This window comes from Elaeis guineensis, chromosome 1, assembly GCF_000442705.2.
Source record: "Elaeis guineensis isolate ETL-2024a chromosome 1, EG11, whole genome shotgun sequence".
Lineage (NCBI taxonomy): Eukaryota > Viridiplantae > Streptophyta > Magnoliopsida > Arecales > Arecaceae > Elaeis > Elaeis guineensis.
The window spans coordinates 33,548,571-33,620,659 of record NC_025993.2 but is presented as its reverse complement, the minus strand read 5'-3'; the positions used below and the strand labels follow the sequence as shown (position 1 = coordinate 33,620,659).

The window sequence follows — 72,089 nt, the reverse complement described above, 5'->3', positions numbered from 1 at the left end:
TATGAAACAAGTATGGTAAATGACTTAAGAGCTCAAGGATGACATGATTGATGTGTACTTTTGAAGTTTGTGCCTCAAGCAAGTTAATTTCAAGGGACGAAATTATTTTAAGAGTAGAGAATGTAATAACCTAGCACAAGATCCTTTTTTTTAGCATGACTTTTGAAGTATCTGAAAAAAAGGAGTTTATGTGCTGTGCACGTGAGAGAGAGAAAGAAGACATTGAGAGTCTTCCCCTTCTCTGATTTCAGCTAGGAATAAGGGATACTAGGGCTTCCACATTGGATTCAATCTTGGAAGTCTTTCTCTTCTCTAATTTTGGCTAGAAAAAAGGGATGCTAGGGCTTCCAAATTGGATTAAATCCCCAGCTTCCATCTATAAAAGGATGCCCTCTCCTCCTCTTAGGACTCCACAAAAATCTCAAGAAATCGCTGGCAATTTTCAAGAGTTTTTTCAAAATTTTCCATCAGATTTCATCAGAAATAGGTTGTTGGATCACCTTTCTAGCCTCACTGAATTTAGGTAAGGACCTAAGACCTTGATATTCTTTCTTTCCTAATTTCATAGCCACCATCCCACTCAGATTAGAGCCAATGAGTCACCGAACTCATCCTTAAAATCAAGGTGCTCTATTTCGATCTCTTTCCTCCGTTAACTTTTGCTAGCCACTAGTTGGGTTGACCTTCGCCATTGTTTTGAGTGCTTTGGGGTTACATGAGGGGGCATCGGCCATTGGCTTAGGGAGTTAAGCTTGAATGATCTAGTTTTAGATCAATTTCTTCATGGATTTGTTTTGTTTCAACCATCGAGAATGGCCACCAACCACTATCGTTGTTGCCACCAAGATCTTTGTTGGAGGTTTGCCACCACTGTTGGCTACTGCCACAAGCTGCTAGCCCCAGCCTCTCCAGTGTTGTGTTTAGGAAGAAGAGGGGGAGAGTTCTTTTGTTCCAAAGAAGGAGACGAGCTCTCTCTCTATTTACGTCTATCTTCTCTCTTCTTTCTCTTGCTCTCTCTCCTTAATTTCTTTCTCTCTCTTCTTTCTTTCTTTCTCTACTCTATCTACGTGGTTCATTGGATCCAACATTTGAGATTCTTGATTAGTAGAGCTTAGGTTGGACCCTAGTGGGGGGTCTTGGATTGGTATTGCAGGCGACCATCCATCTTGTTGGTCTTCACTTGGGATTTTGTTGGCTATTTCTGGAGTCACCATCAATAATCCCTAACTTGTTATCCTTGATTGGACACCTATTTATTAGTCTAAAGAATTTGGTTATATTATTCTGATTAATTAGGGTCACTAGATGGTGCTACTTTGTTAGCCTCATCCTTCGTGTGCCAATCTTGCTTTATGATTAATATTGATTTGTATGGAGGTACTATTGATTGGACAAGGAGTTTTGAGCTAAGGTTTAACACTCTTCAATCAAGATAGAACCTTGATTTCTTATTTATTATTTTATCTTGAATTAGATAGGATAGGAAAGTTAGATTTAAGAGTAACCTAGATATTAAAGCCCTGAAATTAAGAAAGTAGCAATAATTCCTCTATTTTTTATGTTGAGCTTTAAGCAAGGATGGATTGAATTTATGTAGATGGACATGCTAGGCGTGGACTAGTAGACACTGTAGCTAGATTAATAGAGGTAAGAATCCATATACATGATCGCCATTATATATACTGTTTGTATCGTTAGATTTGTTGGATTCGCATTGATGGATTTGCTTTACTTGAGATACTATTTTTCTTATATAATTTTCGATATGAGTACATTATGTGTTGACTATATATGTATACCAGTGATTGATGATATGATTATATGGTTATAATATGCCTATCTTAATCATACTATAAATTAGAATTGATGTGCTAAAATCAACATGTAATAATTGGATGAAAAATATCTGGTTTGGACTAACCTCGTCATATAGAAAGCCGACTAGGAGTTTATGCTTGGGACAATCTCTATGAGCTTATGTGTGGGATAGCCGGTCAGGAACTTATGCTTGGGATAGCTTCCATGGATTTATGTATGGGATAGCTTTTAGAAGTTTATGCCTAAAATAGCCGATCAGAAGTTTATGCCTGAACCAGCCTCTATGGACTTACGCTTGGGATAGCTGATCAAAAGCTTATTCCTGGATAGCCTTCAGAAGCTTATGCATGGGATAGCCTCCACAAGCTTATGCATGGAGATTTGATCAATCATAGATTTGGCCATGATCTTGGTTAGTCCAAAGTTAGAAAGAAAATATTAAGAAATTTAAAATTGTCATAAGAGGAACAGATGATAAGTTATATGAAACTAATGTTGAATAAAGAATTTTGCTTATTGGCATATCATGATACATCTCTTTTGACAAAATAAATATTTGATACATATTATTTGGATATTTAAGTTATTCTAAATATTTGATATGAGATTTTATACTTTCTGCTTATTGCTATTTTCAAATTATACTACCATATTAATATAGATGTGTGTAGATTCTGATTGGACTATAAAGTTCACATCCCCTTTTTTTTCTTTTCTTTTCAGAGTTACAGGATGTTTATACTTGGTTAAGGTTCGATCTTAATTGAAAGGAATTGAATAGATAGAGTATCATCAATATCAATTAGATAACTAAGTTTTATAAATTATACAATGTTTGATATTTGTTAATGTGGAATATTTATTATGAATTGAGATAAAAAAAATTCATGAAATTTTGAGATTATAATAAATTTTAAGACTTTGTATATTCTATATTATCTTTCCACAAGGAATATACGGTCACTACGTGACTTATTCAGGTGTTGTATTCGGGACGTGATACGAAAAATCTTAGTGTGCTAGTTTATAGAGTTGTGCTTGTTATCTAAAGGGCAACAACCGAGCTTTAACTCTCCCTCTCTCTCTCTCTCTCATCCAGCCTTTCTTTCTTTCTTTTTTTTTTTTCTTATTTTTACTTTTTCGTTTTTTTTTGGTGTGTAAAAGAAGCATGTAAATAATGGGAGGCAATCCTCCTAAAGTAGCACGAACCCACAAACTTTGATGGAGATGGTTTTGATTTCAGATGCCATTGTAAATCCACCAAAAGATTTTACTAGCTTTGTTAATTGACGTCTTTGCCAATCTTCATTTTAAATATATTCTTTTGCATTGCAAAATTAATTCTTCGGTACATTGGTAGCTAATTTCATTGTGCTGCTTTTACTGATCTGAGGAACAAAATTCTTGCTCCAGTGTAACATCCGGATCCCGGACTAGTGATTCAAATGGAATTAATGTGTAAGCCAGACTAACCCATGAGCAAGCTCTTTCTGCACCAAATTTTTCATGAAACTTTCTGCACCAAGTTAAAAGCAAGTACCATTGATACAGTTGAACTGGTTTGGTTCACGGAGAAAATTTTATGTTACTGAAATATATTTTCTAGAGGCTGATGCCCAGATGTATTATATCTAAAAAAATAATTTTGATATATTTAGTGAATCTATAGAAATTGATAAATCTAGATCAGAGTGTACAACAGAAGTATGGTAGTTTTAGCCGATTAGAAATATTATCATTGGATTCAAAAGTTATTATAATGAAAGATTTGAGTTGGTAAAGAAAGACTTTGTTGATAGTGGAAAATGAAATATTATAAATTCTTTGGCTAATTTGGATGTAGATGTGTTTCATTGATAAGTTATCCTATTGTAGACAATGCTTAGGAGAACTTGGACATCTTAAATTAATTGCAATAGATTGATGGTCCTTCACTTTGGCTCGAATCTAAATGCTTTGATATGGATCTTCTTCTTCTAATTTTGACATTATTATTTCATTTGCTTAAAGAAGCTTGAGATTTTTCCTTAAATAAAAGTTTAATGCTTAAACATGGATGTTGCTAAGAGAAGAAAGAAGGCTACTGATACTAAAACCTTCTATTAAGGGTAGATTGGGTCAATTGTATTTTCTAAGTGAAATAAATCTAAAAATAATGAATTTTAAGGACAAATAATTATGATATTTTAATCAAAAGTCAGGAGGCTAATGTTTTTTTAAAAGAAATTAAGAGAATTTGATATGTGCTGTAAAATGAAAGGATCGAGTTTTGGAATGCTATATTTTTTTATGTTGAGATCTTATGAAACAAGTATGGTAAATGACTTAAGAGCTCAAGGATGACATGATTGATGTGTACTTTTGAAGTTTGTGCCTCAAGCAAGTTAATTTCAAGGGATGAAATTATTTTAAGAGTAGAGAATGTAATAACCTAGCACAAGATCCTTTTTTTTAGCATGACTTTTGAAGTATCTGAAAACAAGGAGTTTATGTGCTGTGCACGTGAGAGAGAGAAAGAAGACATTGAGAGTCTTCCCCTTCTCTGATTCCAGCTAGGATTAAGGGATACTAGGGCTTCCACATTGGATTCAATCTTGGAAGTCTTTCTCTTCTTCGATTTCGGCTAGAAAAAAGGGATGCTAGGGCTTCCAAATTGGATTAAATCCCCAGCTTCCATCTATAAAAGGATGCCCTCTCCTCCTCTTAGGACTCCACAAAAATCTCAAGAAATCGCTGGCAAATTTCAAGAGTTTTTTCAAATTTTTTCATCAGAAATAGGTTGTTGGATCACCTTTCTAGCCTCACTGAATTTAGGTAAGGACCTAAGACCTTGATCTTCTTTCTTTCCTAATTTCATAGCCACCATCCCACTTAGATTAGAGCCAATGAGTCACCGAACTCATCCTTAAAATCGGGGTGCTCTATTTCGATCTCTTTCCTCCGTTAACTTTTGCTAGCCACTAGTTGGGCTGACCTTCGCCATTGTTTTGAGTGCTTTGGGGTTACATGAGGGGGCATCGGCCATTGGCTTAGGGAGTTAAGCTTGAATGATCTAGTTTTAGATCAATTTCTTCATGGATTTGTTTTGTTTCAACCATCGAGAATGGCCACCAACCACTGTCATTGTTGCCACCAAGATCTTTGTTGGAGGTTTGCCACCACTGCTGGCTACTGCCATAAGCTGCTAGCCCCAGCCTCTCCAGTGTTGTGTTTAGGAAGAAGAGGGGGAGAGTTCTTTTGTTCCAAAGAAGGAAACGAGCTCTCTCTCTCTTTACGTCTATCTTCTCTCTTCTTTCTCTTTCTTTTTCTTGCTCTCTCTCCTTAATTTCTTTCTCTCTCTTCTTTCTTTCTTTCTCTACTCTATCTACGTGGTTCATTGGATCCAACATTTGAGATTCTTGATTAGTAGAGCTTAGGTTGGACTCTAGTGGGGGGTCTTGGATTGGTATTGCAGGCGACCATCCATCTTGTTGGTCTTCACTTGAGATTTCGTTGGCTATTTCTGGAGTCACCATCAATAATCCCTAACTTGTTACCCTTATCTTGATTGGACACCTATTTATTAGTCTAAAGAATTTGGTTATATTATTCTGATTAATTAGGGTCACTAGATGGTGCTACCTTGTTAGCCTCATCCTTCGTGTGCCAATCTTGCTTTATGATTAATATTGATTTGTATGGAGGTACTATTGATTGGACAAGGAGTTTTGAGCTAAGGTTTAACACTCTTCAATCAAGATAGAACCTTGATTTCTTATTTATTATTTTATCTTGAATTAGATAGGATAGGAAAGTTAGATTTAAGAGTAACCTAGATATTAAAGCCCTGAAATTAAGAAAGTAGCAATAATTCATCTATTTTTTATGTTGAGCTTTAAGCAAGGATGGATTGAATTTATGTAGATGGACATGCTAGGCGTGGACTAGTAGACACTGTAGCTAGATTAATAGAGGTAAGAATCTATATACATGATCACCATTATATATACTGTTTGTATCGTTAGATTTGTTGGATTCGCATTGATGGATTTGCTTTACTTGAGATACTATTTTTCTTATATAATTTTCGCTATGAGTACATTATGTGTTGACTATATATGTATACCGGTGATTGATGATATGATTATATGGTTATAATATGCTTATCTTGATCATACTATAAATTAGAATTGATGTGCTAAAATCAATATGTAATAATTGGACGAAAAATATCTGGTTTGGACTAACCTCGTCATATATAAAGCCGACTAGGAGTTTATGCTTGGGACAATCTCTATGAGCTTATGTGTGGGATAGCCGGTCAAGAACTTATGCTTGGGATAGCTTCCATGGATTTATGTATGGGATAGCTTTTAGAAGTTTATGCCTAAAATAGCCGATCAGAAGTTTATGCCTGAACCAGCCTCTATGGACTTACGCTTGGGATAGCTGATCAAAAGCTTATGCCTGGATAGGCTTCAGAAGCTTATGCATCGGATAGCCTCCACAAGCTTATGCATGGAGATTTGATCAATCATAGATTTGGCCATGATCTTGGTTAGTCCAAAGTTAGAAAGAAAATATTAAGAAATTTAAAATTATCATAAGAGGAACGGATGATAAGTTACATGAAACTAATGTTGAATAAAGAATTTTGCTTATTGGCATATCATGATACATCTCTTTTGACAAAATAAATATTTGATACATATTGTTTGGATATTTAAGTTATTCTAAATATTTGATATGAGATTTTATACTTTCTGCTTATTGCTATTTTCAAATTATACTACCATATTAATATGGATGTGTGTAGATTCTGATTGGACTATGAAGTTCACATCCCTTTTTTTTCTTTTCTTTTCAGAGTTACAGGATGTTTATACTTGGTTAAGGTTCGATCTTAATTGAAAAGAATTGAATAGATAGAGTATCATCAATATCAATTAGATAACTAAGTTTTGTAAATTGTACAATGTTTGATATTTGATAATGTGGAATATTTATTATGAATTGAGATAAAAAAAGTTCATGGAATTTTGAAATTATAATAAATTAAGATCTTGCATATTCTATATTACCTTTCCACGAGGAATATACGGTCACTATGTGACTTATTCGGGTGTTGTATTCGGGACGTGATACGAAAAATCTTAGTGTGCTAGTTTATAGAGTTATGCTTGTCATCTAAAAGGCAACAACTAAGCTCTCTCTCTCTCTCTCATCCAGCCTTTCTTTCTTTCTTTTTTTTTTTTCTTATTTTTACTTTTTCATTTTTTTTTTGGTGTGTAAAAGAAGCATGTAAATAATGGGAGGCAATCCTCCTAAAGTAGCACGAACCCACAAACTTTGATGGAGATGGTTTTGATTTCAGATCCCATTGTAAATCCACCAAAAGATTTTACTAGCTTTGTTAATTGACGTCTTTGCCAATCTTCATTTTAAATATATTCTTTTGCATTGCAAAATTAATTCTTCAGTACATTGGTAGCTAATTTCATTGTGCTGCTTTTACTGATCTGAGGAACAAAATTCTTGCTCCAGTGTAACATCCGGATCCCGGACTAGTGATTCAAATGGAATTAATGTGTAAGCCAGACTAACCCATGAGCAAGCTCTTTCTGCACCAAATTTTTCATGAAACTTTCTGCACCAAGTTAAAAGCAAGTACCATTGATACAGTTGAACTGGTTTGGTTCATGGAGAAAATTTTATGTTACTGCAATATATTTGCTGGAGGCTGATGCCTAGATGTACTATATCTAGAAAAATAATTTTGACATATTTGATTGATAACAAGAAAACGGTATTAGAAGCACATTTTCTAAGAGTGACATAAATGTAGGTAAGCATCCAGTTTTGAAGAAAGCTATGTAACTTATCTTTTATGACTTTACTAAACCAACTACAAGAAGAAAAATTGACATAATCTACTTAGAGTTAAGGGCATTTCTTAGAAAGAAAGAATTTTATCTTGATTCCTGACCTATGAGAAAGTGGGTTTCCTATATCCCGTATAGATTTCTATTTTCCTTGAGAATTCGTTTACCATATTTCTGTATGGTAACGAGAAAATAAAAAATCCCTCTTGTTTTGCTTGAGCTTTTAAAGGAGAGAAATTGATCAAAAGTGGTATTCTCTTGGAAATAAAGTTTTCACATTTTATAGAAAACAAAAATTCATATGGGACATGAGTTTTTGCTTCCCTACTGGTCGGAAATTATGATCTTTTTTTCCAAAAATTCTCTTAAAGCCATCAAAAAATTAACAGGATGGGTAAAGCCTTTGTTTTTACTAAGGATATAATAAATATTTTATATAATTTTTCAAAAAAATAAATTACTCAACCAAATAGAAACCATTCTTTCTTTATCAAAAAAAAAAAAAAGAAAAAGTTATTCTTGAATGTATTATCTTTTTGTAGCCAATTACATACTATCTAAATCATTTTTCTAAGCATCAAGTAATCAGCTTCTCCGAAAAAATTATCATAGTGACAAGGAAAATTTTTTTTTGCAGACCAAACGAACTCTGAGAGACAAAAAATTTATTCCCATGAAAGACTATTTTTTCATCTCTTCCGTCAAAAACTTCTAATAAAATATAAGCTTTTTTTTTTTTTTTTTTTGTTAGCTATATTTTTCCCCTCCTCTCCCACGAGCTTCATGAGCCTAATAAACGACTTCGGGAGGAGCAGGAATACAAGCCAAGAGTCATGTGAAAGGAGAATATTAAATTGTCTTGGGCAAGACGGCATGGGAGTAAGGACGGGCAACTGGAAATTGGCACCATGGCAAGTCCCCTCAATTGTGGAGCCCATCACCCTTGAGGCTGGATCAATAGAATCTGACACAAAAGCAAAGTTCAAATGAGACCGGCAATTTGAGACTCTTTTTTTTTTTTGGTAAGAGACAACTGACCACATCTTTTCTGACATTATCACACACTGGATCTTGGACGACCGTGCTATCGAAGATGCGGCTTATGATAACATAAAGTCAAAATTTATTTTTTTAAGTAAAATAAAAAATATATCATAATTAAAAATAATAAAAAATTTAATTTAAATTATTAATTAAATCAAGATTCCGAACATCTAAATTCAAAATAAAAAATCAAATCTATATATCAAAATTTATAAATATTACAAGTTCATGATTATCCAATAAGTTAAATTTCAGCTATAAAATTTTCAATTTTGCGATGCAGACCTCCAAGATACTCTATCATTTCTAACTTTATTTTTCTATAAAATAAAAAAAAAATAAAGAGATATGAACTACAGTAGTTCAATAATATTTCTTTATCAGATCAAGTATAATTTTTTTATGATAATATAATATTAAAAAAAATAATAAATAATATAAAATAAAGTATTTCATAAAATATATAATAAAACAAGTCATACAATCAGTTATGCATACATAAATTATGAACATTTCTGTGATACCCAGCCCTAAGACCCCCACCCCCTTGCACAAATCTTAGGGCATAAAAAGGAAAAAAAATAAAATAGAAAAAAAAAAGAAATGTTGAAGACTCCTACTGGAAGTCTTCTTCCGTGCGAATCTATCAAAGAAGAAGGTGAATCCGAAAAAGATTCGGCCTCCTTTCCACCTTATAAATCCTTTCCTCCTTCAAAGCCGTCCACGATGAACACCGACCTTGTTTCCTTTCCATTCTCTTTCATTTCTTTTGTTGAAGCCATGGATGCCCTCTCTATGCCCATCCAAAATCTTCACTGCAGATGTCACCGGAGCCCGAGGTAAGTCTGGCTCTTCTCCCTCTCCTTCTTCCCCTTCTTCCTGTGTTATTGCGCACGGTCACCGACCGTTGGATTCATCGGAAAAGCCACCAAAGAAGAACACCCTAATTTTTTCCTATTTTGATCGAGCCCTCTCTCTTTTTTTCGGCCATTAGTGCCGCTGCACTTGGGGCCGCACCCATAGCTCATCACCTCAACCTTCCACGAGTCTCTACGATAAAGCCATGGTCGTTGGTGAGCAGCCCAAACATGAAAAAAAAAATCCTGAATCCCCTGTTTTTCATGATTTTCCCATGATCTTCTTCATCGATCGATCCTTTCCGCCTGCTGTCCTCTATCCCATCACCATTGGCCGCCTACTGTTGCCACCTGCTTCTGATCTTCTAGCTAAGAACCACAAGCCCCCACCCATATTCCTCCCTATTTGGCCAAAGAAAGAAAAAAAAGAAGAAAAGGAAGAAGAAGAAAAGAAAAGAAAAAAAAGGAGAGAGAACTCTCTCTCACTTGTCTCTCTCTCCTTCTCTATCTAAATTTTCTCTCTCTATCTAATCCATGGGCCCCAGTATAGACCGAAGATGATCTTTTCAAAGAGATCCAAACTTGCTTTGATATCCGTGCAGTTTGTCGATCCTACTCTGGTCCTTACCATATATGTATAGATCTGATCATCGTTAACCTCTATGGAGTCATTATGACATGACACCTGATGATTTTGATCATAATTTTTTTTTTTATTTTTTCTCTCTTCATCTACTTTCTCTCTCTAAGAATATTTATGGATCCTATATCAAGTCATGTCATCTTTTTCTATGGACCCATGTTGACTCTGATAAGATGATCTGAAATTGCTTTAATATTTATGCCATATATCAAACCCATGCTGGACATATCTAGTATCTTTAAAATCTACTATTGATGAACTCTGTTGATCAATCTTGATCTTGATCCAATCTGTGCTCTATGATTTCTTAATTGAGTTGCTTAGATCTGATCCTCAGTTAGGAGTTCTTGAATTATTCTGGTGTTTGGACAGCCTATTGAACCGACCATCGGATCAAACAGTTCTTTTTTCTTATGATTCCATTCTATTGAATTCATTGAATGAAGAAATTAATTATATGTTTAATATATTAATAGGATTAGTATATTCTTCTAACGAAGTTTAAAGATTTAGGATGAATGAGGTAAGTGGATCTTATGCTCCTTATTTATTTTTAATTTTTTATGTTTTTCATGCATATGATCTTTTGTTGATGAAATTATATTTTTCATAAAATAAGAATAAGCATATGTGATAGGAAAAAGCATGTTTTATTATGATCATTGATTCTATGAATATATCTTATGAAAATAGCATGTTTGTGAAGTATGACTTTTATTATTTTTCTATTTATGTATATATATATTTTAAAAAAAAGATATAAAGATTTCAAAGACTTTCATATAGTTATAAATGAATCCTTATGGAAAGGTCGATATTCGAAGCTAACATCCGAAGAAATATAGCTCCGTCAATGGGTATAAAGTTGGCACATGAAACAAGAATTTTATCGATTAAGAAATATAGTCCGATCATGGGTATAATAGTGACCTTAGCATGAATGTTTGTGAGTAATATTTTGAAACATGACATGAATACCTAATAAGAATAATTTACAAATCATATTTATGAAATATTCATGATTTATGCATACATGATTGATTTATAACTTATTTTATTATATATTCTATAAAATATTTATTTTTGTAATATCTATTACTTTCTAAATATTATATTATCATGAAAAAAATTATGCTTGTTCTGGTAAGAAAACACAGGTTCTACTTACTGAGCTAGTGTAGCTCATATTTTTTTTTACAGAGGAATAAGATTAGGATCGTGAAGGATTTGGGCTTGAAAATCTGTGTAGTAAGCTTGAAAATTTTATAGCTAAAATTTAATTATTTGACGATCATAGACTTGTAGTTATCTATTGATGAGTTTTGAAACATGAATTTTGGTATATGATATTGGATTTAGATGCTCTGAACCAATATTAATTTAATTATTTGATGAATTATAAAATCAAATTTTTTATTATATTTTATTTATAATAAATTTTAATTAATTATGATTGATAGACTTCATGTTATCGAGGGCTGCACTCTGTGATAGCATGGCCGTATTATGTCCCGAATTTAAGACGTAACAATTTTATAAACATGAGGATTCATAAGTTATTCTCGTCATGTGTTTATATTATATTTCAAAATATTATTCATAGATATTCATGCTATGGTTGTTTTGTATCCATGATTGGGCTATGTTTCTTAATCGATAGAGTTTTTGTTCTGTATGGTAACTTTATATCCATTGGCAGAGCTACGTTTCTTATAAATGCTAGCTTTGGGTATTGATCTTTCTACTTTTAAAAATTTATTTATAACTATCTGAGAGCTTTTAAAATATTTATATCTTTTTTCAAATATATATATATATATAGATGAAAAAAAATAAAATTAATTCATACTTCATAAACATGTTGTTTTCATAAAATATATTCATAGAATTACTTGTCATAATAAAAGATATTTTTTTATATCTCATATGCTGATATTTATTTTATAAAAAATATGATTGCATCAGTAATAGATCATTTGGAAGAAAAATATGATAATTTAAAAATAAATAAGCAGTGTAGGATCTACCTACCTCATTTATCGTAGATCCTCAAACTTCGTTAGAAGAATCAAATAATTTTATTTAAAATTTTAAAAATATGATCAATTTTTGTTTAATAAATTTAATAGAATTAAATCATTAAGAAAGAGGATTGTTGACGCGATGGTTGGTCTGATAAGCTATTCAGACATCGGGATAATTTAGAATCTCTTAGCCAACAGTCAGATCTAAGTGACTTGATCGAAAAATTGTGAAGCACAAATTAGATCAAGGTCAAGATCGATCAACAGGATTCATTAATAATAGATTTCAAAGATATTCGACATGGTCAGGGTGGGATTGACATACTGTATAGATATCAAAATGATGTTAGATCTCTTGGGAAAGATGATCTCAAATTTATACTGGGTTCCATAGATCCAATGGAAAGAGAAAGAGGAAGTAGAGAGAGAAATTCTAAAGAGAATAAGAGAGACACAAGAGAGAGAATTCTTCTCTCTTTTTTTCTTTTTTCTTTTCTTTTCTTCTCTTCTTCTTCTTCTTTGTCTTCTTTTTATTCTTCTTCCTCACTTTGGCCGAATAGGGAAAAAAGGTGGGTGGTGGCTAGTCACCAGAGGACTAGTAATAAGTAGTGACAATAGATGACCAACGGTGGGTAGTGGTGGACAGTCGATGATGGTGAGCAACCGATGAGAAAAACTTAGAAAGGTAGAGGATCCTTCCCTTTAGATGCATTTTTTCAATCATTGGCTGATAACTAATGGCCAAAATCTCTAGGAAGGGCAATAGAGAGGTTGGGTGTTACAATCCAAGAGTGTGGCACCAAGGGCAATGATGGGGGCCGAAAAAAAGAAAAAAAAAAGCTCAACCAAAACAGGGAGAAAATAGGACTTGGCTTTTGGTCGGTTTTTTAGCAAAATCGATGGCTAGTGGCCATGTACAAAGGAATGGGAAGAAGGGGAAGCAATAGAGGAAGGAGGGTCGAAGCTTTTTACCTTAGGTTTAGTAAATTTTTGGCTCCAATTTCTGACAAACATAATGAAAGGGAGATCTGTGAAAATTTAGAGAAATATAGGGAAAAAAGATAGAAGAAGGTTGGCCGCTTGGGATGGAGGCTATAGGGAGTGAGGACTTTTTTATAGAGGAGATTTAGGATTTTGACTGCCCTAGATCTTTATTTTGCTTGATGGAATCGAAGAGGAAGAAGACTCCTTCAAGGAGTCCTCTTTCCTCCCATTCATTCACTCAGCTAGGACCTGGTTGCTTGAGTAAATCGGTCCGGATCTAAGCTGTTTCATTCTTCCCTCCTTAAAAGAGTTTCATTCTCGAAACTTGACATATCTTCATTTTCAAACAAATGAGGATATTTTATCTTAATAGCATCTTCAAGCTCTCAAGTAGCCTCTCTCTCTTTATGATTGCTCCAACGGATCTTTACATATGGAATTACATGGTGCCACCTTAGAACTTACACTTTTTGATCAATAATTCGAATGGAAAACTCTTGATAAGTCAAGTCTTCGTGAACTTGCAAGGGCTTATACTCTATCATATTTTTCGGATCAGGAACAAACTTCTTTACCAAAAAAACATGAAAGACATTGTGCACTTTAGATAATTTCAGTGGCCAGGCTAATTTATAAGCAACATCTTCTATCCTCCAAGACTTCGAAAAGCCTAACATCGCATGGACTTAGCTTGCTGTACCTCCTAAATCTCATGGCATCTTTTGTGGGTGAGACCTTCAAGAAAACAAAATCACCGACTTGAACTTTCAATTCCCTCTTATTTTTATCTGTCTAACTCTTTTATCTATCTTGTGTTGTCTTGAGTCTTTCTTTGATCAGATAATTTTTTTCTCTAGCATCCTGGACTAACTCAATGTCCAATAATTTTTTTTCACCAACATATTTTCCATGCAAAGGAGATCTACACTTTCTTTCATATAAGGCTTCATATGGTACCATCTTGATACTAGAATGAAAGCTGTTGTTGTAGGTGAATTTTATTAGAGCCACATGATCATCCCAATGTCCTCCAAAATTGAAAGCATAAGTCCTCAACATATTCTCTAGAGTTTGGGTTCTGATTGGCCCTCGGTCTATGGATGGAAAGTTAGTGCTAAACCTTAATTTGGTTCCCATGGCATCTTGAAAACTTTTTCAAAATCTACATATGAATCATAGATCTTGATTAAGCACAATACTTATCGACACATCATGTAAGCACACTATTCTATCAATATACATCTGTGCTAACCTATCAAGTGGAGTACCAACTTGAATGGGTAAAAAGTGGACTAATTTAATAAGTCGATCAACAATCTCCCATACTATATCATTCCTCTTTACTATCCTTAGAAGCCTAATGATGAAATCCATAGTAATATGCTCCATTTTCACTCTGGTATCTCCAATGATTTCATCAAACTAGCCATCTTTAATGTTCATCCTTTACTTGCTGGCATACCAAACACTGGGATACAAATTTAGCTATTTCTTGCTCAATACCGTTCCATCGAAAATATTTTTTTAAGTCTCTGTATATATTTGGACTATCTGGATAGATGGAGAAACAAGATCTATGAGCATCCTCCAAAATTTCTCTCTTCAGATCAAGATCTCTAGGTATACATAACCTATTCCCAAAATATAAAATACCATTTGAATGAATTTTAAGCTCAAGCCGCAACCCTTTCTCCATGACTTTGTTGAACTGATATAAACGAGCATTATCCTATTGGATAGCTTTTATCTATTCAATCAATGTTGGTTATACCATTAAATTAGCTAACATATTTTTAAAATTAGTACTAATCACTCCTATTTGTAAATCTTCAAATTTCTTTAAAATTTTTCACTGAGTAGAAAGCAAAACCACTACATCTACTATTAATTTCCTACTAAGAGCATTTGCCACCACATTGGCTTTTTTGAGGTGATATTTAATATCTAGATCATAATCTTTTAGTAGCTCAAGCCACCTTCTTTGCCTCATATTCAACTCTTTTTGCATAAACAAATACTTCAAGCTCTTATGGTCAGTATAAATTTCACATGGCATCCCATATAAATAATGCCACCAAATCTTCAAGGCAAATATTATGACCGCTAACTCCAAATCATATATTGGATAGTTCTGCTCATATGACTTCAGTTGTCGAGAAGCATAGGCTACCACTCTATCATTTTACATCAACACAGAATCCTCTAGTACTAGTTGGTAAAGTAAGAACTGAGGCAGACATCAATTGTTGCTTCAGATTCTGAAAGCTCTATACATATTGATTGCTCTACTAAAATTTTGCTTGTTTTTGGGTCAAACGGGTCAAAGGAGTTATAATTTGAGAAAATTTTTCTACAAATCTTCTATAATAACCAGTCGTGCCTAAGAACTTCTAACTTCGATCACATTAGTAGGACGAGGTCAATTCACCATGATTTTTATCTTCTTTGAGTCCACAAAGATTCCTTCCTTGAATATCACATGATCGAGAAAGATGATACTATCCAACCAGAACTCACACTTGCTTAGCTTGGCGAAGAGACTCTATTCCCTCAAAGTTTGTAGCACAATCTTCAAGTGTTTTTTATGTTCTTTTTTGCTCTTAGAATAGACAAAAATGTCATCAATGAAAATAATAACAAATTGATCTAGGTACGGTTTGAAGATCTTGTTCATTATATCCATAAAAGCAGCTAGTGCATTGGTTAGTTCAAAAGGCATTACTAAAAATTCATAATGGCCAGACCTGATCTTGAATGTAGTCTTAGGCACATCCTTGTCTCTAATTCTTAGTTGGTAATAACCTAATTGTAGGTCAATTTTGGAGAAGACTTGAGCACCTTGCAATCGAATCAACAAATCATTTATTCGAGGAAGAGAATATTTATTTTTCATGATCACTTTGTTTAATTTCCAATAATCGATGCATAATCACATGATCTTATCCTTCTTTTTCACAAATAAAATAGGAGCTTCCTATGGTGATATACTTGGTCTAATGAACTTCTTATCTAAGAGTTTCTGTAGTTGGACCTTCAGTTCCCACAATTCCGCAGGGGCCATTTGATAAGGAGGTTTGAATATTGGTCTAGCCCCTCGTGTGATATTAATTTTAAATTTGATCTCACAATCTAGTGGTAGCCTAAGTAGCTTATTTGAAAAAATATCAAAAAATTTCTTGATAATTAGAATATCATCCATTTTCAGCTCCTTCTAGGTATCCACTACATAGGCTAAATATACCTCACATCCTTTCATTAATGCCTTCCTTGCACTCATAGGTAAGATGATGCACGGAGAAGGCTTAACCTATTTGAGTTCCGTAATATGAACTTTGCCCTGAAAGAAGAACTTTAGCTCACCCAGAATTTGAAACACCACTCTTTTTCCAAAATAATCAATATGGACATGATACGAGGATTACCGATTCATTCCAAAAATAATATCAAAATCATCCATGTTTAACTAAACCAAAATTTCTACTAATTTCCTTTTTTCTATCTAGATTATGCAGTTCTTAAATATAATATTAGCAATAGTAATGTTCTTAAGAGGAGTGCTAACATATAATGGCTCATTCAATTTTTCAGATATATAGTGTAGAGAAGTAGCAAACTTGAAGGATATAAAGGAGTGAGAAGAACTGGAAACAAATAATACATGAGCATCTATGGAGTTGATTGGAATGGTACCTGTTACTACTTGATTACTTCGTTGGCTTTCAATTGGGTCAAAGCGAATACTCGTGCATTCCTTTTTTTGTTTTTGATTAGCTGGTTTAGCGGGCTTTAAGCCATCCTTTTCTTATTTAGATAATCACGAGCTATATGTCCTATCTCCTCACATAAGAAGCATGCTCCTATCTTCTTGAGATAAGGTCCATTCATTATGATTTTTATCACAGTATTCACAGGGCGTAGATTCTTTCTTCTTGTCTGAATTATTGTTTTTTAGATTTTTCTGTTGATCATTTGGAGTTCCTGTCGATATTGGCCTCTTTCTATCTCCCCTCTCCTATTCCAATATTTTTAACTCTGGCTCAACCTTCAAAGCTTGTTCCAGCACGTCCTTGCAGTTATTAAAAAGATAAGAAGACAAATGAGATCAAATCCCATATCTTAATCATTGTTCAAATCTATTAGCTTTGCTGCTTCTGGACTCCATGAGCTGGGGGCAAAAACAACCTAACTCATTGAAGTTATTTACATATTTCAGTACTATCATTTCATCTTTTTGCCTCAAAGCTAAGAACTCATTCTTCTTTACCAATCTCATTAAATCAAAAAAATACTGATCATAAAATATCTTTTTAAGCTCCTCCCATGTCAGTTGATCATCAACATTTTCATATGCAGCCTTTATTACAGTCCACCAAAAATCGGCATTTTCTTTCAGCATAGGTATGGCTAACCTGATCTTCAGATTCTTAGGATACTATAAGGTATCGAACATCTTCTTCATTTTTCAAATTTAGATCTTCACAACCAAAGGGTCAGGTCTATCTTCAAATAATAGTGGGTTGAGTCTTCTAAATCTCTTGTAATATGACTCCACAGATGGTGTAGGTCGAAAAGTGGCTTGTGTCTACTACTATTGTTGAATAAGCTGAACCATCACTTGACATACTCCAACAATATCTGCCTGAGTGGCTGGCACATTAGGAGCCTGCTCAATTGGCTGGTTGGTATCTCCCTTTGAAGTCATTCTTACTCCTCTCTTCTTAGTAGCCAAGTTTGCCAAGACTTCGTTCTCTTTATCGCTTATCATTTCTTATCCAAGATTCTAATATAAGTCAATATCTATAGCTGAGCAGCAATAATATTAAAAAAATTACCTATAATAAGATCTAACTAAATGTGATCGAACTATGTACTTTTTCTATCTATGATCAAATCTATTGCTCTGATATCATAAAATATAATGTTTCAAATTCGAGACATAATACGGCCATACTACTGAGGGTGCGGCCTATAATAATATGAAGCCAATATTTATTATTTTAAATAGAATAAAAGATGTATCAAAAATAAAAAATAATAAAGAGATTCAATTCAAATCATTAATTAAATCAAGAGTGATTTAGAGTATTTAAATCCAAAATTAAATACCAAACCCATATCTTAAAATTCATAAATGGTTAACTGTAAGTCCATGTTCATCCAATAAATTAAGTTTTAGCTATAAAATTTTTAAGTTTGCTACGCAAACCTCCAAGTCTTGATCCTTTACTATTCCTAACCTTATTTTTCTATAAAACAAAAAAAAGGGTATGAGGTATATCAGCTTAGTAAGTAAAATCTATACTTCCTTATTAGATTAAGCATAAATTTTTTGATGATAATGCAATATTAAAAAAATTATATAATATAAAATAAAATATTTTATAAGATATATAATAAAATAAGATATATAATCAGTCATGCATGCATAAATCATTAACATTTCATAAACATAAGGATTTGTAAGTTGTTCTTGTCATGTATTCATATTATATTTCAAAATATTGCTCATACATATCCATGCTATGGTCACTTTATGCATGTGATAGGACCATATTTTTTAATCGATAAAACTCTTATTTCGTATGCCAAATTTGTACTCATTGATGGGGCCATGTTTTTTATGGATGCCAGCTCCAAATGTTAACCTTTTCACTTTTAAAAATTTATTCATAGCTATCTGAGAGTTTTGGAAATCTTTAAATATTTTTTTTAAAAATATATATATATATATATAAGAAAAAATAATAAAATTCATGCTTCATAAACATATTATTTTTATAAAACATATTCATGGAATTACTTGTCATAATAACACATGCTTTTTCATGCCTCATATGCTGATTTTTATTTTTTGAAAAATATGATTTCATCAGCAACAGATTATTTGTATGAAAAATATGATAATTTAAAAATAAATATGGAGCATAAAATCTATCTATCTTGTTTGCCCTAGATCTTAAGACTTCATTAGAAGAATCAGGCAATCCTACTTAATATATCAAAAATATGATTAATTTCTATTTGATGAATTCAATAGAATTAAATCACAAGAAAAAAAGATTGTTGATCGGATGGTTGGTCCGATAGATTGTCCAGGCTTGGGGCAATTCAGGGTGTCCTAGTTGAAGGTCAGATCTAAGTGACTCGATCATAAAATCGTGAAACGCAGATGGATTAAGGCTAAGATCAATCAATAAGGTTCACAACAGTGGGTTTCAAATTCATACTGAGGTCCATGGATTAGATAGAGAGAGAAAGAAGAATTAGATAGAGAAATTTTAGAGAAAAGGAGAGAGACACAAGAGAGAGAACCCTTTCATCTCTTTTTTTTTGTTTTCTTTTCTTTTTTTTGTTCCTTGCTTTGGCCGAACAGGAAAGAAGTTGGGTGGTGGCTAGTCACCACAAGACCAGCAATAGGTGGCGGCTGCAAACGAATGATGGTGGTGACCAATCAACAAGAAATTATGGGAAAAATTTTGAAAAATAAGGGATCCATCCTTTTTCATGCATTTTTCTGGTCATTGGTCGACCACCGATGACCAATACTATCGGGAAGGGCAGTAGAGAGGACGGGTGCATACAAAAAAATTAACTATTAACAACGACTAATTGCCATCGCTAATAGTCAGTTTGCCATCGCTAATAATATTATCGATGGAACGCCATTGTTAAAAATCTGATGAAAATAACTTCGTCACTAATTACCATTATTAGCGACAGTAAACTCGTTATTGCTAATAACAATAACTAACGATGGTATTAACGACAAAGCCGTCGCTAATAATTTAATTTTTTTTAATTAAAGTATCAAAAAACTATTAGCGACGGCCTTTGTCATCGCTACTGTCGTCGCTAATTATTTTTTATTTTTTAAAAAAAATTATAATTAAATATTTTAAAATTTATTTTAATTACATTAACAAGCAATAATATTTTCTAAAACCTGCTATAAATAAAATAATAATTATTTACCACAATCATAAATATAAAATTAATTATGTTATATTAAAAATATAAATTATATAATTTTATAAATTTATACTATTTTACAAGTATCAAAATTACATACATATAAAAAAATATATATTTTTGAATTTTTTTAGGTTCTCCCAAAAAGTACATTTCCGAAGCAAAAGAATGCCATGTGTAATTTTCTTTCTTTTTTCTTTTTTTTTTTTTATGATGGGACTAATGTTTAGTAGGAGAAATCCCTAGCTTTTAAACTTTTGCTTTAAAATAGATTATAGAAGAAATATGGCAAAATAGAAATCCCATTCTATATTTCCTTCTATAATGCCTGCCCTATATCACTTTTGTTCGGTATTCTACTTCATCTAATATTGTTCTACTTATCATTCTATCGTTATTGCTACTGACAATACACTGGACAAAGACATGGATTATAAAGTTCAAGTTGTCCGCTCTACCGGCATTTATTGCGTACCAAGCCAACCAACAACTTCCTTGGCAACTCAAGTTCATGGCAAGATGGTTCCTGGAAGCTCCACAATAAGTTTTTCCAGAGAAAGATTACCATATCCTCATTCCCTTTTATTTAGTTCTCACACACTAATTTCTAAGAGGAAGAAAATGTACTTGAAGAACCAACTAGATCCCAAGGTTTTGATCCAGTAGAGCACGTTGACTAATGGACGCTTTCTTAAAAACTCCAAGCATGGAATCTCATGGACTCCACATGTGGAGTGGTGAGGTCCCCCAAAGATTTTGGTCGGTTTAATACATCAAGAGGCCAAGTACACGAGATCTTAGATTAGTCAAATTTTGACCAACTGCAGCAAGCTCCTACAACCCTTAGTGTGAACTGTTTGGGGTTTGAGGAACGTGATGAGTTCTCATGGCTGTGTACCACTGGCCGACACCAAATTCACCGAAGTAAATGCTTTGAAAGGAAGAATAGTATGAATAAAACTGCTATAGGTCATCATCTTGTTATCCCTCCCTTTGCTAATTATATATATAGAAGTTGGTGATTGATTAGAGTAATACTAGGCTTCATTGATGCCCACCTACCCTTCGCCTATTGTTGAATTATAGGCGTTTTGTAGCCGTAATCGAGTATCTTTTCTTATAGTAGTGGATTGGATTTTCTATGTAACCCTTGACCCATTGAGTGTGAATGGTGCCATTATCATCGACTTAATTATATGACATATTTCAACAAATTCGATTTTTATTTGATGAATTGGATATAGGTCAAAGCTATGCAGCCAAAAGAATTTATCTTTTCTTTTTTAATTTTTTTGAATGTATATACTAGATAATGGGATACACAATGGATGATAGCCTTCCCCAGATATCTCTAATTTATTTAAATTACAATGAAGATGTGATATCCTTGGGGCATGTGTGGTGTTGCTTCTTTTTTCAGAAATTTCTTCTCACAAAAGTAGAAGCTAGTTTTTCTAGGTCCTCCCAAAAAGTACATTTTTTGAATTTTTCTTTTCCTAGAAATACTTCTTAAATAATGTTATCAAACACATTTTTTGAGAAATATTTTGTTACTTAAGAAGTTACAAAATTATTTTTGAAAGCAACCAAATATGCTTCTAGCATTTGGTAATATCATTTGGAAATTGTTGCTCTAAGAAGCACAAGTCAAGAAGCTTTTGGCATCTCCTCTTGCAATTTTGCTCTTTGATTTTTAAACGTAGCAAGCCCATCTGTAAAATATGATCACCAAATACTAAATATACCAAAAAAAAAACACAAACTTTGTTTGGAAACTTCAAATGAAAATGCTTCTTGGGAATAATTTTGGAAAGTACAAGCACCACCAAACGCACAACAGATCATTTGGTACAACCATTAAACACTTTGCAGCCAGCAGATATTTTTTGTCCATAAAAAATTATCATCCTGTAATAATTTTTTTGCAACCAAATTGCAGGGCACTCTGCGCTCTGAGCTTTAATAGCAAACTTCGATTTGGAGAAAATGTGGAGGTTCGAGCTTAATACCTCGAAGGATAGCAATGCTAATCTATTTAACCCGTTTAATTTAATACAACTCATTGTAGGTCCAGTTTTATTATCTGTTTAATAAAATGGCAGATTCAGGTTTGGATTTTTGACTTATTTAATGAACATACATGATCCAAGTTGACAGATTTTTTTTATCTATCTTGCGTTCGATCCAATCCAATTGGTACCCCATTATACACCTCATGCAGAATGCCAAAGAGAAATCCTGCTGCTCTCCTACTCTTATCGTATGATACTCAAACTTGATACCTCATGCAAAACGTTAGAAAAAGGAAGGGGAAAGCCAACCGCTCTCCAACTCTCATTTCCTGGGACTTGTATGAAGGTAAATTACACCAACTCCTATTTCCTCTTTCCACGTTCTTGACCGTTCCCCTGCCACCTTATCCCATTTCAGAGATGTTGACCGCAAACACCCTATACCCATTAATTATTTCTTTTTGTTTTCCTTCTCTTTTCTAAACGGGCAAATTTTTATACTGGCAGTCCCAGTTCCTCGCCCCTCCGACCGATCCTCTCTCTCTCTCTCTCTCTCTCTCTCTCTCTCTCCATTGAGTTTATAAGAAGAAAGCGAGGTTGTCTTGTTGCTCTAACTTGTAATGATTAATGAACTCTGCGTTTAAGTTTGAAATTGGTGATTGTTCTGTTCATCTCTCGTAGTTGTTGTTATTCTGTTTTTTTGCTCTGCAGAGAAGAAAAGAAGCTGAGATTTGGGAGGTGATGGGAATGAGTAGGATGGTAAGGAGGTCGCTCTGCATGCTTGTTGCTCTGCTGGGAGTTCTTGGGTTGATGGGCTCTGTAGTTGTGGATGCTAGGCCTCGGCGGATTCTTTTGGATACTGACGTCGATACTGATGATTTGTTTGCTCTCCTCTATCTACTGAAGCAGAATCGATCAGAGTTTGATCTCAAGGTTCGATTTCTACAGCTTCATTCTATTGGACTTTTGATGGTAGATGCTTGGTTTTGTTGCTCATTCTGGATTCTCTGTCTTTGTTTCTTTTCTTGCTCTTATGTTTAGTGGTTTTACCTGTTTGTTCTTTGTTTCTTTAAAAATGTTTTTGTTTGTTGGATTATATCTGGGATGCTTAACCAAGCTCCATAACCTTCTCCCCAGTTCTAATAGCTTAGAAGAGCTTCTTATTTTGACACTTGAGAATGTGGCAGATTTCATGCTATAGGATCATTGATTTTTCTATTTGGAGGTCGATTTATCCAAATAGCAAGATTAATTTTGATCTGTTTTCTGCTTACAAATTCATCATCAATGGCATACTAGATAAGTTTTGCTTGCTGCTCTGTTTGTGCTCAAGGTGACATCCTACTATTCCCTTGACCAGCTTTTCTTGTCAAGTTGCTCTTCTGAAAGTGTTTTAAGTCCAAGGTCATTCGTATGAAGCTGAATTCCAGGGTGAAATTGTCCTGGCATTTGAACAAATAGAAATTTGAAGGATCAGGAAGACTATAATAGTGTGTATGTGCAGGTTATTCATGAGCTTATTGTGATACATTCTCATTGCAGAGGATGTATACGGTAGGATTGCTAGATGGATCTAATTGTTCCCACTGTCTCGGTTTTTTCTTGGTTTTTAATCTGTAATTTCATAGACTTCTAATTTCTTGATATTTTTCTTGAAGGCTTTCTGAGTTGATCTCAGCAAGTTATATGCTTGTATCTGGGCACATGATGGTGATGCTTGAGAAAGTGGGTTAAGTTTATATATCATACAGTCATCACCATTACCTTTTGAATATGCTGTTCCCACTTTATATATATTCAATCCGGGTTATGCCTTAATTGGGTCTTATCTCATCTCTCAGACTAATATTTCTATGTTCACAGGTTCAGCATTCTAGAAAGAATTAGGTAGTTGTCTTGTTTGTGGCTTTAATGTTATTTTCAGGTTTGTCCTCTCATGCTTTTTGGACCTTTTCTGGCTACCACCACCAGCTTTTTTTGAGTATTGTTTGCTTCAAGGCATTTTAGCTGCATGAACGAGATAAGATACATAGGATATGCTTTTTGATCAAAGTGTCTCTCATCACACTGAGATTCAGGCCCATATTCTGTAGCCATTGCTCAAAGAGAAATACAGTATCATGGATGGTAAATTAAAATATCATGACCACTTGCAATCTGTATATAAATATAATTGTACGAATGATGATTAAAGGATAATAAGATTTGCAGAATCCGAAGGTGCTTCCATCTGTTAAGTATCCTGTAGTAGTTACATAAGCAATAATGACAGTGTATGCGATGACTTAAAACTATCCCTCATGGTCCAGCATTGGGGTCGTCGATGGCTTGGTTGTTGGCACCATGCAGATTAGTGGAGAATATGTTGCTAAGCCTTCCCTACATAGGCAGGGCAAGGCTTTTTGATTATCTTTTTGTGGTAATGCATGAAATGCAGTAAAGAAAGACTGTAATACAAATTTACTGTTTAATGATGTGGATTAGTTTCACTCGGAGGGAATAAAAAAAAAAAAAGAAAATGGCTTATTTTGGATGGAAAATGTTAAATATGCTAATCTAATTTAAAACTACGTTCAAGTAGCATAACTTGTCAAGGATCCTATGTTGAATATTTTCAGGCACTTTACTGTTGAACAAACTTTATTATCCTACTTTAAAAACCATTTGGCATGTTTCTTATTCTTGCGTTGGAAGACTTTTGTGATTGAGATTGAACTTTCCAAATTACAGGATGGTCAGAACCAGCCCATTTTGACTCATAGCACAATGACTTTTTCGTAACTTGGAATCTTTTGAAGTGCTCCAATGACCTTGATGCTTCAAGTGTCTCTTATCTTCTTGCACAGGAAATCACGTTCAATAACTTTTAACTATCCTGCAAGCATTTTGGGATAGTGATATCTTTATGCAGGCTGATTGTTTTTGATAATTTTAGTTTTGTCTTATGGAAAAGGTTAATAAACATAACTGGACTTCAGTTTGCATATTTAGTTCTTGGGCCAAGTGGCGCTAAGTTTCCGATATCTGCAACTGTCATCAATGTTTGATCTTTTTAGAAACCTTATAAATCAATTTTTTGCATGCAAGTCCACTCCAAACTGTTAATCTTTGACTGTATTGGAAGATTCTGAGATGCCATATTTACTTGGAGTAAAGCAGTGCAGTTTAACCAGCCCACTTGTTCAAGCATGCCTTGTGATACTATTTGTCACATATTTCTTTTCGCTGCAGGCAGTTACTATTAGTGCAAATGCTTGGACTGATGCTGGGCATGCTGTTAATCAATTATATGATATTCTTTACATGATGAATCGTGATGACATCCCAGTTGGAGTTGGTGGTGATGGTGGAATACTAGATGATGGTACCATACTACCAAATGTTGGTGGTTATCTCCCTATAATTGAACAGGTATGAAGGAGCTTGCAGTCTTTTCCCTTGGGACCTTTATGTCATGTCCTCAGATTAGATAGGTGGACAAGGATCCTTTGCTTATAATGTTGCAAAATAGTTACATTCTAATACACATGCAATGTATTTCATGCTCTTTTCCTTGGATAACTTGAGCTTAAAAAATGATGTAGCATTTGACTTGTTTTGCATGGTCCCTACATGGATATTTGTTTCCTCTTCAGATGTCTGGATGTTAATGTGTAAGTATATATCAGGGCATGTCAACAGCAGGTGATTGCCGTTATAGACAAGCTATTCCAATAGGATCTGGTGGACGATTAGATATCGACTCTAATTATGGCCTCCGGAGAAGTTTCCTTCCACAGGTATAATTCTGGCTGATTAATACCATCAAATATTTTCACATCTTTCATTTTATTAACCACCAATAAGTGACATATCCAATATTCGTTAATTCATTAGGATAAGTACTACCAGGGCCTTATCTGCAAGTCTGCATGATTTATTCTCTTGTATAGTATTTGTCAACAGAACAAACTAGTGTAATTGTTTTCTTTGTGATTATCTTTTTATCTCTTCATCTTTACCTAGTTGCTATAAGCTATGGTGGCTAACCACAATTTGCAAATTAATTAAACCATGCATGCTGTCTCTTTCTATATATAGGATGGCAGATGGCTATAATGTCCTAGTTCTGTTACTCAGGAAGTATGTGTCAGATGTCTCTCTCCATCTAATACAAATATTTGAGACTTTTCTCAATATTGAGTTGATTCAAAAAGCTTAGTTGGCATAATATGATTGCTTGATGGTCAGTATGACAACCTAGTATTGGAGTTGTGATGTTTCTGTCAAGGCGTTAAGCATCCTATGGATGCAGTGGTCCTTTGCCTGATGAGTAAGAGTGCAAGATCACAGCAAATGGTTGCAGAGATTGGGCTTGAAGAGCCACTGCTGGATATATTTTATCATATCATTAAGTTATTGTGTACTAGAAAGCGTGAAAATTTATTATATGAACACAATAATGGTTTGCATGTACTAATATTTGTGGCCTGAATTTGTGGTTCATGTCATGCTTGGTGGTTTTTGCCTATATGAGAGCGCATGTAGCACCACTTAATATGAAAAGAATAGGAAAGATTAGAGTTCAGCTATTAGAAATGCTCTTGGGATGGAACGGCTGCATTTCTTTCTTCATTCTCATCAGTTCTTTTCATCTCAAATTTCTTGTTTCTTTGCTTCACCAAAGGATAGGTATTTAGTTTTCCATAAATCTAGTCATCTTTCAACTCTGGAAATAAGAGGAGTCCGAGCCAATTTTGGAAGTTTGCTTGTTGTATGAGGTAATCTGAGGTAGGATAAAGGAAGATCTCTAAGCATGGATTTCATGCATGTTGCACAAATGGCAGCATTGTCCACGTGTACTCCGAGATAAGTGACAGAAAATTTCTGCCAATTAATTGCCAAACAGGAATTGATCTCAAAGCAATAGAATACCAGGTTAAGGTTTCTAAACTTATCCTTGCATGTCTAGGTGAAAAATGAAGTGTTATCCGCATATTGTAATATTGTGATACCGCCATGCATCCATTGGTTACCAAATCCTTGAAACATATTTTCAACTCCTGCCTTAGGTAGAATCTTGCTTAGTGGATTGACAGCCAGAATGAAGAGGATCACCTCGCTGTACTCCCCTGACCAGGAAGTTCAATTTCCAATTTTTCCTCTAGCATTAAGTGGAGCCCAATCAAACTGTAGCTAGCTGCAGTCTTAGAGGCACCAATATTGTACCAACCAAGGTTTGCTATATCAGTGGGTACCATACTATACCAGATGTACTGTACCGGTGCTGAACCAATATGCAGTCTCATATCCTGCGACACTTGGTATGTCTCGGTACTGGTACAGGATCCGGTATCGAGAAGGTGAACCTTAATACTAGCTGTTGAAAAGTTCTAATTACTCTTTTCCTTCTCACCCTCTAAGTGCATTCCTTTTTCAAAAGCACCCTCTCATTTTTTTTTTGAAGTTGACCAACATATAGCATACAAGGCAAGCCTCCAAGTTCTCTATATTCTTTTCTTCCTCCATGCAGTTCAGAGAGAATGAAGGGAAGGAACTCTTCTTTGATGTTCAGAATTTGAAAGATTTTAGCCCAACTCTGTTGCAAGCAGCTGCAAGAGATGAACAAGTGAAATGACTCTTCTGCACACCTCACAATGGCATTGGAGATTGGGGAGTAATGTCAATGCTTTTTTTGAAAAGATTTTGACTTGTGTTAAGCTTGTCATGGAAAGCTAGCCACATGAAGATTTCCGTTAGCTGACATGAGGAATTCTTTCATTTATCATTCAAATTTAGATTTTTAGCTTTGACAGATCACGTGCCTATAGTGGTCGGACATGGTTCAGAATTCTGCTTAAAATTTGATAATTGAAACTGAGAAGTATTTGAATTTGTTTTGGAGGACTGATTTAAATTTGGTGACAGCTTTATGAGTTTTGGCCTAAACCAACTTATGGAGCCAAATTCATAGTATATTTGTGTTACTGCATTTCCTTTAAAGTTGGAAGCAGTTTATCCTAAATTAATATTAGATTTTTTCCCCTGATTCTAAAGAAACTTCTGGAATTAAAACCATTCTGTCCAACCTAAACTGAAATGAAGTTCTAGAACCTTATGCTATCAGTATGGGTGCTTTTGGTGCCCTACAAAATGAGCACTGAGTTCCTTGACCACCTTCATTGATGCCTAATCTAATGTAAACTTCTTTGTTTTGTGGGTCTCTCTATCTCTATTTGGTGGACAACCATTTCATTCAAGACAAATTTGCAAACCCTAAGGTTCTCATGGATGGGTGTATGGCAAGAGCAAAGACCAAACTAAGGAGAGAATAGAGACCTAGAAATGGAGGAAAGAATTATGCAACTTGTGATAGTCATAGCCTAAGTTTAGTACAAGGAGGATGAACTTTGTAACAACCTAGGACCTCATCCAAAAGACTAGGTAGAAAGGTATTATTTAGGTTCCTTTGGCTTTATATATACTCATAGTTCACCCATTGCATACTCGATGTGGAACTAAACATATGCCTATACGGGTCTTCACATAATCTCTCCGTTTAAGCCCTAGCATCCTCAATAGGCTAAGGGTCCAAATTCATTTACGAGTATCCCAAATCCAATCACAAATTCTGTGATCAGCCCATGGTTAGCACAAATGGGCCGACAATGTAGTGAGCTTAGCACATGTAGGCTATGTGTTGGGTGGGTCGGCTTTAATACCATTTGTAACATTTCCAGGATCTCACCTAAAAGGGCTAGTCAAAGGATATTATGTGATTTTTTTGGTCCTGGTATAAGTACTTAGGAATAAACACATGCCCCAAACATGTCCTCACAAACTTTTTTCATTTGCAAAGCAACCTTCAAAATCTCCAATAGAACCCTACAGGATGAGAAGCCTCTTTTTCTCAAAATTTTTCTTTTTCCCCCAATTATCTCATTTTCTTTTAGCCCTTGTAAGTTGAGGCCACAATGCATAATGGTCCTAAGATGAACCTTTATTCCAATAGTTCAAATGCATAACACCTCTATGTAGATTTTTCCTTAGATTTTGAGAGAAAAATGGAAGTTACCAATCAATTCATTTCATCAATGTTGTCTTAGATGAAGCGACTTATTCCATTATTTTAGAGCCAGGTGAATTACTAATACCAACTATGATGCATCTGTATGCTATAGTTTCATATAGCCTTTGTTTCAATGGCTCAAATACAGAGCAGCTCACTGTAGATGTTTCCTTAGATGGAGTGACTTGACTTCTTGTTATAGACCCAAGCGAGTTCGTGATCCTCACACCATAGTTCCATATTCACTCTCTAATGTGTGGGATGAGTTGGCAACTAACCTTCTTCCTCAATAATGAGATGGAGTTATGACATATTGATCTTGTCCTCCTTGAGACCAAGTCTTACAAATTCATTGAAAAATAGATTCTTGGTGCTCCTACTTCTAACATCTAGATGCAATGGTGACACCAGGATTGTGAGGGGGAGTGATTGTTTGTTGACATGGATCACTGAATTTGAATCTTTGGATTTAAATTGTAGTATCCAAAATAAATTCTTTTTATAGAGTAGAAAAGATGGCGAAGGACCAAGTCATATGTTAGTTACTGGTCAAAATGTTCTGAGAAATCAAACATAAGTTGCATAGGTAAAACAGGAAAACAAGTGCATAGAGCAGAGCTTATGCTTCTGCATGATGATTTGGCAGCAAATCTTGTGGAAGGTGGTCTTGCTTGCAGCTGGCAATGGACAAAGTAGTTATTTTAGTCACTATTCATTAGCAGAAAGAGAGAGACTAACTAATTCAGAGAACCTCCTTTAAAATTCTGAACATGCTGCAATCTTAGGGGAAAAAGGAAACAAGGGACATGACCTCAATAATCAGCTCCAGGAAGGAACAAACATATCCAGGATGACTTTAATGAGTAACAATTATGGAAGTTGAATAAGGAACAGTGTCCAACAATTGGTCCTTCTTAGCTTTCAAACTAAACATGGAAGGTGACTTGGTATCTTGTTAGTTAGAGGAAAATAGTTGAAATGAAACTTTAATGTGCAGCATGCAGTAAAAAGAAAAAGGAAGCAATGATTCAACTTTATGTGAGAGACAAGTGTGTGTTGAGAGGATTGGAAACTTTTGATTCAAACAAAAGGTAACAGCTTCTCAAAAGTTAACAATTATTCCTTGGTCCGCATTTATCCTGTGATCAATTATTCCTTTATCTTTATCTTTTCAGGCTTGTGTATATCACATTGTAATTTTGCATGATTTTCGAGTTTCTATTCATGTTATATTGAAGCATTCGCAGATGTTTTTTTTGCTTTGTTGTCGTCAACTACTCTTTGTGTTCAAATCCATTCAAACTTCAGGTTGCAGCTCCAAATTCTTTCGGTTGTTATTACAGAATCTTCTTAGAAGATAACAATGAATTCTGTTTTATTTTATTTCAATCTTTGTAGCATCTGTTTGAAGCTCTCATTGAAAGCAGGGTCACAGGAGATATTTTCCTCTTCAGCAACCCACAACGCAACAAGTGATGATCGATACAATATCAGCAGGCCCCACTACTGTAATCCTCATTGGGTCACATACAAACTTTGCTCTCTTTCTCATGGCAAATCCACATTTGAAAAAAAATATCGAGCACATTTATATTATGGGTGGTGGTGTAAGGTCAGAAAACCCAACAGGCTGTTGCCCCAAAAATTCAAGCACCTCTTGCATTCCCCGGCAATGTGGTGATCATGGTAACATGTTTACTGCATACACTAGCAATCCATATGCAGAATTCAATGTGTTTGGAGATCCATTTGCTGCATATCAGGTATAATAATAGACTGCAATATGAATTTATGGACATGCACATAAGTAATTGGACACCATTGCCATAAAATGCTATTAACTGCCAAGTGAACTTCACCTTTTCAAAGTTTTGCCTCCCTACTTGTACTTGGTGAATATAAAGATTTTGGCATCCTAAGCTTGTTTCTCACCATTGTTATGTGTACAAAGGTGTCTGCTCCAAGTTCTTGCCTTGGTTTTGCAGTACTGTCCATTTTGTTGATTGCAAAACAGTCAGATTGATTGCTATGTCTTCATGCTAATGAATGTTCATCTACTTAACCAATTAGTCAAAATATTTGAGTGGATAAGATGATCATTTATTATTGTTATTGTTGTTGTCATTGTCGTTGTTGTTATTTTAATTTATTTTATGATCATTATACAATTATTTGTTTTGGGCGAGAACCATACTTATGCAGACTGTTTTAACAGGTTTGGTGAAAAATTTTGAAGCATATACAAGTGGTTTGATGAAGTTTAGTAAAGATTATCTATATTATTGTGAGAACATAATTCATGATTTAAAATTTTGATGGTGGTGGTCTTATAAATCTACTTAGTTATGCCATGTCTTTTGTTATTTATGTTTGCCATAGATTACAAACTTGATTAACATGGTACTAAGAATTGGTGGAATATATTGTTAGGTTGCATTGATGTGCACAAAAAGCATATAAGGTATTGCAAGTAGAATAGGTAATGATACCGATTGTTTCACTGAGAAATGGAATGTTGAACCATCCCGAATCATCCAATTTGGGTCGTATCGAACCATATCGATGGCCCACCAAGATAGTTCCACCATTTAAAATGAGAAACAGGTGAGAAGGAGGGAAGAAAGAAGGAAAGAGAGGAAAAAAGAGGGGGAGAGAAGGAAAGAGAAAGGCTGGAGTGGGCCGCCATGGCCGTCGTGGTTACTGAAGGGCCGCAAATGCCGGTGATGCATGGGATAGGATGAACCAAAGAGAGAAAAAGAGAGAGAAAGGGACAGCCATCCATAGCCGATGATGGCTGCTGGAGGGTTGGGCAGGAAGGGCCCTCTCCCTCTATGTGGTTGAAATAAGGACGAGAAGCCCCTATTTCGATTGTGAACTTATGATTTTTATTTTTTGAGATTTAATGGTAAAGTTGGCAACTGTTTCGCTACATTCACTGAAGTAGATCTAGCAAATCAATTTTCGACTTCACCGTTAAGTCCCCCCCCCCCAAAAAAAATTTCATGAAACAAAGGTGGGTCGCCCCTAGCTATTTTGACTCCAGAAAAGTCATAGGGGTTATTTCTGCCGTCCAGAAGCCTCAAAGCCCTTCGACGGCCTCCCCACCACCTTTCCTTCCTTTTCTCTCTCTCCCTCCCTCTCTCTCTCTCTATTCTTGTCTTCTTCGAGACAGGGTGGAGTTCAACAGGCATCGGTGGCCTTTTGAGGGCCTCCGTAGCTCTTCGATGGCCACTGCCGATATCTCCACCAAACTCCCTTTCCTTTCCTCCCTCCACATTCTCTCTCTCTTCCTCTCCAATTCTCCTTCTCCCCTATTTTCACTTTCGTGTTAGTTCGGATCCAGTATAGAATAGTATAGGGCATACAACTTATACCACCAGCCGTCCGACATGGGGATGGGTTTTGAGTTGGCATTGCACTGAGGTGCACCACAATTTCTTCTTTTGAGGAAAAAAGTTGATCACAGTTTGTTTGATGACATCGAGCTATATCAATAATATAAGTCTACTTCAAGATACTAAAGAGGAAGACATAAGCATGGTAGTAGATTGTGCATGATTACAATGTAGGTAAATGTAGTGCCTTGTTAGAGGTAAAATATGCTTAATGATAATATATTCCACTTTATTAACATGGAAAGGAGTTTTCATTATTGAAGTTCTGAAAATTGTAAAAAATTAACTATTATTTTTTAATGATGAGTGGTGGAGAAAAGCCTAATAGCGAATATAATAACAACAGCATGTACATGCACAAAAAGCCTTTATCCCCCGCCCCCACCGTCCATCTAGGTTTTGAATAGTCTACTTGATGTATCCATACATCATCAGATAAACTAATAGGCTACCCCCATTTTTTATTATAAAAGGTGTGCATATGCTGCTAAATTAGAAGAGCACTTCATAGTAACAAAGGGAGAAGTGTGGTGCTTGGTTTTGATATTACCAAACATTTATCAAATGATCCACATTGATTCAAAATTCAGACATGAAAGTAATGATTGACAAGAGTTGGCAAAAGCATTGCAGGCTCTGGATCTTAAATAAGCAAAGAAAGAAAAGACAGCACTTCCAAGGATAAGAAAATTATTGTTGACAACTTTGAATTGCAGACGGATAAAATTGTGTATGAAATTAGGGTTGTGACATCATTATGGATGCGAATAGAATAAACAAGATAGTTACGAGGAGAGAAAATTTTTTTCTAGACTAGAAGAGCACTTCATAGTAACAAAGGGAGAAGTGTGGTGCTTGGTTTTGATATTACCAAACATTTATCAAATGATCCACATTGATTCAAAATTCAGACATGAAAGTAATGATTGACAAGAGTTGGCAAAAGCATTGCAGGCTCAGGATCTTAAATAAGCAAAGAAAGAAAAGACAGCACTTCCAAGGATAAGAAAATTATTGTTGATAACTTTGAATTGCAGACGGATAAAATTGTGTATGAAATTAGGGTTGTGACATCATTATGGATGCGAATAGAATAAACAAGACAGTTACGAGGAGAGAAAATTTTTTTTTAGACTAGAGGTGGAAGTGGATTGAATAATATCTGTCTGTATCTATTTTTGTATCTGAATCTATCTTAATATAGATAGAAATTTAGGTATCCGAGTAATATCCATATCCACATCCATATCCGTTAAAGAAAAATAGATATGGATATAGATAAACAACTATTTGATCCGCATCCAAATATCAAATTATATTTATAATTTTATTTAATTTTATATGATATTTATGAAATTTTTGAAAAAAATATACAACCATATCAATATACTAATCCAAAAGTTTGTCGTTCTTTTCTACAAACTTTTGACATTTGTAATCCAGGAAGAATGGATTCTCCAAAGTAGATGCTGCGGCAGTACGTAGCAAGTATCAGGTATAGACATGGAAAATTTCACCAAACCAGTTCCAGGGCTTGTACCAACTGGCAACCGATTCGGTACATTATGCCCATGTCGCACCATGTCGGAGTGTACCGAAACATGGAGAGGGAGGGGGAAAGGAAGAGGAAGAGGGAGGAGAGGAGAGAGGGGGGACTCACCTGGATGAGTTCGGACATGGATGACCACCAATGCCGCACCGCCTCCTGTTCTTTTTAGCCTCCCAATCGTGGTTCCACGAGCTACAACTCCATGGCCTCGGTGTAGCACGGGCAGATGCAGTTCCCTACGTAGGCCTCATCGACAGGCGGGTCGAGGCGAGTGCACCAGTCGCAAGGAAGCCCAGGGGACTCACCTGAACGCATCTTGGAGAGAGAAGAGTGGCAGGAGGAGGCTGGGCAAGGCTGGAGCGCATCAGGAGAGAGAGGAGCGGCCGGTGGAAGCTGAACACACCTCATATGTGTTGCAAATAATGGTCGCTTTCTTGACTATGTGGAGATTAATTGTCAAGTACTTGTCCTCATAAACTCTCATTCTATTACATCTTATCCATGTTAAAGAGCTAATTCAAGAAGTCTGACATCGCACAACTAATATTTTCTTTGCAAATGTTGAGGCTGGCTGGGTTGCTGACAGTTGGAATGCTTTTCAAATAACAGTCAGAGTTATATTAAGCACAATGGTGAAATTAGAGTGTTATTTAATGAACTGTATTGCAAATGGGCTGCAAATAAATTTCTTATGTGAAAAGTTGCTTAGAATTTACATAGATGTGAAGGAAGCAATTGATCATTGATATAAATTTGCAATATGCTGTGTTGAACAGATGTTTCTATGTTCCATTTGTAAAGTAAGGTGAAATCAGCAGGTTCTATGTAATAGCAATCATTCTTCTTGAGTACAAGGAAAAATGGAGTACTTTTTAACACAAAGAAGTTCAAAAACTTAGCAATAATCTGGACAATTAAAACACATAGTTTGAAAATGTCATTTCATGTTTTTGATTTCTTCATTTCTTCATATGCTCCAGTTATTTCCTTGATGACACTACACTTCGTTACTTTGCAGTTGGTGCATGAAGCATATTCAGGCCTTTGATTTTTTTTTTTTTCCCTCTGTTGCTGTAGGTGTTCCACTCTGGCATTCCAATTACCCTTGTCCCTCTTGATGCAACCAACACCATTCCTGTAACTGAGCAGTTCTTTATGTCATTCCAACAGCAACAGGATACATATGAGGCACAATACTGTTTTCAATCTTTAAAAATTACACGTGACACTTGGTTTGATAATCAATTTTACACGGTGAGCTCTTAACTTCACTAAAAGCATGATTAACAAGAATTATGTGATATATTAAATGCAGTGCTTTAGTATCTGTTCAATGGTTTTATGCCTGGTGTTCTATTTGTTACTTGACAGTTCTTGTTATCCTTGTCTTCATGCAGAGCTTTTTTATGTGGGACTCATTTACCTCTGGTGTAGCTGTATCAATCATGCGCAATGCTGACAAGTATAACGGTGTAAATGAATTTGCCGAGATGGAATATCTAAATGTGACTGTAGTGACTTCAAATAAGCCATATTGTATAAATGACGGCTCCAACCCATTTTTTGATGGACGTGCAATTCCAAAGTTCAATTTACAGAGAGATGGAGTACATAGCGGTCATGTTCAGACCGGGCTTCAAGATTCATTTTGCCTTGTGCCTGGAAATAACAAAGGGATATGTGAGGTATTTGAAATATTAATAGGAGCTTGATTAAATCCTATATTTCATGGTTTTGACAGAATTAGGAGAAAATAGTTAAGTACATGGTCTGTTGCAAATCATCACAATGAGTAACTGTTAGAAACTTGGAAAGGATGCAATAGTAAACCATGGGAAGTCATTCATTGAGCATGTTTTTCACTAAATTTCATATCACTCCATATTCCATACAGTTATATATCTTTGTGTTATTATATGTACTTTAGCTAATTATTTTAGAAAATGTAGTAAGTAGGAATCACTAGTGTTTCTTTCCTTTTCTACATTTTTTATTTTTTGAGATAAAGAGAAAGGATGAGAAAGCCATAGGTGCTAATTTATCATCTGAAATTATGCGATCAGGATGGATACACTAAGGAAGTAACTGGCTCAGAAGGAGTCCGAGTTCTTGTTGCAAAGAAAGCAAAACCTAACCAAGATGTTCACAGTCCGCTAGACCGAGAATTTTTCATAAGTTTTCTGGATGTAAGTGTTTCTGAGCATCCATTATCCATATTACATATAGAAGTCTATTAATGAGCATTTAATTTGTCAATTGACAGTTAGTAGATAGACATGATCATGCTTTTGATATGCTTTTGAATGTTTAAATACCTGGATTGTATGTCTAATACCATCAGTATAAACATGATTAATATGATTTATATAGAGTGCCACAGTCTCACAACATCTGACATGAACTTTGTATTCATAATTCTGAAACAAACTTTTGATGAAGTGTGCATTTAATAGTTGAAAAGACACATCTTGTCTGTGCACTAACAAGGAAAGATTGGTCATCACAAGGTCAAACTATCTCACAAATACTTTCACTTGCTACAGAAAAGATTATTACTCGATCATCAAATTTCCACTAAATACAAAATTACAGTCAATAATTTTCAGGAGTACATGAACATTGTCTACCCATTTGGCCTCCATGAGAATCTCAAAGAAAAAAAAGCAGCTATCTAATTCTGATGTAACATGGAGCATAATTATATCAGTACAGAGGTTTCATACTTAAATGAAACCAGTGTACAATTTTATGAAGCAAACATATGAACAAAGAGACCAAAAGCAGCACGCTCAAAATGTCAGATCATTTTGCGTATGCTCTAATACCATGTTGCAGCACAAGATCTCAGTGAAAATTTTAAATTTGTAAATTTTACATGGAGAGATTGCTATGATAAGTCGATAAGAATGAGCTATCCTGCAAAAAATATTGGAAGAAAAGAATACAATAAATAAAAAAGAAGGTAATGGAGAATGAATATTTGTTTGTGTTATGGGAGGCAGATGGCCTCCAAGGGTAGGAGCTTTTCATTGAGGTGTTAGCAGCGTCTGGCTATGGTTTTTGGTGATGATGAGGATGGCTGGTAGGAGGTGCAGAACATAAGGTCATTCAAGATAGAGCAGGTGGCTAGACCTCCCTGGTTTCATTCTTAGTTCCCAATGGATTCAAGGGGGATTGGGTGAAGGGCTCAAAAACATTTGTCTGATCTCTGGGGGGCAGATCACCTGAGAGGTCTTATGTAGCTTCTCTAGGAGTTTACTCCTAGAAGAATGGGAGAAAGGAGGGAGAGAACCTCTCTATGCATATTGATGAGAACCTTAAGGCCTTGCCAAGGCAATCTGTAGGTCTGCTCCTAGAAGAATGGGAGAAAGGAGGGGGAGAACCTCTCTAAGCTTGTTGATAGGAACCTCAAAGCCTTGTCAAGGCAATCTGTACTCTGTAGGTTATATATTCTTCCTTTTTGACCAATTCAGGACATGGAAGTATGGAGTCATGGCAGATGGTCCTTTTGGAAAGGAACGTTGGCCCCATTTCTCTTAATGGAGACAGATCTTTTCAATAAGATCTAATGCTGTCATTGTGATGATGGGCATTATAAGATGGCATGTAGGAATGGAGTCTAATGCCATGTTTGTGGGGGCATTTATCAAACCAAAAAAGGGTTCATATCCTTTTCCTCTTGATCTGCATCAGCATTCGGTTATGAACCTCAGAGGTGGCAAAAGTTAGAGGCTTTCATCTCAGTGTGCAGGGAGATTTTTGACAACCTTTAAGCCCTTTGCTGCAAAGTTCTAGTTGACTTGTAGCCAAGGGGCTTATGTCATATCCTAGTGGTTCAAGATGTGAATTATGGTTTCTCATTCTAAAAATAATGTGTTGTGGCATGAGAAACACATTTTGGAGGACTAGTTCCTTTTCTCATTTCCCTATAGGAGATCGATAACCAAGTTGGCTTGAGAATTGTTTAGTGAAGGGGACCTCATGATGACGGCGTGCACCTACATCATTGGATAAGGAATATGGTAGAATTCCTTCTGAGTGCTTGTTTGGATATTCTTAAGGATCCGTTCTTTAGAGGATAAATAATTTATCTGAAAATCTCTATTTTCTTGAGTATGTAGTTTTTAGGCAATATTTAGATAGAAAAATAATTTATCCATGTTCTTTTATGCATTGGAGAATGGCCCTGGAATCTATTACCCATGTTCTTTTGCATTGCTACTTGTTGGTGCAAAAATCCGCCTGCGCCGGAGAAGCTGGAGTCGAGGGAGTCGCGGTCGCCGTCGGGACCTGCAAAAGAAGTCTAAACCGGAGTTGGGGTTGCTCCGGCAAGACCCTCCGACGTTCAAGTCAGTTCTCTGCCTCAACAAGAATGGAGTGCTCGAACGAAAATTTTAGCAGAATTTTGGGATAGAAATTAGAGCTTAGAGAATAACGTATCTGGGGTCCCCCTTTTATAGGCGGGGGGCGCGATAGACTGATAGCGACTGTTTGTAACCGCCTAGTCGTGGGCCGCACGGGACCAGGAGGAATTTATCATGAAGGGTAGTGGGGTGGAGTCGTGGCTGTCACCATGGCTCGCCACGTGGAATCAGTTGCAGAAAGTGGAGCGGCGTCCGTTGTCGCGACTCGCCAGGGAGTGGTGGAGCCGCGCAGCATCCGCCGCAGAGAGTGGAGCAGATTCGTAGCCATTATTGCGGCCTGCCGCGTAGGGCCTGTTGCGGGGAGTAGTGGAGCCGCGTAGAATCCGTCGCAGGAGGTGGAGCAGAGTCGTGGCCGTTACTGTGGCCTATCAGGGGGAGCCCAGGCCTGTCGGTCGAAGCTCGGTTGAAGCGCCTGGCGGAGAGAGGTGCCTATCCATCCGGAAGGAGCTCGGACTTTGCTGGCGGGCTGTCCACCGTTGGGTGCCTTGAGCGTTAGTACTATAGGCGAGGGCCATCTGCAATTGGAGTCGGGGGCGAAGTCCGGCTCCCGTAGGAGTCTGGACGATGTCCACCTACAGTCGGAGTCGGAGACGAAGTCCGGCTCCCGTGGGAGTTCGGACGAAGTCCACTTGCAATTGACGTCAGGGGCGAAGTCCGGCTCCCGTAGGAGTCCGGACGAAGTCCACTTGCAATTGACGTCGGGGGCGAAGTCCGGCTCCCGTAGGAGTCTGGACGAAGTCCACCTGCAGTAGAAGTCAGGATAAAGTCCGGCTCCCGTAGGAGTCCGGACGAAGTTCACCTGCAGTTGATGTCGGGGGCGAAGTCCGGTTCCCGTAGGAGTCCGGACGAAGTCCTCACGCAGTCGAAGTCGGGGACGAAGTCCGGCTCCCGTGGGAGTCCGGACGAAGTCCTCACACAGTCAAAGTCGGGGGCGAAGTCCGGCTCCCGTGGGAGTCCGGACGAAGTCCTCACGCAGTCGAAATCGGGGGCGAAGTCCGACTCCCGTAGGAGTCCGGACGAAGTCCACCTGCAGTAGAAGTCAGGATGAAGTCCGGCTCCCGTAGGAGTCCGGACGAAGTTCACCTACAGTTGACGTCGGGGGCGAAGTCCGGCTCCCGTAGGAGTCCGGACGAAGTCCTCATGCAGTCGAAGTCGGGGGCGAAGTCCGGCTCCCGTGGGAGTCCGGACGAAGTCCTCACGCAGTCGAAATTGGGGGCGAAGTCCGGCTCCCGTAGGAGTCCGGACGAAGTCCACCTGCAGTAGAAGTCAGGATGAAGTCCGGCTCCCGTAGGAGTCCGAACGAAGTTCACCTGCAGTCGAAGTCAGGATGAAGTCCGGCTCCCGTAGGAGTCCGGACGAAGTTCACCTGCAGTCGAAATCGGGGGCGAAGTCCGGCTCCTGTGGGAGTCCGGACGAAGTCCTCACGCAGTCGAAGTCGGGGGCGAAGTCCGGCTCCCGTAGGAGTCCGGACGAAGTCCACTTGCAGTAGAAGTCAGGATGAAGTCCGGCTCCCGTAGGAGTCCGGACGAAGTTCACCTGCAGTCGAAGTCGGGGGCGAAGTCCGGCTCCCGTAGGAGCCCGTCTGTTGTGAAGAATCTGGTCGACGCTGGTGGGAGTTTATCCGTCGGCAAAACTTGGGGGTGTTGCGGAGGCTCGGCCGCCAGAGAGGTTCGGAGAGATGCCGCCGAAGGTCGGAAGTCGGTAGAATCCCCGGAGGGTCGTTTCCGTCACGAACTTTGGCTGGGGGGTATTTTATACCCAACACCAGTCCCCCTACTTCCAAGTTCGAGTTTCGAATGGAGGAAGTACAAAAAAATTTCACAGCCGAAGTTGTCCCCTTGAATCTGGTGCACGATCGCCCTCAGATATTTTGGTATTTAATGCGCGCGTGCCAGAGCCTTTTTCCAACCGGAGCGATCCGAAGGGTCCTTTCGGAATTCCCACCAGAGCGTAGTCCCAAGCACCACACCATAATGGTCCCACCAACGGTCAGCCCTATGCCGCGGTGAGTGGGACACGTGGCGGGCATTGGTTGACCTAGGGATATCTGCCACCATAACTGCGCCAGGCCCCGTCGCTTATTTAAGCCCCCTCCTTCCCTCCAGGGGCTTCACTTCGCCTGAGAATTGGCGTCCTTCTGCCTAAGAGTTTAGCCACCCCTATCGGCGCCCTTTTTGACTCCAGGCACTCTTCGCACCAGTCTTTGCCATCCCCACCGGCTCCCCACCGCCTTCAATCATCCGAGCCCCTTCGAGGGGTTCTCCCGCCGGAGCCTCCGCCCCTGAGGCCAACCTCGAGAGGATGCTACGGACCAAGAGGAGTATGAGGGGGAAAACAACGGCCTGCGAATTCTCCGACTGTCGGACCATCACTGAGGGTTCCCATCGCCTCAAAAGGGGTTCGAGGGAGAATTCCTTCAACAACAGGGGTTTAATAACAGGGACAACCGGTGAGGGCGTTCCGCCCGAGAATTTCGGAGTAGCTGAATGGGGCGACACCGGTCAAGGGGGCAGAGTTGTCGTCACAAGCTGTGGTGGGATTCTTGACGTCGTCGGGGCCGAGGGACCAGAAGCGGTCGGCGCCGATGGTGGGGCAGTAGAACTTATTGCGGGGACGGTGGAAGTAGCGCATGCCGACCTTGCCGAAGTACCTAGGATGGTGATTGTCATGGAGCACACGGTGGTGGTGCATGCCTCCGGCGCCATCGCGGCCTCCGGAGTACCTCTGGTTCTTCTTGATGTAGGTCGTCGTCGCCGCTGCCGTTGCCGTTGCTGCCCCCTGAATTCTATCCCATCCTTTTTCCCCTAGGGCTGGGGTTTCGACGATGGAGCGGAACGAGGCGGGGGGTGAGAGCTGAAGGATTTATCACACGCACCGGAAAATGCTGCCGAGACGAATGGGACCGGAAGGAAAAGTTGGGGGCTTGAAGTGGTCTCCAACGTGTTCCTTTTGAGTCTTGTAGTAATGTTTTTTTTTTCTCGGCCCCCAGGGCCTTGTAACGTACACCTTTGTTAATCAAGAATGAGAAGGAGATTTTATTACTTCGTCCGCACTTTACGTCGAATTGCTGTCTGCCGAACTTCTTTCATTTACCATTGTCATTGTTGTATTCCCTTCTTTTTCTTTTTCTCTTTTTTTTTTTTTCGACGTCGTCCGGAGGTTGCTGGTCATTGCCGCGTCGGCTCGCTTTTCCAGTCATCCTTCTTCTTCAGCCTTAATGGCTCTGTAATGCATATTTAATAAATAACATGAGAAGGAAATTTTCCGCTACCTCTTTTACTCATGTGTTGAATTACCGCTTACCGAGCTTCTTTCGGCTTTTTCCTCGCTTGAAATCGATGCCGTTCGGAGGTACCCGATTGCTGTCGCATTGACCCGTCCTTTCGTCCATGGTCGCAGATTTGCCCAGGGCCGCTCAGTTTTGATGCCCTTTTTCAGAGTTCGAGCTCGGAGGTCCGAGCTTCTCGTCACCCTGAGGAAGTCGTCTTATCTCGGGCTTGCGTTGAGGGCTTTCTTGAAGGCCGGGGTTTTTGATAAGAACCCCGATCCTTGCCGGGACGAGGTTCCCTGCATCTTTGATGCTGTTTGTTTTTCATTCGTCGCTGACGTAGTCCGTTGCTTTCCTTTTTAACTCCCCTCCCTTTTCTCCTTTTTCTTTTTTGAGTGGGGGCTTTCCCTCTGCTCTTGGTGGGGTTGCGGGAGCGTGAAGGGGCCGCTGGGAAGGTCCCCTTTTTTCCATCCAGTCTTGAATGACCAGACCTTAATTGGTGTCAGGATGGGGTTCTTCCCCTATTTCTGACATAATCGGTTTTAGCTCAGGTTAGGACGAGGTCCTCTTCTTGTCGCTAACGGGGCTATGGGGGCACATATGGGCGTTGCGGGGCCTCTCCCCCCATCCGGTCTAAGTGTGACCGGACCTTCGATCTTGCTCAAGTTAGGGCGAGGCTCTCCTCCTGTCCCTAACAGGGCTGTGGGGGCACATATGGGCGCTGTTTGGCCTCTCCCCCCATCCGGTCTAAGGAGAACCGGGCCTTCGACTTTGCTCAAGTTAGAGTGAGGTTCTCCTCCTGTCCCTAACATGGCTGTGGGGGCGCATGTGGGCGTTGTTTGGCCTCTCCCCCCATCCGGTCTAAGGAGAACCGGGCCTTCGATTTTGCTCAAGTTAGGACGAGGTTCTCCTCCTGTCCCTAACAGGGCTGTGGGGGCACATGTGGGCATTGTTTGGCCTCTCCCCCCATCCGGTCTAAGGAGAACCGGGCCTTCGACTTTGCTCAAGTTAGGACGAGGTTCTCCTCCTGTCCCTAACAGGGCTGTGGGGGCACATGTGGGCGTTGTTTGGCCTCTCCCCCCATCCGGTCTAAGGAGAATCGGGCCTTCGATTTTGTCGAGACGAAGTTCTCCTCCTGCTCCTGACACGGTTTGTTTTGACTGTCCCATCGATATAGGCTTGTGCCAAGAGAGGAGACATGTAGATATGCAACTTTTATTTAAAATAAAATTATCGGTAATACATTCGTAAGTTTTCTGAGCTCCATGGTCGCGGGAGGTCTGCTCCTCCGAGCTCCTTGAGGTAATAAGTTCCGGGCCGGACTACTTCTTTGACTTCGTACGGGCCTTCCCAATTTGGGGCGAGCTTCCCTCGATCCTGAGGTTGCGAGACAGCGGCTCGTCGAAGCACTAGATCTCCTGCTCTAAAGACTTTATTCTTGACCCGGGAATTGTAATAGCGGGCGACTTTCTGTCTGTAGACTGCCATCCGAACTTGAGCTACCTCCCGCTTTTCTTCCAGTAAGTCGAGGTTGGCTTTAAGACCTTGCGAATTATGATGTTCGTTGAATGCTACGACTCATGCCGACGGAAGTTTAAGCTCGATTGGGATAACAGCCTCCATTCCGAAGGCTAGAGCAAAGGGGGTCTCCCCCGTGGACAGTCTTTGGGTAGTTCGGTACGCCCACAGCACATGATAGAGTTCGTCTGCTCAAGTTCCCTTCGCCTTTTCGAGCCTTATCTTGATCCCCTGCAGCAAGGTTCTGTTGGTCACTTCAGCTTCGCCGTTCGCCTGAAGATGGGCTACTGATGTGAAGTTGTGGGAGATGTTTAGATCTTCACAGAATTCGGCGAATCTCGCTCCCGCGAACTGCCACCCATTATCAGTGATTAGGGTTCTTGGCAGGCCGAACCTACAAATGATTGACTTCCAGACGAAATCTTGCACTTTAGCTTCTGTGATTTTCGCCAGTGATTCGGCTTCGACCCACTTGGTGAAGTAGTCAATTGCTACCAGGAGGAACTTCCTCTGCTCCGACGCCACGGGAAAGGGTCCAAGGATATCCATTCTCCATTGCGCAAAAGGCCATGGGGCACTCAAGGGTGTAAGCTCGGTGGCGGGCTATCTCTAGATGTTGGCGTATCTCTGACATCGGTCGCATTTTCTGACGTATTCAATCGAGTCATGATGCATTGTCGGCCAGTAATATTCTTGGCGGAGCAACTTGTGGGATAAAGATCTAGTCCCCAGATGGCTTCCGCAGATTCCTTCATGCACCTCCAACAAGACGTATTCAGCTTCCGAAGGCCGGAGGCATTTTAGAAGGGGCAAAGAGTATGATCTCTTGTACAACTTGTTCTCATAAAGGATGTATCGGGAGGCTTGATTTCTGAGCTTCCGAGCTTCCGAGCTTCTTTTGCATCATGAGGGAGAACTCCGTCCCTGAGATATGCCATCAGGGGGTCGACCCAACTGGGCTCGTGATCAATTTCCATCACGGGCCGCGATTCTTCCGTACTTGGGCACTTCAGAACTTCAAAGAGAACACCCTTGGGCAATTCAGCCGGAGCCAACGTAGCCAGCTTGGAGAGAAGATTGGCCCTGGTATTTTCCATCCTTGGAATCTGCCTGATGTTGAAGCTACTGAAGGCGGGGACGAGCTCCTTTACCTTTTCAAGATACTTAGCCATGCTGTCCTCCCGCGCTTCGTAGTTTCCGTTGACTTGTCCTACTACCAATTGGGAGTCGCTGTGAACTTGGAGCCGATCTACTCCCAACTCTTTGGCGATCTTCAATCCTGCGATCAGAGCTTCATATTTTGCTCCATTATTTATCGCGGGGAACTCGAAGCGCAGAGCGTACTCCGCGACGATTCCCTCTGGACTGATCAAGATCAGGCCCGCGCCTGCTCCCGACATGTTGGAAGACCCGTCCACGTAGAGGGCCCAAAAGCAACCAGAAAGGTCTGCTTCTTCTCTGGGGGAGTTCGGTCGGGGCTTCAGGCCGTCAATTTCGCCCTGTTCAGGTTCGGCCTCCTCCGGGATAGTGCACTCCACTATAAAATCTGCCAATATCTGGGCTTTCACTGCTGGTCTAGGTCGATAGTTGATGTCGAATTCTGTGAGCTCGATCGTCCATTTCGCCATCCTCTCGGAGGCATCCGTCCGGTGTAGAATCGCCTTGATCGGTTGGTCAGTGAGCAGCGTTACGGTGTGCCCTTGAAAGTAGGGTCGGAGCCTCCGGGCTGCAATCAACAGGCGTAAGTTAGTTTCTCTAATTTAGTATACCTGGTTTCGGCGTCTCTCAACGCGCAACTGACGTAGTAGATCGGCCGCTGGACTTTTTCTTCTTCCTTGACAAGGACTGCCGCAAGAGCCATGGGGGAGACCGCCAGGTACAAAAACAGTTCCTCCCCAGGCTTGGGCTTCGCCAACAACGGAGGCGAGCCGAGGTAGCTCCTTAGCTCTTCGAACGCCTGTTGGCACTCAGCGGTCCAACAGAAGTTCTTCGGCCGCTTGAGGGTCTGGAAGAAGGGTAAGCACCGTTCGGCTGACCTCGCAACGAAACGATTCAGGGCTGCTACCCTCCCTATAAGGCGCTGAACCTCCTTTATCGACTCGGGGCGGCCATCTCCTGGATGGCGCGAATTTTCTCTGGGTTGGCTTCAATTCTGCGCCCCGATACCATGAAGCTCAGGAACTTCCCTGAGGTCACTCCGAAAGCACATTTAGTCGGGTTCAGCTTCATCTTATATTTTCGGAGGGCGTCGAAGGTCTCCTCGAGGTCGGCGACGTAGTTCATGGAAGATTTGTTTTTCATGAGCATGTCGTCCACATAGACCTCCATATTGCGATCGATTTGCTCCTTGAAGATTTTGTTTATCAGCCGTTGGTAGGTTGCGCCTACATTTTTGAGGCCGAAAGACATGACCTTGTAACAGTAAAGGCCACGGTTAGTAATGAAAGCAGTCTTTTCTTCGTCTTCCGGCGCCATTTTGATTTGGTTAAGCCGGAGAATGCGTCCATGAAGGTGAGAATCTCATGGCCCGAGGTCGCGTCCACCAGTTGATCAATTCTGGGCAGAGGGTAGCTGTCCTTTGGGCAGGCTTTATTCAGCTTTTTGAAGTCTATACACATCCTCCACTTGCCGTTTGCCTTTTTGACTAGGACAACGTTGGAAATCCAGTCAGGATAATTGACTTCCCTAATGAACCCGGCTTTCAGGAGTTTGTCCACTTCCTCGGCTATCGCTTTCTGCCTCTCTGGTGCATGACCTCGGATTTTTTCTTTCGTTGATCGATGCTTTGGATCGACGGCCAAACGGTGCTCCATGACTTCCGTGTCTATCCCCGGTATGTCTGCTGGGACCCAAGCGAAAACGTCCGTATTCTTTCGTAGAAAATCGACGAGATGCGCTCGCACCTCTTCCCCCAGGTTGGAGCCGATCTTCACCACATGCTCCGCATTCCCGTTGTTCAAAGGGATCGAAACCAGATCTTCGATTGGGCCGCCCCTCTCCTCAGTGAGGTCGTCGCGAGCATCCAGCCCATCAACTGGGCAGAGGTCGGATTGGTCACTTCTTTGCAAGGCTATGTTGTAGCAGTGTCTGGCCAGGGCCTGGTCTCCCCTGACCTCTCCGATCCCCTGGTTGGTAGGGAATTTCAACTTCAAATGGTAGGTTGACACGACGGCCCGGAGAGCGTTGAGACCAGGTCGGCCGAGGATCGCGTTGTAGGCTGACGGCGCCTTCACCACCAGAAAATTCACCAGAGCCCTGGATTGTCTTGGATATCGACCCGCAGCTACAGTCAAAGTTATCACTCCCTCCATCGAGACAGCATCGCTGGTAAACCCTACTGGAGGGGAGCTAATCGGCCCCAAATGACCATTAAGGGTGGACATTCTTGAGAGGGCGTCGTAAAACAAAATATCGGCCGAACTTCCATGGTCGACAAGAATGCGGCGGACGTCGTAATTTTCTATATTCAAGGAAACTACAACCGCGTCGTTATGAGGGAATTGAACTCCCCGAGCATCTTCTTCAGTAAAGGTTATGGGCTCCTCAATCTTTTATCGCTTGGGGGGTACGGCCAATACGTTGGTTGCTCCCTGTCGGGATTCTCCCGAGATGGTGTTGGCGAAATCCGTCGGAGGTCGATTGCCTGACCACCCCACGCCGACGGCCATTGCCGGAGGAGGAGGAGAAGGCTGGGAAACTGAAGGTGAGGCCAGAGCCTGAGACCTGGCCGCGGAGGCCGTGGATCGCCGAGTGGATGCTTTGCGGGGAGGCATCGGGCGAAGATCTAATGGAGGATGTCAGAGAAGATAACCGGAGGCGGTCCCGTTGAGCGCTCCTTTAAGAACAAGGGTACTGCGAAGACACGGCCCTTCCTCTAGCGCTAATCCTGTTGGTGCAAAAATCCGCCTACGCCGGAAAAGCTGGAGTCGCGGTCGCCGCCGGGACCTGCAAAAGAAGTCTAAACCAGAGTTGGGGTTGCTCCGGCAAGACCCTCCGACGCTCAAGTCAGTTCTCTGCCTCAACAAGAATGGAGTGCTTGAACGAAAATTTTAGCAGAGTTTTGGGATAGAAATTAGAGCTTAGAGAATAATGTATCTGGGGTCCCCCTTTTATAGGTGGGGGGGTGCGATAGACTGATAGCGACTGTTTGTAACCGCCTAGTCGTGGGCCGCACGGGGTCAGGAGGAATTTATCATGAAGGGTAGTGGGGTGGAGTCGTGGCTGTTACCATGGCTCGCCACGTAGAATCAGTTGCGGAAAGTGGAGCGGCTTCCGTTGTCGCGACTCGCCAGGGAGTGGTGGAGCCGCGCAGCATCCGCCGCAGAGAGTGGAGCAGATTCGTAGCCATTATTGCGGCCTGCCGCATGGGGCCTGTTGCGGGGAGTAGTGGAGCCGCGCAGAATCCGTCGCAGGAGGTGGAGCAGAGTCGTGGCCATTACTGTGTCCTGTCAGGGGGAGCCCAGGCCTGTCGGCCGAAGCTCGGTTGAAGCGCCTGGCGGAGAGAGGTGCCTATCCATCCGGAAGGAGCTCGGACTTTGCTGGTGGGCCGTCCACCGTTGGGTGCCTTGAGCGTTAGTACTATAGGCGAGGGCCATCTGCAATTGGAGTCGGGGGCGAAGTCCGGCTCCCATAGGAGTCCGGATGAAGTGCACCTGCAGTCGGAGTCGGGGACGAAGTCCACTTGCAATTGACGTCGGGGGTGAAGTCCGGCTCCCGTAGGAGTCCGGACGAAGTCCACTTGCAATTGACGTTGGGGGCGAAGTCTGGCTCCCGTAGGAGTCCGGACGAAGTCCACCTGCAGTAGAAGTCAGGATGAAGTCCGGCTCCCGTAGGAGTCCGGACGAAGTTCACCTGCAGTTGACGTCGGGGGCGAAGTCTGGCTCCCGTAGGAGTCCGGACGAAATCCTCACGCAGTCGAAGTCGGGGACGAAGTCCGGCTCCTGTGGGAGTCTGGACGAAGTCCTCACGCAGTCGAAGTCGGGGGCGAAGTCCGGCTCCCGTGGGAGTCTGGACGAAGTCCTCACGCAGTCGAAATCGGGGGCGAAGTCCGGCTCCCGTAGGAGTCCAGACGAAGTCCACCTGCAGTAGAAGTCAGGATGAAGTCTGGCTCCTGTAGGAGTCCGGATGAAGTTCACCTGCAGTTGACATCGGGGGCAAAGTCTGGCTCCCGTAGGAGTCCGGACGAAGTCCTCACGCAGTCGAAGTCGGGGACGAAGTCCGGCTCCTGTGGGAGTCTGGACGAAGTCCTCACGCAGTCGAAGTCGGGGGCGAAGTCCGGCTCCCGTGGGAGTCTGGACGAAGTCCTCACGCAGTCGAAATCGGGGGCGAAGTCCGGCTCCCGTAGGAGTCCAGACGAAGTCCACCTGCAGTAGAAGTCAGGATGAAGTCTGGCTCCTGTAGGAGTCCGGACGAAGTTCACCTGCAGTTGACGTCGGGGGCGAAGTCCGGCTCCCGTAGGAGTCCGAACGAAGTCCTTACGCAGTCGAAGTCGGGGGCAAAGTCCGGCTCCCATGGGAGTCCGGATGAAGTCCTCACGCAGTCGAAATCGGGGGCGAAGTCCGGCTCCCGTAGGAGTCCGGACGAAGTCCACCTGCAGTAGAAGTCAGGATGAAGTCCGGCTCCCGTAGGAGTCCGGACGAAGTTCACCTGCAGTCGAAGTCAAGATGAAGTCCGGCTCCCGTAGGAGTCCGGATGAAGTTCACCTGCAGTCGAAGTCGGAGGCGAAGTCCGGCTCCTGTGGGAGTCCGGACGAAGTCCACCTGCAGTAGAAGTCAGGATGAAGTCCGGCTCCCGTAGGAGTCCGGACGAAGTCCACCTGCAGTAGAAGTCAGGATGAAGTCCGGCTCCCGTAGGAGTCCGGACGAAGTTCACCTGCAGTCGAAGTCGGGGGCGAAGTCCGGCTCCCGTAGGAGCCCGTCTGTCGTGAAGAATCTGGTCGACGTTGGTGGGGGTTTATCCGTTGGCAAAACTTGGGAGTGTTGCGGAGGCTCGGCCGCCAGAGAGGTTCGGAGAGATGCCGCCGAAGGTCGAAAGTCGGTAGAATCCCCGGAGGGTCGTTTCCGTCACGAACTTTGGCTGGGGGGTATTTTATACCTAACACTACTTTCTTGGATAAGTTGCTAGGATTTATCCATATTTCTCATAGGACCTTTTATTATACAAATACATATATTATATATATTATAATTTATATAATTTAATATATCATACTATATAATATAATATAAATAATATATTTTATTTGATTATAATATTATATTATAATATACTGTATTATATTATATATCATATAATATATTTTTATAATAACTTATAATAAAATAATATAATTATTATTATAATAATAAAATAATAATATATTATATTATAACAATATTATAGTATAGTATATTATAGTACTATATAATAATATAATATTATATTATCATAATAATATAATATATTATAATATAAAAATAATATAATAATTATTATAAAAATATATTATATTAGTATAACAATATATTATTATATGATAATAAAATATTATATTATACATATTAACATATTAGATTATATTATACATAATATAATATATAATAGTATGTAATGTAATATAGATCATATATTATATTATAATATATTAGTATTATATAATTGCATTATATTGTACTCAACATAATATATTATAAAAATATATTTTTTAGTATAATAATATATTATTATATTATATATGTATTAATGTATTTGATTATATAATATATAATAATATATAATTAATATAGATAATAAATTATATTATAATATATATTATATCATTATTATTATATGATATGATTTGGGGTATTTTAGGAATAAAATAAAAAACTTATTTTTTCAGCTGATGAGAAAGTAACGTACTGACCTCCTACATAGGTGGGTAAGACTTTCCTCTCAATTAGTGGGTAAATGTTATCCATGAAAAAATAACTTAGCTACCTAGAGAAGCATAAGAACATGGGTAAATTGGTCAATGGAGAAGTTGACCAATTTTTCTATAATATTTAATGGACCCTAAAGGATTGGCTTGAAAATCCCATAGAGGATTTGATTTAAGCATGGCCCTGTATCAACTAAACACCATCCTGCCTAAATTTTGTGTAAAGAAAAAAAAGACTTTCATAAGTTTTTTTCCCTATAGCCCAAAGGCCAAAATTTAGTCTAGGTTTAGATAGACTCTCTGAATGCTAATTGATTGGGTTAACAGGCTCGATTCCTATAGGATTTTCAGTCTAATCCTATAGGAATATCCTAATGGGCCCTTAATACTCTATCATCTTGTAATGTTGTTTTCTTGTCAAGATACAGATAGCCTCTCTAAAATTGTGGAACTGACTGTTTGAGAATTTTAACATACAGTGATGTTGAAATTGGGTGATAGACTCCTTTGAAGATCGGAAATTTGGTCAAACTATTGGATCTAGAGAGTCTCTGGTGCTAGAAGAAGCCTTGCCTATTTGGCATAATCCTTATTTGGCATCAGAGCAGCAAGATCATGTTTTGGGGCTAGGTAACCTTCGTATGCTTATGTAGAACTGAACAAGTCTTGGAGTTATGCATATTTCATAGCACAGTAGAAGAAAGCATATGCTGGGTCTCTACACCCTAGTCTAACCCAATTAACACTAGTCCCCATGGTAGCCAGCCCTCATCTCACTCCTATTGAGTTTGATGGTTTTGACCTAATCTTTCTTCATTGCCTACTTGGAAAATGCACCCCTAAAGGTTTACAAGGTAACAAAGCTAAGGTGGCTTTTGTTGAAGGAAGTTTCTAGGCTTCAAGTGAAGTGGATGCATATAGTGCAAAAGGAAAATGGAGCCATAGAAGTGGTCAGATGATGAGTTGGTTATTGCTAGCATGAACAGAAGGAGCCAAGGCAGCTTCGAAAAAGTGTGGCCATCTAATTTTGTAGGAAAACATGACAAACACATCGGAGATTCTTCAGTTCATGGAAAGGACCCTATTAGATTGGAAGTTTGTAACAAAAGATGGTGGTGGTGGACTTGGTTTTGTCAAGGGTTGTGGAGGTCGCAAACTGAGTTGGGTTTGTTTGGATCACTTCAAGGATGTAGAGTTTTTCTATTACTTAATGGATAGTGATGATATTGTTGTATTTTGTGGGTAGAATTTCTAGTGCCTTGTTCCAAAGAGATATGAGGCTTCTACTTGGCGGTGTGTTTTGCAAATTGAGACTGCTGTCCTTGAGACATAGTAGACTCATTTGGGTCCTTGTCCTCTGCAGTATAATTTTTGATGTCATTGATCAGGTCAGATTAGTGGTTGGTCTAAGGGGGTTACTAGTTGCAGTAGAATTGAAAAAAGCCTAAAAGAGCTCTATACAACACTACAGGGAGTTGGCTGGTAGAGATTTTGATGGGTTGTGTGTGGTTGCAGAATGCTATGCTAATGATCTCCTTATCTAGTGGAAAGTGGAGTTGTTCAGTTTGATTAAGACATTTAAGAAATTCTCTTTGGTGTCTGTAATGCTAAAACTTAGACCTTTGATTTTGGTCTTGGATGTGGGTTATCGTATTAGTCAAGAAGGGATAGGTGTATTCAATAAGTTGGATCTTATTCACTGAGGATGTAGATTAAGAGAGGTGCTTGGTTGTGATCATGTTTTCTTGTATGGTGTTTCGAATTTGTAATCTTCTCCTTTCTGCTTTTCATCGACTAAATGAAAATGGCTTGACACTTCATGGCTAACTTTTTCCTCAAAAATGAACTTTTCTTTGTCAAGATAAAGAACAGATGTAAAAGAGGGAGAAGAAGAAGAAAAGGGCGGGGGAGGAGGGCATTGGCTATTTTTCCATGACAAGCATCCCACTCCTAGTCACATTCCTTATTAATGCCTCAGTTACAAGGATGTCTTTGTGCTTGCAAATTGATTACTGACTTTCTTGTAGACATCTAGATCCAAAACATACCAATTTAAGGCCACATGAATAATAAAAAAAAACAGCATCCTTGTAGTGTTCAATTCTTCAAATAATTGCATCACTGCTATTTGATCTTAAGTACATAGCACCTATCCAGATGTTGGAATTATTAAAGCTGCATATCACATTCTTGTAATGATGACTTTGAATTTGGACATGTTAGAAACAAATAAGACATTGTCTTGTTGATGGTACACATGTTCAGCATTATGTGCATCCTTATGATTATGTTATCATTTCTCTTGCTTGGACTTTGATGCATCAACACCTAGACATTTGCAAAGCCATTTTAGACTGGATTTGTATGTTTTGGTCATTTTCTAAGGAATATGATTTTTTTTTTTTTTTGTGTGTGTGTGTGTGTATTGTATGTTCATCTATCCAGTTTCTTCTTTAAGAAAGAAATATTTTATATTACAATATCCTTTTCGTCTTTTTTTTCCCCTATTGGTTCATTACTTGCATTTTTGGTAAAATAAAAATAATAGCTGTGTCATTGTGAGATGCAGGTTCTCAATCTTCCTCAGCATACTGGGCGTTTTAACTTTGCCACACAGTTTCCGTATTACAGTGAAACACTCTACAAGCCGGATTTTACAAACCGAAGTCTGGGAAAGCCTGTTGTGTTTGACATGGACATGAGTGCAGGGGACTTCCTTACCCTTTTATATCTCCTAAAAGTACCTGTTGAAACAATAAACCTCAAGGTAGTTAGTTGTTAATAAATTGATGCAGTTGACTCTAAGAGGGATAAATTGTCAAGTCCTAGCAGATGGATGTTCATCCTATGCTGTTTCAGAACTTATTTTTTCTTTCATACTTTCGTTTTTAAATATCACAGGGAATCAATCCCCACTCCTCCATCAATACTTTTGGAGTAAACTGCTTTTTTTCTAATTTTTGGTAACTCCTTGCTCAGTAATGTTATCATTTCTATCCATAGGGAATATTAGTCAGTGGCAATGGTTGGGCGAATGCTGCAACAATAGATGTCATCTATGATGTGTTACATATGATGGGCCGCGATGACATTCCAGTTGGCCTAGGTAATGTAACTGCATTAGGCACACCCAGTCTTGGCTGCAAGTATGTCAAAGCTATTCCACATGGTAGTGGTGGATTTCTTGACTCTGATACAGTATACGGACTTGCTCGTACACTACCACGAAGCCCAAGGAGGTACATCACTTTGGCTCCTATAATGATTTGGATTCATCTCAAAATTCTTTATTCAGTATTGCTCTTGGAGTTGCATGTATTTATTTGCATTGGTTGCCTATTTGCCTTCTTGCTTCTTTCCAATAGTTGTGAATAGTACATCAGTGATTTAGATCTTGTTGCTGTAATTATTGATGTAGCAATAATTCTGAACCACATTTTTCAGTTCTGATTGTACAAGCTTTAGAATTTTCTTGAAGAAAACTATACAATCTTTAGAAATCTGATGTGTGCATGAAGGGTGAAAGTTTACTCACAAATTTAAATTATTTTGTTTTAGTTTGCAGATGCATATAGATAAAGCATACTATTCACATTTTTTGTACCCTTCTTTGTTTACCATGTGGGTTACCAGCCACACCAAGAGTGTATTGATGCACATCTATCGTGCAATTATTTACTTTCCTGTGGTTTACATAATTGCATAAATAGGGCACCTTCCAACCCCCTGATGTGATAGTTTTAGAAAGAATTTCTGAGAGTTGACTTCAGTACTGTTCATATCCAAAAGGACACCATCATTTGTGTGCTTGTTCAGTTTCCATATGATATCACATGCATCTCCAAATCCAATTGAGCAATGTAGCAGAGGAATATTAAAGTTTTAAGCCAATTAGGGCATATGACATGTAATATAACATGCCTTGCCATATAAAGTATGATACGAGAACAGTGACTTGCAATACTTGAACGGTCTTCTCATCTGGAGTATAATGCCAAGACCACTAAGCTTAGGCCTTCAATTGCCTAAGCTGCGAGAGGGCACAGAATTTTATTTCGATGTTATGACAGTATCAAACGATGTTTGCAATAAAATTTTTCCACATACTTCAAAATTCTAGAATTCTTGTCTTTTAGATGATGCATATATGATATAGGGAATTTGAGAATATGATAACATAAACAAAAAATAAAAATAAAAAGAAAAATAAAAAACAATGGTCAAAATTGACACTGAATAAATAATGGTAAAGTTAATATGGTTGACTAAAGAGGGTTTGGAAGTTGCTGTCAGAGTGTGCATTAGGTGTGGTATCATAGAAAATCCGGTCAATCTGATCAAGTCACTGTTACCTAATCTAGAACATTTTGCCCATAATGTACTTTTGATTGTTGTTTTTTATTGATTTTCATATGAAAATTTTATGGATCAGAAAAACAAGCATGGTGACCATATATAGACATTATGATATTCATGTATGTATATATAGTCATTTATTTTTGCTACATAGGATTTCACTAATCTACTCTGACGGAAAATTAATGTATGTTTTAGGGAGCAATAGACTGAGTTTCCCTAAGCAGTTCTTGCTTAACAACAAGCCTAGTTTTTCTTTGCATAATTACATGTAAATTTATTTGCAATTTTGCTTACAACATAAAAAATAATTATTTGCACAGAATATGGTACTATCATGCTAAACTACTGATCTGCATCCAGGTATACAGCCGAAAATTCGGTGAAGTTTGGAGCTCCAAGAAACACTGATCACCCAGAACTTAGACAACCACTAGCTATGGAAGTTTGGCAGTCCATTACAAGGGAACTTAATCCAAGTGATAAGATAACTTTGCTGACAAATGGACCTCTTACTAACTTAGCCAACATTGTTCTTTCAGATGAAAATGCAAGCTCAATTATACAGGTCAGTAACATTTCTAGTCAGCATGAAATAAAATTAGGCAGTCAATTTGACATGTCTGACATACCGACAACCTCTTTGTATAAATCTATGTTACATAAGATTAAATCATGTTATATTTCTTTTTTATCTGCAAAAACACTCAAGCATGACCATATTTGTGTTACATCATTATTTTTCGCTTCATATGCAGAATGTTTATATTGTTGGGGGGCATATTGTTGATGAACATGGTGAGAAAGGAAATGTTTTCACGGTTCCCTCAAATGAATATGCTGAATTCAACATGTTTCTTGATCCTCTAGCTGCAAAGAAAGTCATCGAGTCAGATCTTCAGATCATATTAATTCCTCTAAGTGCTCAACGCAAAGTGGTTTCGTTTAAGAGCATACTTAAAAGTCTAAAACTCGCAGACAAGACTCCGGAAGCCTTGTTTGCCTATCGTTTACTGTCCTTAATGCAAAAGCTCCGGCGGCAGCACCAGACATACCATCATATGGTAATTTTAAACAGTTTACCTTATTTACTCACCGAAACATACACTGCAAGCAAGCTTTCCAAACACATGGTAGTACCAAAATGTGTAAATGCTTGCCTAATGTTTCAAAATGCTTGAGTCTCCTCCTCTTTTTCCTTTTTCTTTTCTATGTGTTGCGGTGGGTGATTTATACAATCCTCATAGAGACAACCATTGGCATCAGAATATAGAAGCTCACAAAGTTGCTTGGGAGCAGAAGTATTGGAGTCCCAAGCAAAACTACCTGACCATTCTCCTTTGCTTTAATATTACATATAATTATCTTTTCCTTTTTTTCCTTTTTTTTTTTTTGTTTATCTCTATACATTGCTGCTCGCTTAATATCTGTTGATTTTGCATATCTTCAGGACATATTTTTGGGAGAAATGCTTGGAGCAGTTTTCTTGGCTGATGGTCCTAACTTATACCCAACAATGCAAATAAAGCCAGTTAGTGTTTTGGCTGGTAATATAGGCAAAGACGGCCAGATAGTTATCAACGGGAAAAATGGAAAATTAGTTAGCATATTGAGTAATTTTAACAGTGAAGCATATTACAGTCAGTTTGCAAATTTTTTCGGTGATAGGAGACAGTCTGCTGTGGTTGCTAGCTTTGATGAACAGGAAAAGAAGTGGAGCATGCCACCTAATCAGACTGAAGGAGTTTGATACCTTTGAAGATTCTTTCACCAGATATTAAAAAAGAAATTGTTTATTGATTATTTGTTCATATTCACAGGTTATTTGGAGATTCCAAATAATTATATTCACAGGTTATTTGGAGATTCCATCCATATTCTTGCTTTCTCCAAGAGAAAACATAGTCTTCTTCAGGTTACCATCTTGTTAGAACTAAGTGGTTTCTTGCTTCCTACCTGTATTGCAAACATGGGATCAATATGTTAAAAGAGATTCACAATTAACCTCATTCCTTGTGAAGATTTACAATTACATGTTGGCTCTCTGAGGAGTTCTCTTAGGATGAAAAGATTTAATTCTTTCAGTGTCATGCCTATAACTTGTAAATCTGAAATAATGGGAACTATTGCACAAACTGTATTCTAGTTACCTCTCTTTTAACGATGCACCATTAATTTGGAATTCCAAAAGTAAGCAGTTGGTTTCAGACAAAGGGTATCAAGCATATGAATATCAGATCATCTGGTACTCTAATCTTGTTTCTGCCTACGTTTATGAATAACGGGCTGAACCATGTATATTTGTGGAACACGAGTTACCTTTGAATGTTCGAGTTACAAGCAGTATGATTGTTTAATCTATATCATCATTAAATCTTTCTTTCATCGTAATATGAAGATGAGTACTGTGATAACAATGATGTCAAGTTGGATGCATGATAATGTTGCAGAGAAAAGAAGTGTATGCTCCAAGAAGCATGTCACTAGGATTGGTGGAGGATGAAGCAAGGAAAAGTATGTCTTTTCACCTGTGGCGTAGGTTAGAAGAAGATCTGTGAAGGTGTCAAAATGAATATCAGAATAAGGATGACAATAATTACCAGGGAATCCTAATACCAATGGATATTTTTGTATATATTGAGGACTGTTTTGCATCCAACTAGTTTATTCTTCAAGGTAAATGTATGATCATGTTGTAGAGCAAAGAAAAGTTGCACCATGAAAAGCTTTTCAGGAGCACTGATGGAGGATGAAGCAAGGAAAAATGTGGTTTTGACCTGTAGTGTAGGTCAGAGAATGATGTCTGAAGGGCTTAAAAGAATGTTAAAACCAGGATGAAAATAATTTGGAATTCCAATTTCAATGATTTTTTTTTTTTTTTTTTATGCAATTTGAAATCAAACTATCATCCACAAAGCTGTCTCCATGTAAAAGCGTCTGTCACCTCTGTTCATATGTTGGGCGTGTTTTAGAAGAATATTTTGCATCCAACTAGGTTATTCTTCAAGATGAATACATGATAATGCTGTGCAGGAGAGAGAATATAACTCTACAAGAAGCTTGTCGATAGCACTTCGGAGGATGAAGCAAGGGGAAAATGTGATCTTAACCTTTAGGTCAGAAGATGGGCTGTGAGGTAAAATGCTCAAAAGAAATTCCCAGAAATTCATGAAAACTAACATCCATAAAACTATTTCATTGCACAAGAACTTAACATATATGTTGATATACTAAATTATAGAATTTAGACATTCGGAAACTCATGTCCATTTCTGAAATCTACTGAAGAGACAATGCAAGAGCGCTCCTCCTGATGAGTCTAGGGTGATGCAAAATTCAGCATTCAACAAATTTCGAGGTGGTTTCATGCTAAAGACAAAAATAAGAAATTATTCTCCAAAACTGTTAGAGAATTAACGTTTATGGTGCTAGCAAAACAGCTAGGAAAACAGATACTTCCATTTTACTTTGATTAGACACTACTGATGAGAGGTCCAATCATTTGTTTTGACCATTTCTTATTGCTCCTATGGCAAGTGTAATAACTGCTCTTAAGACCAAACAAACAAATCAAAAAATGATTATTATAGTCTCCCACATCTGAACAAGCAATAAATGTAAAAATAACTCAACCATACCACATCATACCAAATTAGAGATGGCTTTGTACCTCTGCTAGGAAGAGGGTGAACATTGATGCAGCAATAAGGTTGCTCTATTGCAACTTGGAGGTTATAAATTTAAAATATGGAAACAGCCTCTTAACATGAACGAAAAGGATTGTAGAAGCAACAAATAAATCAAACATGATGCATTAAATATGATGCTAAAATCAATCTTACATTATCATCCTGGTAATCCCGGATATATGAAACAATCTTATATCGTCCATAAAATAAAGGAATGATTGCATCTTTCAACTGGACCAAGCACAAATGTTTAAAATAGATGGAAACATGACAAATAGCCAAAGATCGATAAACAAAAAATATGGACCACTTTTCCTAAGATATCTTCAAACTCCTTCGCAAGTGACAAATCGCATTTACTTCATAGTTGGAATTGAACCCCCAGATGCCAAAATCTGCTTCTCCAGCTATAATTTATTAGACAGAAAAGGTGTAAACAAGCTTCAATGGAATGATTGTAGGCTACTAAAGTTAAAAAAAAAGAGGAGTTCAGTGAATGTTTCTCCTGTACCTTCAATAGATCTTCAAGATTGCTTTTCACAAGGTAGTATTCTTGATTAACTTGCTGCAAATGTTGAATACACCTGCACAAAGCTTAGCTTGTTTAAGAGTTTAAGGATTACTTCATAGAAACTTCTTCGATGGTGGATGAAATTAGCCATGGCCTTAATTTTCTCCTTTCGGAGAAAAGGCCTTAAATTGATTTTTTGATCAATAGGGTTTGGGTTGTATCTTTCACATGAAAGAATGATTGATCTTCTTTCATAATGTCAACCACTAGATCACAGCTTGCACAGATCTCTAAGCACTCCAAACTTTTCTTGCATCTGCCTACACAAATCTTGAAGTAGCTCTTGCGTGATTCAATGATTGATGTCACAAAAAGAAAGTGAATCATTCTTTCGTGCAAAAGATACAACTCAAACCCATATCAACAAATGGTGCCAGAAACGAGAATGAAAAAATGAATCCACTTACCCATCCTTGTTGTTCTCTTCGCAGCAACTTCGAAAGGCAATACAGACATCTTTAACCCTTCGAGCCCCAATGCTGTTAAAAAAAAATTCATTTTCCAACTTGATACCAAATAGATATATGAAAACAAACACAGCAAAAAGAAATCACATAATGTTGTTTTTTCGCTACAAAGAGGATCCGAATCAACTAGAATACAGGTTTCCAATTAGGTTAAATTACTCGTGTCATCAAAATTCTGATAGCTATAAAAGTAATCAAGATAACAAAGAGGATCATTATCCACCATCAAAGAAAATGTTCAATTTTCCTCCAATTTAGATTTTGTGAGGATGATTTCTATAGAGCAAAATAGATAGACCACCATGGTTTACCTTTTAGGATTCATCAAAAAACAAACAATAACAACAATAATAATAATGAGGGGATGATGTGCTAACTCAAAAATTTGTGCATTATGTACCTCTCTCTTTCACTCTTTCTATTCTTTCTACTCTCCTTGCTCTTGTATTCACTCTATTCCCTCTACCCTTGTCCTCCCCACCTTGTTTTCCTCTCTTTGTATATTTCTTTCATTTATTGAGGGAAGCGATTAGATTCTGACCTAGTCTTTATGTTCAAAAAAGAAGGATAGGGATGATGTGAATACCTGGCACTACTGCCCTTCAATCGATGGACATGGGCATCAACTTTCTTGAAATCCACAATTTGCTGATCTCTTCAAAGATGTACAGAGAGAAACATAATTAAAAATAATAATAATAACTAAAAGATTGATAGCTAAAACAAAAAGAGATGTAGAGGAGAGATAAAAGAGAGTTTAGGTCACATTACTCACAGGGCCTTGCTCAGTTCATTGAGAAGTTTCTCAGCTTCTTGGAAGAAAAGAGACACAACTTCATGAATAAAGTTAGGGCTACTCTCATCCTGAAGTTGCTGAAGTTGTGTGAACTGACTGTCCAGAATTTCCTTTTCATCATCAGAAAACCACATCAATATACTCTCATAGATAACCTAGAGGCACCAAACAAATTTTAAAAAAAATATCTTTGTACTTGTTGAAATATGGTGGCTGTGAGATCAATGAATCTTCTCTGTAAGCAAGCCACCTCCATGTTGTCTCTTTAGCTCTCCACACCAAGCTTCTCACAGATAGGAGAAGCCTTCACCTATCCTAGAGAGGAACGACAAGGAAGGACATTTGCAAGAGTTAAATAGAGAGAAAAATAGGTGAGCTTTTAAAGAAAATTTATTGTTCTTATATAAAGCCATCCATGCTTACTTGTTTTGAGAGATGCCATAAATTTTTTATGGATTCCTATAATAAATCAGCTTTCCTTTTTTTTCTTCCCATGCCCTGTCTCCCCACATCTCCTCCTCTGTATAGCCTTTACCACCTTCTATCTATAATCTTTGTCTTTCTGATTTATAGATGGGTGATGCTGTGTTGATCTCAGAACATCTCATCCATACCAAAGATAGACATTTATCATCCACGTATGCTTGGCTAAGTTATTTCGATAGAGAAGATGTCTTCTTTTTAGCTCTTAAGCCTCTTTCTTGTTTATTTTGCTTTATGAGTCTTCGCGCAAATTCTTATCTTACTTCTTCTCTCACTACTTTGGTGAAAAATCTTATCATATAGGTTTCTTTGTTGGTGCTATCATCTTCAATGATATAGGTTGGTCGACTGGTTTCTTGCATCTAAAACTTATAAGTATATTACAATAGCTGCCCAAGGAGATATAAAACTTGTATGAGGCAGCATCCTTTGTCCATTAGCCAAGGACACATGAATCAAACAATTCAAATATTTTTTTTAAAAAAAATATTTCAAGTAAGATTGTATTTCTTATAATTATTTTTTCTAATTTGTTGAACTTATTTAACTTTGCAAATTTCAATTTTCATGGAGTCAGTATAAAATGGATAAATAGAATTAGCGTCTTTGCTTTCATGTACACTAGCAAGTATCACGGATAGAGATGATCATGGGCCAAGTTTCGGGCCTCACTCTATTTATTTTTAATCAGGCTTCGAGTTAGGACTGTGTAAATTTGACATTCTTTGGGCCCAAGCCCAACCCATAGTAGGTCAAATCACGCACTATGTTGTAAAAAAAATTATATAATCATCAAGATGAAATAATAAATATTAAATAAATATCATAATTATCGACTAATATTAATTGTAATCTTTAGAGAATTTTTTTTTTTTAAAATTAAAGTAGAAAACAATAGCAATAGAGGGTATAGCAGAGAAAACTGAGATCAAGTTTGACAAAGAGTGAAATACCTACCTATAGGTTGAATAGGCCCTTGACAAATCCTCAAACTCTTAGGCTCTTTCTCTCTCCTTCTCCAACTATCCTTTTCTTCCTCCACCTACCAAGCTATTGAATGTCTCCCTCCAACCATCACCCCTCCATCGAAGCCTGGAGCCCACCATTGCACCCTCTATTGGTTATTGGTGTTCTCATTTTCACCTACTCACTCCATTTTTTCCTCCTCAGCTATTCCACTCTCCTCCTCATCGGCAAGCTTAATGGCTAACCCACTCACTTCCCCTCTTTCCCTACTTGCTCACTCTACCCTCCTCTCCACTGGCAAGCCCAACAACCTCATTGCCCTTCTTTGCCTTGTCTCCTACTGCCCTCCTACACCTACTATTGCCGCCATCATCTTCGGTGACATCACTTTCCCATCACAAGGATGGGGCAAAATAATAGAATGAGAGAAGATAGGGGTGCAATCGAGCTGAGTCGAGTCGAGTAGTTGGAAGCTCGAGCTCGAGCTCGACTCAAAATATTCTTGCTTGAAACTCGATTCGAGATCAATCGAGCTTTAATATTCCAAGCTCAAGTTCGACTAGATAAATAATAGGCAAAACTCGAGATCGACTCGACTTGACTTGAATATCAATCCAGCCATATCGAGCTTGACTTTGACCTTAAAATCAAACTTTAGCCTACTAATAATATATATATTAATATATATTATAAATAAAAATAATAATATTATATATATATATATAAACTCGAGTAGGCTTACAAACTTTTGAACCGAATATTCTGCTATTTAAGCTTGACTCGAAAAGCTATTTGAGTACAACTCAAAAAACTATTCACGAGCAGCTCGACTCATTTGCACCTCTAAAAGAAGGTGAAAGAGAGAGAGAAGGGATGGTGATAGTGGCAATGATTCTTGGTAGTGAGGAAGATGCAAACACTGGCAATGATGGTGATAGTGATCTTTAGAAAGAGAGGAAGAAATATGAGAGGGCTATGCCCCTTTCTTCTCTAAGTCATGATTGATCGAATGGATAGCCATACTGCCGCTAACCCCTCATGTAGAAGGAGGGAATGGATGTTAGAGAGGAAGAAAAGGAGGTGTGACATGTACCTCCCTCCCTGGGTGATAAGGCATAATGAGGGGTGTATAGGGCCGATGAGGTGCATGCATTCCTATCCATATTCCACATTCCTAACATGAAGAGGTGGTGTACAAGGCATGCCATATATGTGATACATGATAAGGCTGATTTTCTGACATGTGGTGCATGTTGGAGAGACCTAAACTCCTCTTTAATGTATAGATATATATAAGAAAAATTATTAGATATATCCATCATAACTTTGATGCAGGATCTTCGTACATGTTGCACCGCATAAAGTGGTATAATTTTGGATATCTACAACATCATCCGATCATGGAGGTAGATAGCTATCGACTAGACATGGTGTATGACACAAAAATATACCATGTATGGCATGCAACATCTCTTCTATTTGATAGTCATTCATATTCACAATCAGATGATTTGGTAGCCATCCAAGACTATACCACTCACTACGATGCAAATCACGCATCAAGGATCCATGCTTATAAACTTTCAATAAGAGGTGTTATAGTAAACTATTGATTATCTATACTTAGAGCCTCTCTATTAGACAACTTTCCAATCCATGTCTACTTTATCTAGAAAGATTTTTCAAATTTCAAATGTACAATGATTAGCATAAACCACCATTTTCTTCATGCAACATACCATCTAAATTGTATTAGATTGTCTTGTATGCCATAATTTTTCTACTACTCAATTGCCATAAATATTGCACAGATATTTCTAGCAAGCTGTATATTCTAGTTGAAGTCTTTTTATGTTTATTTTTACACTTAATTTGCTTTTCAAACTTTATCGGCCATGTTTTGCATAATTTTCTCTAAGATTTTTCTTTCATGATTTTCACTTATCATATAACACAATTCTCATGCTAGTGCTAAACTAAGATTTTTTTGCAATTAATCTACACTTAGAGCATGCATATGAAAATTTACTTCTCTTGCTACAAATAAATTAAATACTTATTGCCACTCGTTTATGCATATCCTTTTATACAATTATTTTTATTAGTATGGCCAAATTATGTTGTTTATAGTTCTTTATCCAAATCCAATAAAAAGACTTTTAGATTGTCTTTGAAATCTTGCCACTAGTTATTAAAGAAAGAAAATCTTGTATATGATCGCTATTGCATTTTCTTTATTCTCTATTATGTCATCCTTTCATATAGCATTGCAATTTAGCTTATCTGCCTAATATTAAGATAACTCTTTTAGTATCCTACATCTAAATTCATCAAAAAGTGAATTTTAGCATTCTATTGATAGTTATTTAGTGATTCCTTATCTTCAATATATCATTGAAAGAGTGGATAGACATTAAATCAATTTCTAATATTACATAATTTTGCATAATCTAAATGGTTAGTTAATTTAGAACTTGCTTCCCTAACTGGTATTTCTTCTAATTTCAACATTTTATTCCATCTTCTAGCAAAAAAGCCTGACCCAAGGAATGATATTCAACTTTCAAATTGATAAGAATAATGCTCTGTACTGCAAATCTTAGGCAATAAAAGGCCTCAGATCACAATAAATATCTTGAGCTTTTATCTTGGTTAAGCTAGATTTATTCCTAACAATAGTATCATATACAGGCATAAGAGAAATGGGTAAACTCACTATTTGCGAGACCAATTTGACACAAAATACTCATGTAATAATGCTGCATTACATTCCTGGTTAAGCATTAAAAAATATGAGAGCAACATACCCTCCATTTGGACTTCTGCATTAAGAAATACGGGTCTCCTTGTTAACAACAAATTATCTAGCCAAGCATCTTCTTACTTCCATTCTTTACTAGCAATTTGCCACTGAAAGCCATGGAAGAAAATTTGGGCTTCTTTAAAAAGAGCTCACCAAATAGATGAACAATATTTCCTACAATGATAAGAATCTATGAATCTTCAAATTGATATGTGACTCTAACAAATCTAGACTACAAAGAATCAAAATTCATAATTAAATTACCAGCATCCTTAGCAAGTAAAGATCTATGACAAGTATGCAGATCAAACAATCCCAAACCTCTCTTTGATCTAGATGTGCAAATATCATCCCAAAACATAAGATGAACGCCATATTTACCAATTTCGTGGCCCCAAGAAAAAAGATTTACATATCTTCTAAATATGATCCATGATAGACAAAGGAACTAATGTATTAGATAATAGGTAGAAGGGAGCAGCAGTAGGTATTGATTGAAGTAAAATAATCCAACCAGTTTGTGAAAGATATCCCCATTTTCAATCAGTCAATTTCCTATGAAGTTTGTTAAGTATGAAATTGAAATTAGATTTTTCTACTTCTCCTAATAACAAAACACCAAGATAAATGAATGGACTCATAGATTGACTAATCTAAAGAATGTTTGAGATTTGATGCTGTAGGTTGATTGGCAGTTTTGGGCTAAACATAATTGAAGATTTATCAAAATTTATAAGTCATCCAAATTGAGAATAGTAATTCATCATCAATGGTTTAATGGTATAGGCATTCCAAATATTAGCTTTCATAGTTAGGAGAAGGTCATTAGCAAACATAAGATGGGATATATGTGGTCCTTCTTGTGATGGATCGAGAACCTTCAAGCTACCGCTCTCAATTGTCCCATATAACATATAGCTCAACATATCCAAACATAAGACAAACAACTATGGAGATAAGAAACAACCCTATCGAAGGCCAATAGATGAAGAAAATTGAGCTAAAAGAGATCCATTAACAATCGCAGAGAAAGAGAGATTGCAGATACACATCATGATCCATCTAATAAATATTTCATGAAATCCAAAATAACTCAAAATTGCATCCAAATAAAGCTATTTAATTCAATCATAAGCCCATTCCATATCAACCTTTATCATCATCAAAGATTTAGAATTGGTGCAAATTTCAAAAAGTGAAGGATTTCTTGTGCAACTAAAATATTACCAAAATTTGTCTACCAAGCAGAAAGTATTTTGCTTAAAAGATATCAATTTAGACATAAAATTTGCCATTCATACACCAATATTTTTACAACAATTTTATGAAGAGTATTACAAAGGCTAATTGGCCTAAAATCTTTGGTAACTTGGGGATAGGCCTTCTTAGGAATCAAAGTGATAAAAATTAATTTCCACTAAGATGGCATCAAATTGAAAGAAAGAACCTCATAAATTATAGCACAAATATCCCTCTTAATAATCAATCAAAAAGCTTTATAGAATAGAATGAAAATCCATCAAGCCCAAAAGATTTTTCAAAGTCAAGAGACTTAACAATAGCTTCAATCTCAGCATCAGATACTGATGCTATAAGAAAAACTTTATCAACCATTGGTAACCTCGATGGCATAGATAGAATATCAAAAGAAATAGAAGGCAAATGAAGGTTCCATTTGCTAGTGAAAAAATTATGAAGCAAAAGCCAAATATCAGCATCAGAAGAGGCCTCAGAACCATTAGTTTATAATAAAATATTAATCCTATTTCATCAACATCGTAGAATAGTTGATCGATGAAGAAAAAGGAGGCATTTGACTCACCATCTTTTAACCATGAGACTAGATTTTTTATGCCAAAAAACATCCTATATATTGCTTGGGAACTTTATTGAACTCTTAAATTTTTCGAAAAAGGATGGAATGTTTCACTTCATTGAGACCTCCTAACTAGATGTCTTTCTCTTATAAAAATTTGATCTCCAACTCTAGTTTATTTACCCCCTAAAAAAGATTCCCAATAGACTCCTTATTCCATTTCTTCAAGGCTTTTCTTATAGTATTCAGAAGATTCACTGCTTTAATAGATGAAGACTAACCATAATAACTTTATCAAACCTGACGAATGATCTTTCAGGCTCCATCACAACCCAACCAAAACTATTTAAAATGAAAAAGACTTGGCCTCCTAATTCTATTAGAAAGAACATGAACAAGAATTAGACAATTATTAGATCTGATCCTAGGCAAATGCAAAACTTTAGCTTTTGTAAAATAAATCATCCAACGAAAAGAAGTCAAAGCCTAATCCAAATGCTCCCATACACGAGCACTTGTTAAGTGAAAGGAACATCAGAGCAACCAAGATCATCAAGCCTATTATGAGCAACATAGTCTTGAAACTCCCTTACATCCCTGTTGCTAACAAAATCTTACCGACTCTTCTTCTTCGAAACATGTAAAATAATATTAAAATCACCAAGTAAAAGCATAGGGAGATCCATAATAAGCACAATAGAAGTCATATCTCAAAATAATTGATGCTGAATACCATCATTACTCACATAGACACCCCAGTATTCAAGGATTCATATCTAAAATTGGAAGAATACCAAATGCAGCTTGACGGTTAACTGAAACAAAATCCACATGCTAAATAATCTTCTTCCAAATAATAATTATGCCCCCCGATAGACCCTCAAATGGAATAACAAAAAAATTTCAAGCACTTCCTACTATTTGTTGAGCCTTTAAGAGAGAGTTAGCAGCCAATCTCATCTCAAAGAGACAGCACACCTCAAGATCATGATTACTACACAATTTCTTTAAACATTGAAAAAAAGAGGACCTTGCTGCCCCCCTACAATTTCAAAAAAAAATAATTATTAAGAAAAAATAGGGACAATGAAAAAAAACTTGGTGGGGAGAAGCCTCCACCACCTAACTAGCATCAGAAAAAACCAAGGTAGGAGGTGCATCAGGAGATGGAGAACTGCTCATTGGAGAATGAATAATACCATGGTTATTAAAAATTGGTGAAGAAACTCTATTCTCTAATACTTGCTTAATTAAAAGACAAGATACTAGCATGATGGGCCTCTCCTAACATATCACTAAGAGGGATATAGAACTCCGAGCAAGCACGGGTTGGAATAGGGACAAGAACAAGTTGGGATGAAGCAGTGATGGACTCAAAAAAAATAATAACATATGAGAAACTTTGCTTCTCACCACATCTGGACTGTGATATGATACATTGCTTTTAGATAATGCTGTAATTAACATCCTGAGTTCAATGCAGCACATCCTTAGTAAAGAATATGATAACGATTTTCTTAGAACTCGTGCTTATATAATGTGACAATTATTTTATATTAGTCATCAACCCATGTCAACTCTCTTTTATTTGGGCTTGGAACTAGGTAGCCATTCATAAATAGGTGAAAGAAAGGAAAAAGAAGTAGGGAATGAAGATTGATTTGTGGATAGCGGCTTAAGATTCTTCTCCAATCCTCTAAAACTATTAAAACCCCCAAAAAGGAAAAGATGCGGACCATGATTAAAAGGGCCTAATCCAACTATACCCCAAAAGAAAAAACCCTAATCCAAGAGCATGCATTAACATGGAGACGATATGTAGTAGAGAAGGGGCTAAAAAGGATTGTAAGGAAACTAGATATTAAATAGGCAAATACTAGGATATCAAAGTGCATATTAAGTAAACACAGCAAACTAGAGAAAATTGGATTTGGAGAGCAATAGAGTAGATTGGGGTTGATAGGGAGTAGTATCAAGTGAGGAAGGTGACAGACATAATATATCAAGAAAAATGATCAAGAGAAACAATAATCATTAGGTGGAATAAATGTGGGGGTTATAAGACTGACTGAGTTAACCCCTATAAACCTCTTAGTTTTTGCTGTGGAAGAGATTTATTGATAGGCACCACCAAATTGACCAGCTGCATAGATGAAGCTTGCGCCTAACATCCATGACTAATAAACCTCGATACAGCTTGCGCCTAACATCCATGACTAATAAACCTCGATATAGAGAAAGTAGAAGAGATTCCTCCCATGATGAAGGTCAGAATGTGACTTAACAATATGTAGAGTTAGGCCTAATAAACTCATAGATTCTGGCTAACGGCCTATAGGCTCAACCTCCATGCAAAAAGAGATATAAAAGAGACCCTTTGGTAAGGAACAAGCGACCACAAACAATAATAGGAGGAAGGATGCCTCTTTCCACTCTCCCAGCTTACGCTCTCTTTTCTCTCTACTATTTTCAAAGCTCCAGCTAACTTAAGCATCGAAAGATCCACCACCGTAATACCCCCATGCGTGTGGACTTGCTTTGCAGGTACCCTTTGGCATCGTAGATCTTAACCAACGTCCAGCTCAACCACATCAGCACCTCTCTAGAGTCTTATGGCAATAAATTTGTGCTAAAGGGAGGGTCATAGGCCCTTCTGAGAGAAAAGAAAATATGGTGTGGATGAGAGCCCAAAACTCTGCTGCCTCCTATCGGTAATCCATCCATCACAGCCCTGAGTAGCATTACTCATGCATCATTGTAGTGCAACCTCTGGTCATAATAGATCCACCATCGTTCGAAGCCCTGGCTCACTAGATCCAAGTGCTGGCCAGTGCTATGTAGCGACTCCAAGTGACAAACAACAGCAACACTATACAGAATCAAACCCTCGAGCAATGTCCTCCCATTTTAGCCAACGGTCTCACTCCCAAAGTCTGAGATCCACCCTCCGACGGTACTTTTGCCACTCCATTACTATTTGAATTCTTTTGTCCCCTCGTCGGAGCTAGAGGGAAGAGATGCCTTTGAGGAGCCTTTCCTCCACTAATGATTTGGTCCCAACCAAGGATTCAGGTCTTGGTGGGATATCTCATGGGATATCGGGATAAGGTACCATCCCATGTGCCAGGATAGGACCATCCTGCTAGTGTTCTAGTATCAATATATCTTGAGACATCTCCTATCCCATGTATTGAGATGAAGTGGGATGGTGGTGCATCCTGTTCTATAAAAAAGCTAGAATAGCCCAATCTCGTGGGATTTAAAACCTTGATCCCAACCTACTTTTCTAGACCCGAAAGATCTCAACGAGAGAAAGACCTCCAATAGAGAGTCCAAGACATTGAGTGTTATCTCGACAAAGCTTAGAATGGGCCCCATCGAAGCACTGATAGCCTTGACTTCAACCCTTAATCACCATTCATCCAAGCCATCCTAAAGAAATCGATCCCGAGTTAGTTCGAAGTACGTTAACTAGAACTATATGATGCCCCACATATTCTCTTGATCATCTGTAGGGTTATATAACCCTCATGATGCCCCAAGGTACTTTAGATGTCCTCCTTTATCTTACCTTTTCAGCCACTCTTAGAAAGTCAGTGTGAGTATGGTATTTTGAACTCCAACCAAGATCTATTCATTCTTTTGAGCAGCTTGGCAGGCTATTCATTACTCATTTTAGTAGCTATCAACCCCAACCAAAAAACTCGGATAGCCTCTTTTCTTTCCAACAAGAAGAGGATGAGTCACTATGCGACTATGTCACATGCTTCAATGTTGCCACACCCAAGGTGCAGGATCTCAACTAGTCAGTGGTAATATCAGCACTCAAGTGAGGCTTACAAAATGAGCATCTTGCCTTATCCCTCAACAAAAAGTTTCAAAGAGATTATGCTGAGCTACTGGCCTGAGCTCGAAAATACATCCAGGTGAAGAAAGCTCGAAAACTCCACAGGTAGGTGGAAGGAAAGAAGATCTCTAGTAAGAAGAGGAGTCTGGAAGATCCTTAGGTAGCTCGAACCGATAGAAAATCTTTCTGATCATGAAAAAGCTACTGTCCGAGGAGTCCTCTCGAGTGACTCAATAGCTACACTCTTCTATTCACCCCTTGATCCAAGACTTTGATGGAGATCAAAGGCCAAGATTATCTACGATGATCTGGACCGACGAAGTCTCCTTCAGATAGGAGTAGGAAGAGGTACCATCACTTTTATCACGATCATGGCCACGATATTGAAGAGTGTCACTAGCTCAAGGATGAAATTGAGACCTTGATCCACAGGGGCCATCTCAGCAAATAAATTCGAGAGCGACAAAATTGAGCATCCAACAAAAAAAACAACAACAACCGACCAACGATCGGTATCATAAAAACACCATCTCCACCCCAACTGGAGGTATGGGGGGCAAGAGATAAAATTGAGGAATGGAAGGGAATGGCATCCTAGGGGCCATCATTTTTCTTCCTGATTCTTGAGAAAAGTTAATGGCCCCATCATCGTACTGCCGACGATAGCCAACTATAATGTAAATATGATCTCCACTTCTCATGAAAACTTATTTGACTCCTCATTTTATGATGTTGTCTCAAAGATAAAATTTGCTAGCCGATCCAAAGGAGGAGAGGCCAAACTCAAGAATATGTTGAATGATGCTCGGCCCCAACAATGGTATCTCTGAAGTAGTCTCGGAAAGCTCAAGCGGCACGTGACAACCCAATCAAGATAATTGGATCTTCTACTGGTCCTCACATGCAGATGCAGCCTCGAACCTCCCAAAGCTTGGAGATAGAAGGTGGCTCGACATCCAAAAAAGGGTGAAAGAATCCTCGAGCTCCTTTCCATGATAAGAAGGTCCTACCGTCCAAAAATTTAACATGACCCACTATAGCCATGGGTGGCCAACTATAGCCACACGTTCCACTATAGTCAAGATAGCCCACTGTAACTGTCAACGTAGTCTCCAACAACCATGGATGGTCCACTATAGTCACATAGCCCACTGTAGCTGAGATAACCCACTATAGTTATTAACATGATCTACTATAGCCATAGATGATCCACTATAGTCACAGATCCACTGTAGCTGTCAACATAGTTTACTGTAGCCACATAGCCCATTATAGTCAAGACAGTCCACTGTCGTCGTTAATGTGGCTCACCATAGCCATACATTAGGAATGACTTACTATAGTCATCAATGTGATCTATTGTAGCCACATGGCCCACTATAGTTGTCAACGTAGCCCACTATAGCCGAAACAGCCTACTATAGCTATCAATATGGTCCGCTATAATCATGGATGGCCCACTATAGCCATACGACTTACTGTAACTTAGATGATCCACTATAGCTGTTAGTGTGGCTCACTGTAGTAACGGATGACCCACTATAGTTGCACGGTCCATCATAATCATCAACATAGTGCACGTAGCCATGGATGGTCTATTGTAGCCATACAATCTATTGTAACCATCAACGTGGCTCACTGTAGCCACGGATGGCCTACTGCAGCCACATGGTCTGCCATAGCCAACTGGACCAATCTCTCAGAAAATCCATCACAGCCCACTGTAGCCATGGGTGGCTTGCTGTAGCCATATGGTTGATTAGAGCCAATAGGAATTAATTCTCTTGAGATCCCACACTGCCAGCAGAAGCAGATGACGACAATAAGGAAAGAGTCGACTCACCTTAAAAAAAGAAGAAAAAGTACTAGATGACACACCAAAAAGAGCCTTAATGAAAGAAATACTTTATTCAGAATGTTCATGTGCATTCCAGAGAGACTCATTGCATCTCTATTGAGCAAAGCTTATTACAACAAAGAAAG

At 38.4% G+C, this 72,089-nt stretch overlaps 2 protein-coding genes across 6 annotated transcripts; one reads left to right on the top strand and one right to left on the bottom strand.

Annotated features, from left to right (window-relative positions):
- Nucleotides 1-22,436: 22,436 nt before the first annotated feature.
- Nucleotides 22,437-56,702, top strand: LOC105032165 (nucleoside hydrolase 3-like). 5 transcript variants are annotated; one of them, XM_010906532.4, is made up of 13 exons: nucleotides 22,437-22,558; nucleotides 22,924-23,145; nucleotides 25,444-25,623; nucleotides 25,881-25,991; nucleotides 30,688-31,023; nucleotides 35,282-35,458; nucleotides 35,602-35,889; nucleotides 36,268-36,390; nucleotides 52,882-53,079; nucleotides 53,316-53,551; nucleotides 55,032-55,236; nucleotides 55,427-55,732; nucleotides 56,119-56,702. In XM_010906532.4, exons 1-13 carry the CDS (start codon nucleotides 22,463-22,465, stop codon nucleotides 56,416-56,418), a joined length of 2,778 nt encoding a protein of 925 aa, XP_010904834.3. In that variant the 5' UTR covers nucleotides 22,437-22,462; the 3' UTR covers nucleotides 56,419-56,702. The 5 variants fall into 5 exon arrangements, with proteins under 5 accessions (XP_010904834.3, XP_073108703.1, XP_019701763.1 ...); XM_019846204.3 differs by lacking the exon at nucleotides 22,437-22,558 and adding an exon at nucleotides 22,698-22,808; XM_073252596.1 differs by lacking the exons at nucleotides 22,437-22,558; nucleotides 22,924-23,145; nucleotides 25,444-25,623; nucleotides 25,881-25,991; nucleotides 30,688-31,023 and adding an exon at nucleotides 32,670-34,629.
- A 1,803-nt stretch (nucleotides 56,703-58,505) lies between these two features.
- Nucleotides 58,506-60,500, bottom strand: LOC105032163 (histidine-containing phosphotransfer protein 1). Its single transcript, XM_029260935.2, has 6 exons — nucleotides 60,388-60,500; nucleotides 60,171-60,301; nucleotides 59,982-60,050; nucleotides 59,336-59,407; nucleotides 58,869-58,941; nucleotides 58,506-58,764 (listed from the first exon to the last, which is right to left on the bottom strand). Exons 1-6 carry the CDS (start codon nucleotides 60,445-60,447, stop codon nucleotides 58,714-58,716), a joined length of 456 nt encoding a protein of 151 aa, XP_029116768.1. The 5' UTR covers nucleotides 60,448-60,500; the 3' UTR covers nucleotides 58,506-58,713.
- Nucleotides 60,501-72,089: the final 11,589 nt, after the last annotated feature.

Bases quoted from the DNA above. Each gene is read 5' to 3' on its own strand.
- LOC105032165 (XM_010906532.4), top strand. From the start codon at position 22,463: ATGATACTCAAACTTGATACCTCATGCAAAACGTTAGAAAAAGGAAGG. The intron at 22,559-22,923 runs GTAAATTACACC...TTTGCTCTGCAG, and splicing joins TTCCTGGGACTTGTATGAAG to AGAAGAAAAGAAGCTGAGAT. The intron at 31,024-35,281 runs GTATAATAATAG...CTGTTGCTGTAG, and splicing joins ATCCATTTGCTGCATATCAG to GTGTTCCACTCTGGCATTCC.
- LOC105032163 (XM_029260935.2), bottom strand. From the start codon at position 60,447: ATGGAGGTGGCTTGCTTACAGAGAAGATTCATTGATCTCACAGCCACC. The intron at 60,302-60,387 runs GTACAAAGATAT...GATGATGAAAAG, and splicing joins CAGCCACCATATTTCAACAA to GAAATTCTGGACAGTCAGTT. The intron at 60,051-60,170 runs GTGAGTAATGTG...ACATCTTTGAAG, and splicing joins AATGAACTGAGCAAGGCCCT to AGATCAGCAAATTGTGGATT.